Genomic DNA, 72,089 nt, shown 5'->3' on the forward strand with positions numbered 1-72,089 from the left:
TAAATAAAATCTTTTTTTAAAAAGTTGACAAAGGAGCAAAACAAATACAATAGAGCAAAGATAGTCCTTTCAACAAATGATGCTGGACCAGGTGGACATCCAGATGCAGAAAGCAAAAAAATCCATACACAGACCTCACACCCCTCATAAAAATTAACACAAAATGAATCACAGACCGAAATGTAAAACTCAAAAACTACAAAACTCCTGATAAATTACGTAAGAGAAAGTATATATGACTTTGGGTTTGGCAATGATTCTTTAGACCCAGTGGCAAAGTCTCAATCCATGAAAGATAGAATTGATAAACTGGACTTTATTTAAATTAAAATCTTCTTCTCTGTGAAAGACACTGTCAAGAAAATGAAAAGACAAACCACAGACTGGGAGAAAATATTTGCATATCCGATAAGGGACTATTATCTAAAATATAGAAACATGGGGCGCCTGGGTGGCTCAGTGGGTTAAAGCCTCTGCCTTCGGCTCAGGTCATGATCCCGGCATCCTGGGATCGAGCCCCGTATCGGGCTCTCTGCTCGGCGGGGAGCCTGCTTCCCTTCCTCTCTCTCTCTGCCTACTTGTGATCGCTGTCTGTCAAATAAATAAATATAATCTTTAAAAAAAATAAAATAAAATATAGAAACACTTTTAAAACTCAACAATGAGGAAATAACCATTCCTTTATAAGTGGACAAAAGACCCTAACTGATACCTCATCACAGAAAATATGCACATGGCATATAAACATATGAGAAGGTGTTCGACATCCTACTTCATCAGGGAAATACAAGTTAAAACAATGAATTACCACTACACGCCTATTAGAGTGGCAGAAATCCAGAACACTGACAATACTAAACGCCGGCAAGAATGTGGAGCAGTAGGAACTCTCATGCGTTGCTGGTGGAGTTGCAAAATGGTCCAGCTAGTTTGAAAGACATTTTAGTGGTTGTTCACAAAACAAAACATTCTCTTGCCATAGAATCCAGCAGGAATGTTTATAGCAGCTTTTTTTTTTTTAAGATTTTATTTATTTATTTGACAGACAGAGATCACAGGCAGAGAGGCAGGCAGAGAGAGAGCGGGAAGCAGGCTCCCCGCTGAGCAGAGAGCCCGATATGGGGCTTGATCCCAGGACCCTGAGATCATGACCTGAACCGAAGGCAGAGGTTTTAACCACTGAGCCACCCAGGCGCCCCTATAGCAGCTTTATTCATAATTGCCCAAACATGGAGACAACCATGATGTCCCTCATGTTGGTTGGTGGATGGATAAATAAACTATGGTACATTCAGACGATGGAATACTATTCAATGCTAAAAAAGAAGTGAGCTATCAAGCCAAGAAAGGACATGGACAAACTTTAAATGCATATTACCAAGTGAAAGAAGACAGTTTGTAAAGGGTCCATACTGTATGATTCCAACAATATGAATTTTTGGAAAAGACAAAGAACTATGTAGACAGTAAAGTGTTTAGTGGTTTCCTGGGGTGAGAGGAGAATGAATAATGAATGAAAAAGTAGAGCACAGAAGATCTTTAGGGCAGTGGAACAACTCTGTATGCTACTATAATGGTGGATACGCAGCCTTCTGTCTATGTCCAAACCCATAGAATATGTAACACCAAGAGTGAACTCTAACGTAAACTACAGACTTTAGATGGCCATGATGTGTGAATGTAGGTTGATCACTTTTAACAAATGCATCAGTCTGGTGTGAGACGCTGGTAGTGGGGGAGGCTATGATGTGTGGGGATTGATAGTTTATGGAAATTTTCTGTACCTTATCAATACTCCTGTGAGCCTAAAACTACCCTAAGACTTATGCCTATGAAAAATTTTTAAAAGATTTTATTTATTTATTTGACAGAGATCACAAGTAGGCAGAGAGGCAGGCAGAGAGAAAGAGGGGGAAGCAGGCTCCCTGCTGAGCAGAGAGCCGGACATGGGGCTCGATCCCAGGAATCAGGACCTGAGCCAAAGGCAGAAGCTTAACCCACTGAACCACCCAGGCGCCCCATGCCTATGAAAATTTTTAAAAAATTATTCAGACAGTCCTGTGACTGTCAGAATAATGGGGGTGGTAGATTTAAAGGTAAATATTTGCTTCCATTTACTAGACTTTTACTTTTTGGCTGTAGGAATTGTGGGGGAATCAAACACTATGAGATGGTAGAAAATGGGAAGCATGGACCACAGAGCTTCTGTTGCCCACTTGGGCCACCTCACCATTTTTTTCTTGGCTCTAGTGCAGAGAGGAATAAAGAGTATATACATTGTGCCGTTTTGGCATTTCCAGATTTCCTCCCTCCATTCCTTTCCTTTCTCGTGACAGCTGGAAGAAGGGAAATTGTTAACAGAGTCCTTAAGACATCCACGCTGTAGCGCCTCCTGAGAAAAAGGACCTCAAAATTCTGAGCTTTCTTTCTCTTACTCCTCTGCCTCACAGTTCACGTCCTACCTAGCAGAGCTTACTGTTAAGTTTTCTGCCTCTTCATTCTCAGGCTGTTGTGGAGAGCGATTGCAACAAAGTATGATTATCGGAACTGAAACACAATTTCCTTTGGTGAGCTCTCTGGGCGTCTAAATTTTTCTCTACCATCTTCCTGTATCTGTGTGCTTTACCGATTATTTTCTTGAGGGAGTTCACAATTTCCCCCCTTTTCCAGCAATCAACACTGTTTTTTCAGTGCACATTTATTAAGTAACTACTCTGTGCCATACATCATTCTAGATGCTGAGAATACAAAGACTAATAAATTGGATCCTTGCCAGTGGGGACCTGGGTCTTATGAAAGATTAAATAAATTCCTTCCCAATATTGCTTTTGGAAGCCAGAATTTATTTTTCACAACTGGCATGACCAAACTCTTAGTTTTCTAGCTTGACTTATAATTTCTTACACCCCCCCCCTCCTCCAAACTGTATATATGGGAATTCTGAAAATCTACTTGAAGGTCTCAAAACAATTTTTCTTTCTAAAATAAGACCATGGGCATTTCTTCAACTAGAGAGTAATTCAAATTCCAAATTTTGAAGGCCCAGAATTTTAATTATTACAAACTAAAATGTCTTTCTCTCCCAATATTGTCCTTATAAAACCTTTTGGTACTTTTGCTTCCAAAATGGTGGCAGTTTAATTATGAACTCAATTGAAATATTAGAGACATAGCCTTTCATGTGTTAGAGATTCAGTCTGGAATGGTGAATTTAAAGAAACATGATTCTATAAATCTAAGGAGAAGTCATGAATCACTGTTAATTTAATTTGCAACACATGCATGATATAACAATACTTTTAATAATAAACCATGCTTGTACTGTATACCAGATACCATCCTGGGTGTCTGTTATCCCCTTTAATTATCGCAGCAAGCCTGCAAGACATCCCAGTTTTACAGATTGAATAGCTGTGAAGGAAATTTGTTCAAGCAGTGTCATTTTTCACAGGAAAAGTTATTTTAGTCTGCACTGTCTCTTACATAATGATGTCCGTATTATTGATGCTAATCTGCTATATCCAAAGTAATGGGAAATTTTATGAAATAGGTAGAAAAATGATATTTGGATACAAACAGATATTTTTTGTTTTTGTTTTCTTTTTCATTTTCATGGTGTGTGCAATAGCTACTGAGGAATTTATGGTGTACCTGCCATGAACCATCTAAAAGAAAACAAATGCTTGATAGAGTATTCTGTTTTTTTTTTTTTCATTGAATTACATAACAAGATCTAGGAGTTGGTCTAAATCTGAACAACATTTAAAACCATCTTTAACAACTGTTACTGTGATCTTACGTATTTATTACTCTTGGTGACAGTCACAGTCACTACTAATATTGCTGGCCTCCATTCATAATGGAAAGAAAGGCGGAATCTCAGTTAAAGTTTAGTGGAAACCTACATGGAAATGTTCCTAAGTTTATAAACACGTGCTGTAAGAACACCTGCTCTAACAGAAGTCATTGCATTGAGGTTTCATGAAAAAGAGCTGGGAAAGAAGTCAACCTTGGAACTCATCGAGGGTAGTCTAGAGGCCTAGGTTAACTTTCTCAGGGGAAGGCAGACACATGGCAGCTTAATGACATCGAGCTCATTCTTTTACAAATACAAGTTTTTCCACCTGGGAATAAAATCTTCGCCTTTTAAAACTTTTAAATTTTTTTTTTAATGTTGGGTTACTATTCCTAAGATATTTGTGTAATTCTTGCCTTCATCTTTCTGATTTCCAGGAGAGTATTATAATGCACTTTGAAAACTTATATATGTATCCTTTGATTCATACTGTCAATATAAATTAGAAATATTACAGCGAACAATATAAATTCCTTTTCATGAAGTTTGAAATTAGACAATTTTTAAAAATTTAACCTTATGTCCACACTTATATCTGGAAATGGAAGATACAACAAATAATTTAACATTTCTCATACCTTTCCTGCAAGTTCTGAGTTATGCATTTAACACGCTCAGCAGCAGAGTTACTGGTGAAACTGAAATTTGTAACAGCTTATTTTTGTTCAAGACACAATTTCTGTTAGGCTTGATAGGCACTCATTGTAAACTTGCCATCTGTACATTTTGACGTCTGTGATTTAATGTTTTTCACTTAACATTTCACAGTGGTATTATTTATTTTAGTTGTATTATGAAAGTTTAGGAGAGCCTGACTGTCTCAGTTGGCGGAGCGTGTGACTTTTGATCTTGGGGTTATGGGTTCGAGCCCCCTATTGGGTGTAGAGGTTACTTAAAAATAAAATCTTTAAAAAAAAAAAAAAAAAAGTTTAAATTGCAGTCCCTTTTTCCAGTTCACCAAGTTTTCCAACATGCATCTTTTCTGTATGCCAGACATATTTCTTGCAGTGGTTTGTTTCTCATGATGTCTTAAGGCATCTTCTTTCAACGCCGATAGACTTTATTTGTATATACTTATGCCCAGGCCTCTTACGGTTTATTATTTTGCCATTCTCAACGTGAGGCTTATATCCTGTGGTCTGTCATGGCTGCTGTTCTAGGCGACATTCACTCCTAGGGATGCCATGATAAATTAGCACAAACTAGGTGGCTTAACCAACAAAAATTTGCCTTTTCACAGTCCCAGAGGCTAGAAGTGTGGATTCAAGGTGTCTGCAATGCCGTGTTCCTTCTGACGGCTCTAGGGAAGAATCCTTCTTGCCTTTTTCTAGCTTCCTTGTCATTCCTTGGCTTGCGGCCATATCCACTCCAGTCTCTGCCTCAGTTATAACACGGCCTTCTTCCTTATAAGGACACCAGCCGCTGGAACCAGCTCACCCAACCCAGCATGACCTCATTTTAACTTTACTGCATCTGGAAAGGCCCTGTTTCTAAAGAAAGTCACACTTCCAAGGGTTTGAACTTAAGTAGTTCTTTTGTTCAATTAAAAAACTATATTTTCCTGGGGCAAGTTTTACACAATATAAAACTAACCATTTTAAAGTGTATAATTTAGCAGCATTTGGTACATTAATGATGTATAACCACCACTTCTATCTTGTTCAAAGACGTTTCCATTACTGCAAAGTAAAACCCCTTACCTATTAAGCGGTTTCTCCCAAGTCCCCCTTAACCAACCCCTGGAACCACCAATCTGCTTTCTGTGGCTAGGGATATATCTGTTCTGGATATTTTACATAGATGGAATCATACAGCATGTGATTTCTTGCATTTGGCTTCTTTCACTTAGCACGGTATTTTTAAAGTTTTAAAGTTCACATTATGGCACGTATCAATACATCATTTTTCTGGCTGAATAATACCCATTGTATACTGTGCTTCTTTCTGTTTCTCCATTCATCTGTTGATGGACATTTAAGCTGTTTGCACCTCTTAGCTGTTATGAATAGCGCTGCCGTGCCCATGTGTGTACCTATACTTGAGTTCCTGTTTTCAATTCATTTGAGTGGGTTGCAATGTCATATGGTATATTCTATGTTTGACTTTTTGAGGAATTGTCAAACTCTTTTCCACAGCTGCTGAACCATTTTACCTTCCCACCAGCAATGAACTAGGGCTCCAGTTTTTCCACATCCTTGTCAACACTTACGTTTTGGTATTGTTAGTTTTTAAATTATAAGCACGCTAATGGATGTGAAGTGGTACCTCATTGTTGTTATGATTTCTGATTCCCTGATGAGTAGCGATGCTGAGCACCTTTTCACATATCTCCTGGCAGTGTGTATGTCTTCTATGGATAAATGTCTGTTTAGATCCTTTGCCCATTTAAAAAATTTGATGGTTTTTCTTTTTTTTTTTTTTTTGGTCTTTCTGTTGTTGTGCTGTAAGTTCTTTGTATATTATGGATACTAGGAGCTTTATCAGATCTATGATTTGCAAATATTTTCTTGTCCATAGGTTATATTTTCATTTGTTGATAATGTCCTTTGATGAGCAAGTTTTTCATATTGATGACATACAGTTTGTTTTTTCTTATATTGCTCATGATTTTTGTGTCATTTTTAGGACTCCATTGCCAAATCCAAAATTGTGAAGATTTACCCCTAGGTTTTCTCCTAAGAACATCCTTCTTTTCTTTCTTTCTTTTTTTTTCTTTAGGATTTATTTATTTATTTATTGGTGGGGACATGCAGAGAGAGAGGGAGAGAGAGAATCTCAAGTAGACCCACAGGGGCTCAATCTCGGGAACCTGAGATTGTGACCTGAGCCAAAATCAAGTTGGATCCTTCACCAACTGGTCCCCCAGGTGCCCCAAGAACACATGTTTTAAGAGAAACCTGTTTCAACCCACAGTGAATCCAAATGTCATGACCACATTTGAGCCAATAAGAAGGGGGAAAAGTATAAAGAGAGGGTATGTTCCATACTTTGAAATGTGTAATCTAGAATGAAACATTACACTTTTGCTTGCATCCCATCGACCAGTACTTAATCTTAGTTTAGAGTTGCGCTCTCTAAGAGGGAAGATCAATAAGGTACAATTTAGCTTTATGCTTATACGCTCAAGTAAAACTTCTATTACTATGTAAGAAGGGGAGAATAGATACACATGAAAATCTCGCAATCTTTGCTGTTGTTAATTGAATTCTTTGAGGTTATACTTTTTTGACCCAACATTTTTTAGACCTTGCTCTCTTGTCAGATGAATATTGCTATGGGGAACTTTGAGGTCTGTCTGGTCTCCCACTCCCTTACTTTTTCTGCCTGAATAACTAAAATTATCCTTTAGTCCTTGGGATTAAATAACACAGTCAGAATGACTAAATGTTGATCCTTTGGTGTCCATTTTTTAAGTATGGTATGATATTTTCATCCACAAATTCTAATTTTTAAATGTTTTTATTTCTGTTTGTTGGGAATTCTGCTTCAAAGATAACAGCTATGTTTGGTTTTCATCTGTGACTGCTCAGCTACTTGTTATTTTTATACTGTGTATTAGTTCAATAACGATGTTTTAGTCCCCGATTGTTTCCCTGGCTTCGTACCATTCCTTTTCATTTTAAGTTTCATTCTGATGTTTTATCTCATTTGGAGCTCTTAATTTATTGTGACATCCTATTTAATCAATATGGTGGCAAACGTTTTCTGAGTAGATTATTTCCTTTTGAGCAAAATCTTTATCTGTTTTGCTTGCTATTTTTTTATTTCTTTGTAGAATCTTTATGTAGATGCCATAACACTTTATTTTAATCTTAATCATACTAGAAATGAATAGCTTTAACCAGTCCATTTATTTCTGTTGGTGTATTTCAAATGAATTTTTCTTGACTCCCATTCCATTTTGGTGGTGGTGGGGTATTCTTTGGGGGCTGAGTTTCCTCTAGACTCTGGGAGTGAGTGCAGGAAAAGGAAGGCATCAGTGGGGGCTCTAAGTAGAAATGGTTGCCCGGCTTGGGCTTTGTCTCATCTTCTAAGTTCCTGTTGAATGTCCTGTAACCTTTCCTGTACGTTTCCAGTGAGGGAGAACTTACCATGTCAGGTAGCTTACTCTGTTCATTATGGAGTATTAGGCCTTAGCTTGTGTCAGACCCCACCAGATTTATTTTCCCCTTTTCCCTTTTTCTTTTAAGGAATATTTGCACCATCCCAAGCAGAAAGTAGAACATGGTCTTGGATTAAGGACTCCCTGCATTGGAAGGAGATATTAAGTGTTTTCAGATGTCATTTGCTCCATCTCCCTCTTCCTCCTCACTCTCCCTCTTCTCCCACTGTCCCTCCTCTGGTTTTCTGTTTGACCAAATTTCTGTTTATTCCTCGTGATAATTGGTTCTGACTTTTTACGGTCCTTCTGCTTTTCCGCTTCAACTCTCCTCTCAGCAGGGAATTGAGAATCATCGCAAATTCTAGCAGTTTTTCTGGACTGTAGTTAGAGAAGGGAAGGGTTCACGGGTGGGCCTTTTAAATAATTGAACTCTTTGCATCTTTGTCCACATTGGCTTATAAATTCTCCCCATCAGCTGCACTCTGAATTGAGGGCAGGTTGTGAAATTTCTTAGGATTATGTTTATTCTCCTCTCCCTCTGGAATGTTTCTGTGGAGGGGGAATTGACCTTGTGTGGACCTTCACTAAATTGGGTAGAACAGATCATTAAAATTTTTTTTAAAAATTGTGGAGTTGCCTGGGTGGCTCAGTCGGTTAAGCATCTGCTTTGGGCTCAGGTCATGATCCCACGATCCTGGGATTAAGGCTGGCATTGGGCTCCCTGCTCAGTGGGAAGTCTGCTTCTTCCTTTCCCTCTGCCCCTTTCTCCCCACTTTGTACATGTGCCTCTCTCTCTCTCTCTCTCGCATGTGCTCTCCCTCCTTCAAATAAATCGATAAAATCTTAAAAGACAAACAAGGAAACATTTGTGTTTTCTGTTGACTTGCCCTCATAGCCTTCCTTTGTTCCATTACTCCTTAGTCACATGGCCACATTGTAACTTTGCACCAGTAAGGAAGAAAAGATGATGAACAGATTGGGTAGATGATAAATAGGGCCTACCAGGACCTAAAGCCAACAGGCCCTTATCCTTTTAATAAGTGATCTTTATGGCTTCCCAATAGCATCTGCATTTTCCTAATCATATCTTCAGTTTTCTCTTTGTGAAAGATTTGTAGAAAGATACATTCTTTTTTCACCTATCAGGTAAGAAAGATTCAAGAAGAAAAGGAATACTAAGTGACAGCTAGGATATGGAAAGGGGGGGAAGCAATATACTCATACAGAGCTGCTTGGAATATACATTAAAACAAAACTTTCCAGAAGTATATCTGGCAACATGTATCAAAAAACTTTTAAAATGTGCATACTCTTTGAATTAAACATTTCATTTGAGACGTGTATCTTAAGGGGATAATTAGCATGTGTGCAAAAAAATGTGCAAGGATGGGTCATTATAGTATTTTATTTAATACTAAAGAGTATGAAGCTAATAATCAAGGTGGGTTAAAGACATGCACATCTACAGTGTGATTTTATACAATGTTAAACAAGATGACGTAGACACTAAAGTTATTTGCCATTTATTGAGCAATATGTGATTTGCCTATTTTAATTAATAATGCCATGAGCTTTGTGAGGAGGTAATGTTATCACCCCCATCTTAGAAATGAAGATACAGGAGATTAGAGATATTCACTTGCCCAGAATCCTGCAGATAGTTAAGTGACAAAAAGAAGATGTGAGTAAAGATTTAAATCCTGTGGTCTTGGAGCACCTGGGTGGCTCAGTCGGTTAAGCAGCTGGCTCTTGATTTCAGCTCAGGTCATGAGCTCAGGGTCCTGGGATCCAGCCCTGTATCAGGCTCTGTGCTCAGCAAGGGTCTCCTTGAGAATTCTTTTTCTCCCTCTGCCCCTCCCCCCATTCATGTGTGCATGCTCTGATCCTAAAATAAATTAAAAATAAAATAAAAAATAAAAAACCCCAAATCCTGTGGTCCTAAAAACTTTCATTGAGTAATAATTGACATACAATAAACCACATGTATTACAATCATATAATTTGGTAAGTTATAACTTATGCATAAACCTATAAAATGATCACCACTATCAAGAGAGTAAACGCAGTTATCACCTACCAAAGTTTCCTTTTGTCTTTTTGTGATTCTTCTTTCTTGCCCCTCCTGTCCTTTGTATCTCTGATGAATTTCTTTTGCCCCTTAGTCAGAAATCATCAGGCTATATATATATGGGTCTGTTTCTGGAATCTGTCTTCTGTTCCATTAATCTATTTTTCTATATTTACACCACTACTATCTTGAAACATGTACCTTTATACCATTTGAAACCAGATAATGGCAGTCTTTCCACTTTATTCCTCTTTTTCAAAGTTGTCTTGTCTATTCTGGGTCCTTTACATTTCTATATAAATTATAGAATCAACTTAACCTCTATGGTAAAGCCTGCTGGAACTGGAATGTGATCACATTGAATCTATAATCAATTTGGGAGGAAGTGACATGTTAACAGTATTGAGTCATCCCATCCATGCATTTCTTTAGGTCTCTCTCCATTTGTTTAGGTCTTCTTTAATAAATCCCAGCACTGGGACACCTGGGTGGCTCAGTGGGTTAAGCCTCTGCCTTCGGCTCAGGTCATGGTCTCAGGGTCCTGGGATTGGGTCCCGCATCAGGCTCTCTGCTCAGCGGGGAGCCTGCTTCTCCCCCCCGACCCCGTCTACTTGTGATCTCTCTCTCTGTGTCTAATAACTAAATAAAATCTTTAAAAAAATAAAAATAAATAAATCCCAGCACTGTAGTTTGGTGTACAGGATTTTTCACATCTTTGTCAGTCAGATTTATCATTAGGCATTTTCATCATTTTGATGCTCTGGTAAATAGTACTGTATTTTAAAACTCAGTTTCCAACTATTCTTCATTGATATATAGAAATATAACTGATTTTTATGTATTAACATTTTATTCTGCAACTTTGCTAAGCTCACTTGTTTTGGTAGCTTTTTGGTGATTCCATTGGATTTTTTTTTTTTTAAGATTTTTAAAATTTATGTATTAGAGAGAAAGAGCATAAGTGGGGGGTAGGGGTAGAAGGAGAAGGAGAAGCAGACTCCCTGCTGACCAGGGAACCCCATGTGTGGCTCAATCCCAGGACCTTAGGATCATGACCTGAGCCAAAGGCAGATGCTTAACCGACTGAGCTACACAGGCACCCCTCCATTGGATTTTCTATATAGATGATCATGTTGTCTGTGAGTAAAGATAGTTTTATATCTTTTCCAAAATAAATGTCACTTATTTCCTTTTCCTGTCTTTCTGTATTGGCTAGACTTGCCGGCACAATGTTGAATAGAACTGGGAGAGTGGAAATCCTTTTCCTGTTATACTAATATTAGAGGGAAAGGATTCAGTCTTTCACTTTTCACTATAATTTTAGCTACAGGTTTTTCATAGATGCCTTTATCAGGTTGGAAAAGTTACTTTCTACTCTTAGTTTGATGAGTGTTCTTATCATGAGTTTTGGATTTAGTCAAATGTATCTTCTGCCTTTATTGATTATATGTTTGGACATACTATTATTGTGTTTAAAAATTTGTTAATATATATTACATTTAATTTCTTATTCCATTATATATATTACATTTATATTATACATATATACATGTATACATGTACATATATATATACATGTGTATATATTATATAATATATATTACATTTAGTTATTACATTAATTTGTTAATATACATTACATTTATTTATATATATTTATATATGTATATTATATTATACATATATACATGTATACATGTACATATATACATATATATATATTATACAATATATATTACATTTAACTTGTAATATATTATACAATATATAACATTTAATTTATTACATTAATTTGTTAATATATTACATATATATATATATATATATATATATATTGCATTGATGATATTTGAATATTTAACCAACTCTGCATTCCTTGAGGAAACCCTGGTTGGTCATGGTGTATTATCCATTGTATATATTAATTCACTCTCTGTCTTATTCTGGATGGCTTCACTTGTTATGTCTTCAAACACACAAGTCTTTCTAGCTTTCATGTCCAATCAGACATTAATCCCATCCAGTGAATTTGTCATCTCAAATACTTTGGGTTTTTCTCTTAAAACTTCTACATCACCCTTTTGTGTCTTTTATGTTCCTACTTAACATTTTGAACATAGAGAATATAGTTACAGTAAACTTTAAACATCTTTAGTAACTCAAATGTTTGTGTAAGTTCTGAGTCAGCCTCCATACCTCAGGGTTGTTTGAATTCCTCTTTAGTTAGGTTAAACATTATTTTAGATTGTTAAGAGTCAGTCTGTATCTTATAAATTGTCATTCCATGCCTTTTCCCCATTTTTTCTGTCAGATTTGGTGTCCTTTGTCCCATTATTTTTAAGGTTCTCATGTATTATTTAATTAATTTATTTATTGAGAGAGAGAGCACGAGCAGGAAGGGGCAGAGGAAGAGAGAGAAAGTAGGTTCTATGCCCAGTGTGGAGCCTGACGGAGGGCTTGATTGCACAACCCTGAGATCATGACCTGAGTCAAAATCAAGGGTCAGATGCTTAACAGACTGAGCCACCCAGGTGCCTCAAAGTCTTCATATATATTTAATGATATTATTAGCCCTTTATCTGTGATATGTGTTAAATATTTTTGCAATTTTGTCAGTTTGCTCTGAGCTTATGGTATGTTTATTTGTGCCTTTAAAAAATATTTTAAGTAGTATAATGTATCAGTGAGTCTTCAGTGAGTGAGCAACCAGTAACCTCCAGAAAGGGATCAATCCATTGGAAACCCAGAAAAGATCCACTAACAGAAAAGGACATCTGCTCAGGTGAAGAGCACAAGCTGGTTGGAACTGCTATTAGAATTAGGAACATGTGGGGGCACCTGGGTGGCTCAGTGGGTTAAAGCCTCTGCCTTCAGCTCAGGTCATGATCTCAGGGTCCTGGGATCGAGCCCCACATCGGGCTCTCTACTTGGCAGGGAGTCTGCTTCCTCCTCTCTCTCTGCCTGCCTCTCTGCTTACTGTGATCTCTGTCTGTCAAATAAAAAAATAAAATCTTTAAAAAAAAAGAATTAGGAACATGTGGTCTATGGCTAATCCCACCACCCATTTCCCTAAGGCCAAAATCATGAGAGAGCCTTTCCATAAGGAGCTAAATGGACAGGACTTGTCCACAAGAAACTAGAAGCTGGTTATGTAGCTATTCATAAATGTGAGTTCCCCTGGTGCCCCTCCTCATAGGAGAGAGATAAGCTCTATTTGTCCCAGAGGCCACAGGAAGAGGAAGGGAGATAGATGTTAACAGTGCCAGCAGTAAAATAAGGTGAGAAAGTCTCCAGTGGCTGAGGACTCCTATTGAGAAGTGCTTTTCACTCAAGGCACACGTGCCTCTGCCTAAGACAATCCCCTCCCTGAGTTTACTCCTAAGTCTTAAATTACAGTTTTCTGCAAGAAAACACCCAGCCCAACTTCCAGCATGTGCACATTTGCCCCTCCTTGCCTACAGTGGTAAAATCTGAGTCTGAATATTATACCTACTGAGATAAACTCAGTCCCTTAAATTTGAAACAAGATGAGGATACCCAGAAGAGCAATTTATTCACTGAAACCTTGGCAACCTAAAGACAGTGATTTCAGTCTGGAAATAGAAAACTGAGGAGAGGGGTTCCTGGGTGGCTCAGTCGGTTAAGCATCTGACTCTTGGGTTCAGCTCAGGTGGTGAGATCGAGCCCTGTCTTGGGCTCTGTGCTCAGCGCAAGGTCTGCTTGGGATTCTCTCAACCTCTGACCCTCCTGCTCCTGCTCTGTCTCTAAGACAAATAAATCTTTAAAAAAGAAAAAAAAAAACTGAGGGGAACTATGTAGACAGTAGGAAAAGGGGGTGGGATGGAAAAATTCCCTGGTGGTGGCCAGTAAGTGAAAGGTCTTCAAGGTGCATAAAAGGAATTTGTAGAAGGGAAGTGGGGTGACTAACATCTCCATGGAGTTTTAAATACGGCCACTCTGCCTTGGAGGGATTTTAGGTAAGACATCCAAAATACCGGGTCGTGGTGAAGAGTGGTAGACAACAAAATGAGCCACTGAATGGGGGTGACCATGGGGAAAGACATGGAGTAAATATCCTCTCCCTGCCACGTGTGCCACCAGAATTGAACCAGGGGAGATACGAAGTGGTGGCAAGTTACGTCGGGGTGCAAAAGCAATACCTCCATCCAACTGGAACATCTTGGTCCCTCCCATGCCTCAAATCCTTTCATCAGGGAGCCACTCCAGGGCTACCATGAACCAGAGCAGTAACCAAAGGCTTAGGGTGTGGATCATGGCTGACTTGGGAGGGGTAAAATACAAGGAGGGTAGGAGCCCTGGAGTAGACCACTGTTACGCTCCAGCATGGATGAGAACCTAGCACAGATACCGAATAGCAGAACACAAGCAGGAAACATCCAACTACAAGCAAGGAACAACTAAGGAAAAGTGGGGAGCAAGCAACCCCAAGAGAAGAAAGGTAGGAGAGGATGACACTCTCTGAAAGCGAGTGCAGGGACAATGCCAAGGTTAGATAACCCAACCTATACTCCTCTTCTTCCTCATCAACCCCCCCCCAGACCTCTACCCTACCCTTGCCTCACACAAACCCCTCCTCAGCCTGCACTCCCACTACAGAAGCCCCCTTGCCAGCTAGTCTCCATCCTCTTCCTCCAAACCAGTGGTGTCCTCTCTGCCTGTCCTGTTCCCTTCCAAGTGCACAAGACTGCCAGGAGGGTAGAGATGCCCCTGTAAGCACGTGCAGCCAAGAGATCCTCTGAAACCTCTGTCATCTGTTCACTAAAGCACAAGAGAAAAACAAGAGCGACATTTGTGTGTTCCCCAGCAGCTGATGAAGAGAGTGAATCAAAACAAGAGACCGCAGCTTCAGCTGAAGCAGAACCAAGAGACCCAGGGGAATTCTGCTGAGCCACATAATGCGCTGTGTATAGGGAGGCCCAGGGATCTCTAAGTGTCTGCAGTCTCCAGAGGAGCCTGTGGGGAAATGGCCAACCACATAGAGACCAAATGTCACACCAACAGGGTACACAGATCGCAATGATTAAAATAAAATCAACAAGATATGAAAAGATGGGTTTCTGTGAGTTCTCTGATGGTGAGGAGAGAGAGAAGGGAGGAAGCCAGTATGTCAGGAGGGAGGCATGTGGGATCCTGCAAGGCCAGGGGCCAGACCTGCAGGTCCACAGTCAGTCAGAGACCAGGGCATAAGGATAAAGTGAGAACTGAGTACTGAAGACCAGTTTTTTTTCTTAACACTTTATTCCCCAGGCAGGGAGAAAATGACCTGGAGTGGGGTGTGTGTGTGTGTGTGTGTGTGTGTGAGAGAGAGAGAGAGAGAGAGAGAGAGAGAGAGATGTGGGGGAGAGGGGTGTTGGTCCAGATGGGCTGAGATGTGATGGGGGTGGCAATGGCATACCTCCCGAAAGACAGACAGATCACCTCCAGGCCACACAGCTCATGGTGTTTGTTGCGTGACATCCTATGCTGTAAGAATCTAAAGGCACTTATCGAAAACTCATCCTACAGAAAATCACCAATAGTGGATGCTGTTTGATGTGGTTCAGATGTGGTATGATGTGGTTTGGAGTGTTGCGGTCTAGAGCCCATGGACAAGAAAGAGTTCTTGCTCTCGGGGTGCTGGGTGGGGTGGGCTGCTCAGTTAAACTTCTGCCTCTCCTCAGGTCATGACCCCAGGGTCCTGGGATGGAGCGCTCCACTGGCCTTCTGCTCAGCTGGACACCTGCTTCTCCCTCTGCCTCCCTTGGCTTATGCTGTCTCTCTGTCAAATAAATAAATGGAATCCTTAAAAAAAATTTTTTTTGGTGCAAAAATGTGGTTTTATTAAAGCACAGGGACAGGACCTGTAGGCAGAAGGAGCTAAACTGGGGTTGTGAGAAGTGACTGATCATACAAGATTTCTATCCTATGGAGGGGAGGGTGAAGTTAGGGCACCAGGAAATTCAGTCTACAGGTTTCTGAAGACTGCTTTTTCCCTTGTAAAATCATTAGACCAGTTGAAAACTGATGGGAGACTCCTGTCCTGCACGACTATGATCTTGGTCAGTTCTAGGGCAGCCAGGATGGCCTGAGGAATGTCAGACATAACCCCCCTGGGTGGGGGGGCGGGGGTGGAGGGTCTTAGTTTGTGCTTTGCCCTCAGCTGGCCTTCTGCTCCCTCATCCCCTAAACAATAAAATAATGGTATTTGCAGGCCATAATTACCAACACTAATTAGGGTCTTTCTTAGTAAGAAACTTGGGGTAGAACAGTAGCCTCCTAAGGCTGGGGCACTGGAAGGGTTCTGGCAAGGAGGAGCATCGTCTACCAAAAATTATGTGCTTTTATTATCACCTCCACATTCCAGGATTTCTTTTCTTTTTTTAAGATTTTATTTATTTATTTGACAGAGAGAGATCACAAGTAGGCAGGCAGGCAGAGAGAGAGGAGGAAGCAGGCTCCCCGCTGAGCAGAGAGCGGGGCTCGATCCCAGGACCCAGGGATCATGACCTGAGCCGAAGGCAGAGGCTTTAACCCACTGAGCCACCCAGGCGCCCCCATTCCAGGCTTGCTAATATTAAATACTACCTCTCCAGATCTTTCTCGGATTTTCACATCAAGTGTAGGGGATTGAGTTAATCACATTCCTTGAGTTCATTGTTCGGGTCTCTGTGCTGTGTACTTTTATTTCCACTCCCCAGGTCCCCTTCCCCTTTCCTCAGTCACTCTAAGGAATTTTATGCATATCCTTTCCCAGAAAGGATTTCTGGTAATTCTTCTAGATTTTTTTTTAGGGAGTAACAGCTAAGTGATTAATTTCTCTCCATATCTCTGGGACATCAGGAGAATTTTAGTTGCTAGATGAAGGACAAAGTTAACACATTTGTTTTTCTGGATTTGAAATAGAAAAATAGTGGCTTGCCCTGATGGACCCTAGTTCTCTGCTGTGTATTTACTCTTCTCTTTTCCTTTATTTCTGCTCCCTGGCCCCATTCCCCTTTTCTTAGTCATTCTAATGAATTTTATGGATATCCTTTCCCTTGCCTGAGGGTTAGTAAAATGCATATTGTGGTTTATGGGCATGCCTCTTAAATTTATGTACCTGTTATATATCATTATTTCTTACTATTTCGTTCAGCGTATGTCTTGTCTGTTGTTTCTTTCCCTTGTAATTAAATATTTCAGAAACCATTTTTTTTACTATGTAAACTTTAGAAAGATATTTGAGTTTTAAAAATTATACAAAATATTTTTTACTCAGTTAATTAAATATATTTTAATTGCTTACCAAATGATATTTTAGTTTAATTGAAATTCAACTTAATGTCTTGATAACACCAATGAAATAATTAAACATTTCTTAAAATGATAATGGATTAAAGTAGTATAATCATATATTACTTTTTTATATTTGACTTAATTAGATTGGAATGAGATTTATCTGTTGAATAATTACTATGTTTCAACTAACACTTTCCCTAAAAAAGTACAATTGAGCTTGAGGCAGTTATTGGGTCTGATTAGTCAGAAAGGATGTCTGGGGATCCTTTTAGATTTTGTGACAAGGTAATAGCTAATTGATTAATTTCTCTCCATATCTCTGAGACATCAGGAGAATTTAGTCTCTAGAGGAAGTACAAACCTAATACATTTACTTTTCTGGATTCGAGATAGAAGAATTATGGTTTGCCTTTACTATCCTAGTTCCTTTGTAAATGGATTGAATTAGGAACCTGCCTTGGGGCAAAGTGATTTGCACTGGTGACAAGTCTCATCTCGAGGGGAGGAAAACCAATGAGTGTCCCGCATTTCCCTGATAGTGGTCCACTTGCTTCTCTGTTTCTGGCTGACACTGCCTAGAGTGTTAACTGTAGGAAGTCAGAGAGTTAGAAGGCTGAGAGCTTTGTCCTTACAAGAGGAGGCTAGGATAGGGTTTGTTTTTTGTTTTGTTTTGTTGAACATCCATTATAACTAAGTTATAGGTGATAAAGTCTTTTAAGTTTTTCTCTGGTTTCTGGACAGGCAGAATCACCTCAGAAAATAAGTAAATGATAACAGCAAAAACACCCCCCACCTCGTCACACATGCTTCCCTAAATATGTGGGAGAAAGGAAGGCATGCATCCTATGTGTGAGAGAAAGCCCTCATCTCTGAGTGTAGTATTCTTTTTTTTTTTTTAAGATTTTATTTATTTATTTGGCAGGCAGAGATCACAAGCAGGCAGAGAAACAGGCCGAGAGAGAGGAGAAAGCAGGCTCCCCGCTGAGCAGAGAGCCCGACGTGGGGCTCCATCCCAGGACCCTGAGACCAGGACCTGAGCCGAAGGCAGAGGCTCTAACCCACTGGGCCACCCAGGCACCTCTGAATGTAGTATTCTAAGAATGGAGTAGACTTGGTATGACCAAGCACCTTGATTATATGTTTGCAGAAGTTGGAAATAAATCTATCATGGCTATAATCACTTGCTAGTTTGCATGCTCTGTATGTTTGGATTTTCATATCATAGGTTTTTGTAAAGCAAAGCGCTTTTTACACTCCATCAAAAAGGAAAAAGACCCATATAAACAGACATATCACTGAGCCAAGTCTGTTTGCATCTGAATTCCCAAGCATTTGCTTTAGGTCGCATATGCTACATTTCCATCACACACACACACACACACACACACACACACACACACACACACACACACACGGATTTAACCATTGCTAGCTAGTGCAAATATGGAAATACCTCTGTCCCAAAACTTTAATGTTTAAACTTCAGGAAACAACTAATTATCATTAATTTTGAAAAGGAGACAATGGAAGCCAAGTAGATAAACCATAACAAAGCCCTTGTCACACTGAAGACCATAGATACTTGTTAAATTAAAAGAGGTCCCTGGCTTCTCCAAACCCTTCACTCAGGATTACTAAAGAAATTGTAGCTCTTTGAAAATCCCTGTTACCCCAAGTTTGACATGAGAGATTTTTAATGCATCTGTATTTTGGTGCAAATTAGTTCATCAAATGAGCATATTAGGGATGTAAGAAACCTCTGAGATCATCTAACTCACCACTGTCATTTAACACAAAAGGAAACTGAAGCCCCAGAAAGGATGAAATTCACCCAGGTCTCACGGTGAGCTAGAATCAAGTCTCCAGAGTAAATAAGGGTTCATAGAAGAGGTCTCTACAAACAACTGGCCTGGTTCCGCCCAAGCTGACTCAAGGTGTTCTTAAGCTGTCCTGCTCACTTGTGGAAAATGGCTGGTAAACTTCTTGGTTAAAAGCAAATAAAGAAGTTCATTGAGCCCTTTGCATTTAGCCCTTTGAAAATAAATTCAGTCAACTTCAGGGTGGTGGGGCAGGTAGACTCCAATACAGCAGAGGCATTTTAAGAAGAGAAATATGGTAACAACCAGGAAGTAGCTGAAGCACCATTCTTCAGAATGGGTTGTTCATACTTTAAAGGCATCCCCAAATCTCTGTTGTAGGCCGTGTGTGATTTTACCGCAGGTGTGCCTTTAGTGTGTGTGTGTGTGTGTAGAGAGAGTATTATAAAACTAACTTCAGTTGGTATTAAAATCTAGACACAGTTAAATTCTTTTTTTTTTTTTAAAGATTTTATTTATTTATATGACAGAGAGAGAGCGAGAGAGGGAACACAAGCAGGGGAGTGGGAGAGGGAGAAGCAGGCTTCCCGCTGAGCGGGGAGCCTAATCCGGGGGCTTGATCCCAGGACCCTGGGATCATGACCTGAGCCAAAGGCAGATGCTTAAAAACTGAGCCACCCAGGCGGCCCCTAGACACAGTTAAATTCTAAAAATATGTTCCTGGCATTCTAAACTGTTCCAGTCATTTGAATCCATAGGTAGAACAACAACAACAACAAAAAGACGCATTACCTCCCTTAAAGACAAAGTCACTCCGTTTCTTGGTCATTGTCTAGGTGAAATCACCAGATAAATAAGATTATACCTTGCTTTTAGAAATATCTTATTTTTCAATTATAAAATTAATATACTCTCAGTGAAGATTCAGAAAAGTCATAAAAACAAATACAATAAAGAAAATTTATAATCCCATCACCTAGAGCCATCCTCTATTAATATTTTGGTCTTTGCAGACTTTATAAAATCTATGAATACACTCACAAGTGTACTTTTAATTTTAGAGAAAATCATCTCATGATAATATACACATACTCTTTAGTAACCTGCCCCCTTTTTTTTTTTTTTTTTACATTTCAGTGTCTCATAAACACATTCCCTCATAGTGATAATGTATTGCCTCGTCACTTATAAGGGCTCTAGAGTATCCTATAGAAGGGATATACTCTGGTTCAATAGTCCTCCATTAAAGGGTATTTGATTGATTGTGTTTTTTTCCCTCTATAATAAACATTATGATAAAAGGCATTTTTCATACATAGTGTGTAATTATCTCATTAGGAGGTGACATTTTCCTTAGGGTAAATTCCTAGAAGTGGAATTTGTGGGTCAAAGGGCCTCAGTTAAAGGCTTCAGAATCACATTAGTTTTCCCATCAGATATTTGGTATCAGTTCAGATATATGATATTAATTTTTGCTCCAAGGAAAAGCAAATGTATGACTATTACTGATTTCCCCATACCCTGGCCAACTCTAAGCATTGTTTTTGGAAACACTCTCCATCTCCTAAGAAAAAGTTCTCATGGACATTCTCATAAGCATTTCTTTGAAACAAACTTTCCTGAATGCGCTGGCAGCTTCTCTTTTGGCCTTTGCCCCTTTTTCTATATCACATTTATCTTCTCTCTCGTCTGCCACTGATTGCATGCTTACTATGTACCAGGCACTGGGCAAAATTGTTTACTATCTAATCTAAAACTTACCGGAACACCAGGGGTAACTAGGCACTGTTATTACACACAGATTCATAGATACAAACAAGGTTATGCAATTCATTCAAGCTCCCGTGGTTGGTAAGTGGCAGACAGATGGTGCTAAACCAGGTCTGTCTGCCTTGGAGGCTCTGCTCTTACCTGCTCCATGAACCACCCCCACCCCCCTACACAAACTTGCGGCATAATTTTGTAGCCAGTTCTCTTCCTCTCTGGCTTTTGGCTCAGGTGCCATGCTTACGAATGCCTTTCTTTTCTGTGAAACAGAAGAGAACAGCATCTGTTGGGAGTGAAGGGAAGGTGATGGAGAGGGAGCTTGGAGGCCGATGGAGGATGTTGGAAATGGCCACTGCAGATGGCCTCTTGGTGAGGCTGTTCCTCCCAGTTGCTGGTCCCTGCCAGTCCTGGCCTCATGAGGTCCATTTTCATTTGCCACCTGTGAATGCTCCAGCTCCACGGAATCTCTCCTGGCTTCCTTTATTAGCATTTAGATACTCAGGTATCTCTCATCGTTTAAAAAAATACCCCTTTCCGTGCCAAGGTTCCTTCCAAGGTTTCTTTCCACTCCAAATTTCCTTCCAAACTTAGCCCTGTCTTCCTCCTCACCTTTGGAGTGAAACCTCTTAAAATTTGAACATCTTTTTGAACTTCCTCTCTTCCTGTTCATGTCTCAACCCACTCCTCTCAACCTGCTCCTTTTCCCGCATCTCAACCCATTCAACCCACTTCTTTATTTGTCTGAAAATGTTCCTGATAGTTTCTTTAGTGACCACCAGATTCAAAACCCATTCATCAGCCCTTACCTTCCACAGTTAACTACTTTCTTATTTCTAAATATCTCTCAGGGTACCTGGGGGGCACAGTCATTTGAGCATCCAACTTTTGATTTCGGCTCAGGTTATGATGGTGGAGTCACGAGATTGAGGCCAGAGACTCAGTGCAGAGTCTGCTTAAGAACCTCTCTCCCTCTTCATCTGTTCCTCCCCACGTTTGTGCTCTGTGTCTCTCTCTCTCTCTAAATAAATAAATCTTAAGAAAAAAAACAAAAACAAAAACAAACAAACAAACAAACAAAACCTCTCCTTCCTTGGATTCCGTGAATGCCTTCTCTTCTGGTTTGGTGGTCTCTCTCTTGTATGCTCTCTTCCTTGTTTTTATTGCCCGGGTGCTTATAGACACTGGCAGTGATCAAATTAGCAATGTTTTGTCAAATTACAAAGCTACATTTCCAGCCCAGATCAGCCTCTGAACTTCAGGGTAGCATATGCAACAGGATACCAGCTATCTCTACTCAAATATTTTTCTTATACCCTCATCTCAACATATTTACTTATTTGTTTGTTTGTTTTTTAAAGATTTTATTTATTTATTTGACAGAGAGATACACAGTGAGAAAGGGAACACAAGCAGGGGAGTGGCAGAGGAAGAAGCCGGCTTCCTGCTGAGCAGGGAACCCAATGCAGGGCTCGATCCAGGGACCCTGGGATCATGACCTCACCTGAAGGCAGATGCTTAACGACTGAGCCACCCTGGTGCCCCAATCTCAACATATTTAGAACAGAGGTCATTTTCACCTTCAAATCTATTCCTCTTCCATTTTCTCTCCTGTCACATCCACCTAATTTTCCAGGGTGGAAATCTTGGATCATTTTTTACTTCTTTTACCTACTCCTAACCCTTTTAAATCTTTAATTAAATCTTTCCAACTCCACTGCCTCTGATTTTATCTCAGCCTCTACCATCTCCTGCTGCATTAAGGCACTCTGTTAACTGTTCTCTGTGCATTCAGCCTTTCCTCTTTTTTATTTTTTTGTTTACTGTTTTTTTTTTTTTCTCAAACAGAAAGCACACAAGAGGGTCGGGGGAGGCAGGCAGAGCAGGCAGAGGGAGAGGCAGTCTCCCTGCTGAGCAAGGAGCCAGACTCCGGCATCTATCCCAAGAGCCTAGGATCATGACCTGAACTGAAGGCAGCTGCTTAATCGCTTAATCAACTGAGCCACCCAGGCATCCCCAGTCTTTCTTCTTAAACCATTTTAACATGACAGCAAGAGTTAATGTTCTAAAATGAAAGTCTGGTCATGGCCCATTCTTCCCATGAAAAAGTCTAAGCCACTTCATGAAACAGCAGTGGTACCTCCAGAAATTCTCTACAGATAAGAAATGCTTTTGCAGTTCTAGGAGGGGGTTACAGTGATAACGTGCTCAGAATCAGAAGTTAGTGAACACATCTTAGAATTGCTTTTGCATAGCACTTTGCAACACTTTGAGAAAATGTCAACTTTCCATATCAAAGACTGAGAAGATAGCTAATAATATATTGAGGAAAAGGTTCCCCTTCTTCTAAACCACTCTTTGTATCTGTCCCCGACCCTACAGGATCTGGCACCTCCTTACAATTTGTTCAACTTTTGCCCACCCCTGTCTCTGGTCAATTATTAATCTCCCTTTAAGCCAATCAGTGAATGTCCCGTATGTGCTAAAACATATGCTAGACATTGAGTACAGGGCAATGATCAGAACATAGTTTTAGACTTCATGGAGATTCAGTATAGCAGAGGAGATAGCCATTAAATTATTTATTTTAGTATTAATAACGTAATTACTTGTAACAAGTGACTTTTGGAGCATGGTGAGATCTAGTCCAGGGTTTCTCAGCCTTGGCACTATTTTGGGTCAAATAATTCTTTTTTGTGGGGGCCATTCCTGTGCCTTGCAGAATTGTTAACGGCACCTGGCCACTACTCACTAGATGCCTGTAGCACCTCTCACTCAGTTATGATAGCCAAAAATGTCTCCAGATGTTGCCAGATACCCCTGGGGGTGGGGGAGGGTAAAAATCATTCCCAGTTGACAATCTCTGTTCCAGACCAAGGTTACCATTAATTAATCTCCCTCTGTCCCTTCCCCCCACACCTCACCTTCCCTCTGCTTGCACTCCTGCTCTCTCTCTCCCAAATAAATAAAATCTTAAAAAAAAAAAAGTTCAGACTTTTATTTGGCACCAGAAAAGCTCATCAAAATATACTTGCTGAATTGATGATTGAATGAACTGAATGCATGAGAGGTTTTTTTTTAGCTAGGCCAAAAGGGACTAACGTGGTCAGCCAGCATTGAATGACAGCAATTCTACTAATTTGTTATGACCATTTTGATCAGACACCAGATGTCAACACATAAAAATCACCTCTCAAGTACTATGAAAAGTACTCAGCAGATATTCCCGACTCTCCCTGGTACGTTGCTAACTCTTGCTCCATCTTTTTCCTTGATCAATTTCCAACTTCGTGTATCCTTATTTCTCACTAGTGTAAAGATGGGAAATAGTATACAAATTAGAAACTGGCTGATGTTGTCTAGTTTACAGACTATTTGGTGATTTAGGAAAAAAAAAATATATATATATATACATACGTATATATATATATATATGAAAGTATTTTGGTGACTGTCTCCAAATACTTTCACATAAAAGAACTGAGACAAGCTTGGTAACACTGTGGGAACTGGACCTTCCAACAATACCCCAGCCCAGCAGAGCTGTGGAGAAAAAACTCCCCACTTAGAGCCATGGAGTTAATGCTGCTATCCCAGCAAGTCTAGAAGGCAAGACAGCAAGCCAAAAAGTATTATTCTCAAGACATTTGCTTAGATAGGTTTTGGACTTGATTGGGACCTGTCATTCTTCTTCTTTCTGAATACTCCCTTTTTTAAGGAAATGTCTCTCCAATGCCTGTCCTACCAGTGTATTTTTGAAGCACAAAACCTGTCTGGTTTTACAGGTTCACAGCAGGAGAGGAAGTTTGTTTCAGGATGAACTCTATCTTGAATCTCCCCCATATTTTATTTAGGTGATATTTAGATGAGACTTTGGACTTTAGACTTCACAGTTGATGCTTGAACAAATTACAGGTCTTTGGGCTGCTGGGATGGAATGAACGTATTTTGCATATGGGAAGGATATGAATTTGGGGGGGCGGGAACAGAATGCTATGGACTGGAATGTGTGCCCCCAAATTCATATGTTAAAGCCCTAGCCCCCAATGTGATGGTATTTGGAGAAGTGATTCGTTTTGGATGAGATCATGAGAGTGGGATACAATAGGACTGGTGGCTCTGTAAGAAAAGAATGCTTCTCTCCTCCTGTCTCCATCTCCCTCTCTCCCTGTCTGTGTACCAAGGAAAGGCCACGTGAGCACACAGTTAGAAGGCAGCCATCTGTAAGTCAGGATGACATCTCTCACCTGAACCAAACCATACTTGGCACTTGATTTTGGACTTCCAGCCTCCAGAACTGTGAGAAAATATGTCTGTTTTTTAAGCTGGTGTTTTGTAATGACAACCAGAGCTGACTAAGACAGGTCCACACCAGGGACACTGGTTTCTTCACAAAAGTTTGTTATGATCCCTAGTGATGCTTTCTAATCTAAGCCTTAATGTTTTTACCTCCAAGTACCCAGTGGACTTATGAAAATTCAGTAGTGTCTTCTATGCAAACCAGCTCCCTCTGCTCACGACTCTCATTCTGTCAGTGACACTACTATTCGCTCAGGTATCAGAGCTTGAATATGTGGTTATGTTTGTCTTATCTCTCAGAAGCCCCCACAATGAATTTTCTTCCATCAAATGTTCTGTAGTCTTTTTGTACTGATAGGCATGGAAGTCGAGGTATGTTATTGTATTTCATCAATTCTAAGGGGCACCACCATTTCATATATCACTAAGGAAGTAAAAAACACTGAGAATTAAGCTATAATGCAATATAAATTATAAAATGCATCCCAATTACAAAGATGTTGAAATATGAGAAATTTGCTTCGTGGAATCAGTAAAATGATTCAAGTAGAGAGATCAAGGACACTACACTACACTGTATAGAGCATGATACCTATATCAATCAGCAGGAAACTGATGATCCACCAAATTAGGATAATGTGAAGAGGGTTTATTTATGAAGCAGTTAATTATGAAGATGTGGGTGGGTCACAGCAACGACACAGCTACTTCCACTCCTGGGGCCATATTGATGAGAGAAGTGAAGAGTTAGCAGGATTGGGAAGGAGAGTGAGTCATGTGGGTAAGGTTGTACTGAGAGAAGTTTCTTCAGTGGACAGACACAGCAGAGATAAATTGCCCTTGCAAGGAGGGAGCCCGGAGGTAAGAGTTCCTATATAACTTGGCTCCCTCTAATCTTCTGCTAGAGCCTCCCGTTGGCTGAAGCCTTTAGAAAGCCAGACAAGAGGGCAAGAGAACTGGGGTGATGTCATCCATGCATTTAAGTCTGCCTTGGAAAAGAGCAGGGTGGAGGAGGATAAAAAATAGATATGTAGATGCAAAAGGAGATACCTTATAAAATCCCATGTGTATAGTGAAAAGAAAACATATGTGTTTATATACAAACATGCTTACATTTTTGCTCTGGAGGAAAACAAAACTGCTAACAATGTACTGTATGGTATGGGAACATGGAATTTGGGGGACAAAGACTGGAGACTTTTATTCTTCACATGTTTCATTCTTTCAGATGTTTCTGGGCTGTGTGAGATTTTTATAATAAATATTTTTTTTAAAGATTTTATTTATTTTAGAGAGAGAGAGAGAGCATGGAGGGGGGCAAAGGGAGAGAGAGAAGCTGACTCCCTGCTGAGCAGTGCTCCATCCCAGGACCTTGAGATCATGACCTGAGCCAGAGGCAGACACCTAACTGACTGAGCCACCCAGGAGGCCCTTTATTGTTTTATAATTTAAAAAAAAAGTAGCCCTGTAGTTAAACCTTTCTCTCCATTTCTATTGCCATAATCCTAGTCTAGAAGTTAATACCCTTATGCCAGTTATAAGTATTGTCTCCATCATACAGTTTTCTCTTTCTTTTCTTTTTTTGAGTATGGTTGGCACATGTTATTTTAGTTTCAGGTGTATAACATAGTGATCAGCTTCTCTATACATTATGCTGGGCTCACAAGTGTAGTCCCCAACTATCACCGCACATTATGACAATATCATTGACTGTATTCCTGTGCTGTGCCTTTAATTCCTGTGACTTATTTATTCTGTAACTGGAAGCTTCTATCTCCCCTTTACCTGCACCCATTTTGCCCATCCTCTCACCCTCCTCCCTTCTGGCATCCATCAGTTCTCTGTATTTATAGGTCTGATTCTCCCTTTTGTTTGTTCCTTTTGTTTTTTAGATTCCATATGTAAGTGAAATCATATCATATTTGTCTTTCTCTGTTTGACTTACCTCACTTAGCTTAATAATACCGTCTAGGTCCATCTATGTTGTGGCAGATAGCAAGAGCTCATCTTTTTTTGTGGCGGAGTAATATTCCATTGTGTGTGTGTCACAAATCTTTATCCATTTATCTATTGATGGACTTTTGGGTTGCTTCGATATCTTGGCTATTGTAAATAATGCTTCAGTAAACATAGGAGTTCATATATCTTCTCGAATTTGTGTTTTCATTTTCTTTGCATAAATACATATAATTTATTTTCTTTATTCTTGAGTATGACTGCCAAAATTATGTTTCCTCATTCACTCATTAATTAGAATGTTATTATTGAGCAGCTAGTATATGCTGGGTTTTATTACAGAAACAGAGGCTCCTCTGATTAAATAAAGGGAGACACATTCTCTGCCTCATACAGTCCAGTTCAAAAGATGGATGCTCATTTTTTCAAATCACATCAACAAATGAACAATTTTAACCTTGATGATGACAAGGGAAACATTCGACAGGGAGTGATAATCAAACAAAATCTGGAGGATGAGTAGGATTTACTCAGGAAATTTGAGGAAAGATTATTTTTCCAAGTAGAGGGAAGAGCATATACAATGCTCTGTGGTATAAGTACTGTTGGCTTATTGAAAAAAAAAAAAAAAGCAAACAAGCTGTGTGGCTTAAGCATAGACTTGACAAGGAGCTTGCTGAGTGTTCCGTGGTTGATGTCATGAGGGGCCAGTCCATGTAGGCTTTTATAGTCAATTCTAAGGATTTTTCTATTTATCTCAAAATCAATGGAAATCCTTTGAAATATTTTTCTTAAACCCAACTTTTATTATATTTGTGGTTCAGCATAGGCTCCCTCAATCTTACTAGATAACATCTATAGTTACACTTTCCAATTATCTATAATCTGGCTTTACAGACATATGGAAATAGATGGCTCACTGGTCTCCCATAAGCCTTTATCTTCGTTCAGTACCTATTGAGAACCCACTATGTGGCAGGTACTGTTCTAGGCACTTAAGATAAATCAGTGAGCAAAATAAAGGTCTCTGCTCTCAAAAGAAAAAAAAGATCTCTGCTCTCACGGGACTTGCATTGTAACCACACTTGAGTCAGTTTGATGTGCATACTGTTCAATAAAAATGCTACAATTACCTATGCAATTTGAGAATGTGAAGGTCCCAAAAATGACCTTAAAGGATTCTAGTCCTATTAGACAGGAATTTTGTTGTCGATAACTAAGTTCTGCTATAGCTGGCTTATGAAAAGGGAGAAGGATTAATTATAAGAAAAGTGGGGCATCTTCTAGAACCAAGAATGGTCTTTCTCTTCCTCTTGTCTTTGCTATATTGCTTGTCTGCTTGATTCCTTGTGCACAGCTCTTAGGGTTTACAGCTCCTGTATCAAATTCATGAGGGCAGGGGCAGTTCTCATTTTTGGTTCAGGTGCCCAAACCTGGGACCAAAAATTGTGGTAAAAGCGGATGGGCTGGTACTGTGGAAACAGTTTCTCTCTCTGTTACCTTGCACACTGGAGAGGGCAGCGAGGGGCAGGAAGAAGGGGAAATCTTTGGAAAACGAGAATTGGGAAATGGTTTAGCAGGTACATATGCATCTCCTATACTAACATGGCCACTTCTTTAGATGTGGTCTAGAGAGGGACAGGAATTCACTAAGATGACAGAGTAGAGCTGCGTGTTCTCTTTTCAGTCTTCCTCATTTTGTCCCTATCCTGAAATTCCTTTTATAATCTTCACTATTACTTTAGAGGTCTGTCCCTTCAACATTTTAGGATCTCCTTTACCTTCTCTGAAGTTTTGGAAGCCTTAAATTTTGCATTGTACAATTTTGCACACTTCAAGTCATGTTACATAAGTTTATTTTCCAGATCTTTTGTTGACCATTCTCTTTGGTTACATTTAGTATCACAGACTGAACCTTCTCCACTTCTGTATAGTCTTAGGACATGCTACAATCTGCAAGAGTAAGACTGACTTTTATAGTATTCATTGGTTGCATTGTAGGTTGATTCCAAATGATACCCACTGCTGTACCTTAACTTTACTAGTAATGTGTGCATAATATTATAAAACACATAGTTTCAGTGAATTTGTGTGGACAGCACAACTATTTCTGGAGTCAGATACTTTTGGTTCCACTCTCTTGCCTGTGCGATCTTGCGCAAGTTACTTATCTCTCTATCATTACCTATTTCAAAAGATTATTTGCAGAGACTGAGAAAATACCTCCATGTATTCCTTCCTTTAACAAATACATAAGTGCCAACTGTGTACTGGGTACTCTCTAAAGTCCCAGGGATTCGGCAATAAATAAAAACACACAAAAGTTCCTGACTAAATGTTCCTTGCATGTAACTTTGTCCATAATGCAATCTCAACAAGCAAAGCTTTCCTATTCCCCTCTAGAAAGGTTGTCTGTAGCTACATTATCCTATTCCTTAATATTTTTGAAGAATAGAACCTTTAAAAACCTGAGAGTCTTGTCTTTTTTCTGATCTTGGTCACCTTTTCTTTGTATTTCATGTGTATAGAGTAAACTCACATTCATAGGATATCATCTAGGTGTCCTCCATCTTCCCACTTATTTCTGCATTTATTTCCTTAAAATTAACTTTGAGCTCATAAATGGTATATCTTTGTTGAAGAAATTTTAAAATGCAAAGGAAGTCGAAAAAGAAAACAAAAATTTATCTGTTGTTTCACCATGAAGACCTGCTACTCTATTGAGATGCTACTCCTGGTGTTTGGTGTGTTTTTTCCTCATCTTTTGAACTGCATTCATATTGGCCCCATATTACCATGATTTTGTCTCTGCTATGCCTGTGTTTTAAAATGCCATTAACATTTCTTAAATATTTAGGTTTTGGTAACGATGGACTCTATGTCTGCACAAACACATTCTCAGTGCATTGACCTGTCTCTGACTTCTTGAGAATCAACAGCTCTTTGTATTTGTATTATGTTTAGTATTTGAGATCTGAACAGATACTGATAATTTGATTAACACACACAGAATGAAACACAGATCTTTCTCTTTACAATGGGAAAGCAGGAAATGACTTATGAATACAAGTCTAGCTTATTGACTATTTAGTAATTAATGACTAGTAAATTGAGCTAAAATACTGGGTAATTTCAAATAAAAAATCACATGCATGATTGTATGTGAGTATAGCCTATAAGCTTATCCAATTCAAAACAAGTCTCATTTTGTTAACTCTCTCTATATTGAGTATAACTTATTTGGTTTTGTCCATCTGGGTACCAGCATCTTTTTATCTCCCAAATTGTCAAACCGACAGAAAATTAAAGTAAATAATATTACTATAATGAACTCTCATGAATCCATTACCAACATTTTACCTTGTATCATCTAGTCTCCCCCACTTTTGGGGGGGAGAGTATTTTCGATTAAATTCCAGGCATCACATCATTTAACTTATAAATACTTCTATATGGGTTGCTAACTTTAAGGACATTTTTTGGCATACCTATAATGTCATTATCACATCTGACAAAATAATACTTGAAATCATGTAATATTCAGTTCATGTTTAGATAGCCATGATTGTCTCAAAATGTCTATTTACAGTTGGTTTACACTTGATTGATTTGCTTATCTCATTCATTCTGAAATAGTCCCCAAATATCTCTTTATCATGCAATTAATTTATTAGAGAGAATAAGTCCTTTGTCCTGTGGAATGGCTCACATCCTGGTTTTTGCTGTTACTTCGTGGTGTGTTTATCTTGTGTTTTCTGCAAACTATGAGTTAGATCTGGAGGCATGATTAGATTGAGGTTAATTTGTACTTATATGAGTACTTCATATTTTGGTTTTGTGTATTTTCTCTTGCAAGAACTCATGAGACAATTAAGATCTGGATGTCCCAATTTTAGTGGTATCAAGATTCATCAATGCCTTCAGGTATATCAGTCTGATCTCTCCAAAATAAAGTTTCCATCAATATATCATCTGATGGTTTTAACAACAATGATGATAATAGCTCTGCTCCATTATGTTATTCAGGCTTGCAGAAGTGTTTTTCCTAATACCATCCTTCATTCTGCCTTTATTGGCTAGAATCCTGTTGTACAAGATAAATGTGTTTTTTCAACTATTTGGATATCCTGAGGTTACATAAGACAGGTAAGGTAAATGTTTTACTTCCTTCCATCTATCTATTTGTGAGTGTCTTTAGTCTCCAATGATGTCCATTGAGTTATTATTGAGTATTATGAACTCAAAGATATTTATGTATTTGATGTTTATCAATATAATACACTTAATATCTTTCTCGATAATCAAGTTGTCCTGCTGTGAATCAGTAGAAACCCATTAGAGTTGGCTTCTGCGGGCAACAGGGTCTTAACTCTAATAATCAGGTAACGTCTGAAAAATTTAGGTATCAATATTTAATTGCACTCATGGAGGAATTATACTCACGGAGGCTTTTTGACCCAGGAGTTCTGTGACGATTACAAAAGTATCAATTGAGAATGGCTAATGCCCTGTTTTGGAATGAGACAACAGGCTATAAAGTGGGTTCTAATTCTCATTCCCTGATTCTTCCTCAGTAAGGAATTGCTGATAACCTTAATCAGTACGACTAAGGGAAGGGTTATGATTTTTTTTAAGATTTTATTTATTTATTTGACAGAGATCACAAGTAGGCAGAGAGAGAGAGAGATAGAGAAGCAGGCTCCCCACGGAGCAGAGAGCCCGATGTGGGGCTCGATCCCAGGACCCTGAGATCACGACCTGAGCCAAAGGCAGAGGCCCAACCCACTGAGCCACCCAGGCGCCCCAAGGGTTATGATTTCATAAGGGCCCTACCTAGTCTGTGTGTCCTGTTGCTCCTCTTCTACTCATATTTAGTAATGAGGGTTTCCAGGGATATTATTGCTAAGTGTATGTTTTTACTTACGTACTGGCTAGGAATAGAATTCTTATAATTTGAGTTTTTATCAATTGTATAAAACACTTATTTCCATCTCTGGAGGTATACTGCTGCAGCTTTGTATTTCAAATCCTAATATTAAGTAAACAATATTTGTACTTTTTTGGTGGCTCCACTGCTTTCTATGTGACCAGAATTTGTTTGCATTTTTGCAACTGGAGGCAATTTTCATATCTTTTTGGTGAGAAAAATGTCTTCTACTATGAGCTTAATGTAAAGACAGGTTTTCCATGGGTTTGCTGGCAGCACTATTCTACAGCTTTCTGCCATCAATTATCTGTCATTAATTTAATCCATTTGTGATTCATAAATGCATAGATTGCAAGTTCACATAGTCTTGTACCTTCATTTATTTAAGCCATCGAGGTATATATGATTTCACTATAAAATTAACTCACTTCATCTGAAAACCCATTTCTAATCATTTTTTTTCTCTTAACCTGAAAATGGTCAAGACCAGGGGTCAAAAAACTGGAGCCCATGGGCCGAACCACCCAGCTACTAGCTGACTTTGTTAACAAAAAAAAAAAAAAAAAAAAAAAAAAGTTATATTGGAATACAGTTGTATTCATCCCTTTACATATTATTTGTGGCTGCTTTGATGCTACAAGGGGAAAGTCAAGCATTTGTGACAGAGTATATATGGCCTGCAATTCTGAGAATATCTACTATCTGGACAGAGAAAGTTTCTAATCCCTGCTCAAGACTAGTGAAATTTGCTCTGTATATGTTCGTAACAACACTTTTCTCAGGAAGCTGCTATGGAAATATCACTGAATAAGGAAAAGAGAAATTATTTTCTTCAAATACAATCCTTGCAGTGTTGGTTAGGAAGAAAGGATACTTTCTGTTTTGTTTATTCCCATTTCATAGTAGTAGATCAATAAATATTGGTTGAGTGGGTGAATATATGGATGGATTATAGTTTAATGTCTTTAGTAAATGCAAGAAATCTATATTAGATTCCTATTTCTATAGCTTAGTGATTGTATGACTATTATAGAAGACTACAAAATTGAACACAAACTAAGCAGCCTAACACATACTAATATTTTGTACATAAGTCTTTCTGATATCACTTATTAAACACTAACTTATAATGAAGAACAGTTGAGGTTAGGTATCCATTTTACTTGTTTTTGTTTCTGGTGAAAAGTTGCTTTTCTGAAACATTACTTGCATCTCTAATCATGAAGAAAAAGTCTATTTTTCATAACCCATTTTGTGAATTCTACAGGAGAGTTTATGAATCGATTCCCACTCTTTCTCCTTGATAGACATTACAGTTAATAAGGTTGATGCTTGTTTTGAGATCCGTGAGATTTATATATATACATATAATCTCATATAAGCACAAAGAGCCATTGGTTATTTGCCTCTGACAGTTCAAAGGATTAAGGCGAATTCAAGGATCTGAATCCTAGAACTTGGGTAGCTTAGTTCATTCAAAGTAGCACTTCTGAATTTTCCTAAGGAACTTTCCTATGAAGTTAGTTATCAAGAGAATAGCTTCATTTCCTGTGAAGTTGTTGTTGTTTTTAATCTCCACAATGAAAACATTTTTGGAAACATATTGTTTCACGTATTTTGTTCAATTTACCTTTGTTTCAACTGACTCATTCTGCACTTTCTGCGAGAATTCATCAGTTTATTTTCAGTGAAATCTGATTCAGGGCTTGCCTGATGAAACTTGGATTTAAGTCATGGCTCAGTTCACCATCTTCAGCCAAAAAAACCTATGGTATATCTTCACATGGATGTGTCTTCAGTGTTTGTAGTGTTTAATAGGTGTCACTCAAATCTGATCCTATAGGTGGCGTGTAATTAGCTTGGTGGTGACAGCCTTTGATCAGCTTGTTCACAACTTAACCCCTACTTAACTGACTTGTGTCTTTTAGGAGATGTTTCTGTGTTTTTAAAACTCTTTCCAGTTCCTATTAATTTGCAACCAGGTAGTGTGATAGACCTCAGTATTTACCCTGTGTGAAGTTCACAGTTCTAACGTATATACTGTACAATGTAGAGACTAGAAGTACCCAGGTTTTGAAGATTTGTGACATTAGATTAGTCATTTGACCTTTTTAGTTTCAGTTGCCTCACCTGTAAAGTAGGGTGTACAATAGTAACAAACTCATACAGTGCGAGGCTAAAAATAAGTTAATAAAGTAGAGAAAGTCACTTGACACATTTCTTGGCACATAGAAATCACTTGATAAGTATTAGTTATTATTATTATTACTAAGGTACGCAAATATTTATTGCCTATTTACAAACTGCGATCTTTGTCCTCTCATCCAAAATGTACCTCAGTTATTTCTACAGGTTTTCACATAAGGATTTCTCACAAGTCATCACAACCAAGCCTGATTGTCTGGCCGCTGTATTCACTACACACTATCCACCTTGATCTTTCCTTCTGTTCTTCCTGTTTTTCTTATTTATATATTTTTTAAGTTTTTATTTATTTATTTGAGAGAGAGAGCGAGAGAACACAAGGGGAGAGTGAGAGAGAGAAGCAGACTCCCCACTGAGCAGGGAGCCCAACATGAGGCTCAATCCCGAGACCCTGGAATCATGACCTGAGCTGAAGGCAACTGCTTAACTGACTAAGCCACTGTTTTCTATTTTTCAGATGTCCCTGTTTTATGTTTTTTAATCCACTGCTAGAAAAGCCACATAGAGAACTTCACATGTCTGTGTCAAGCATTGTCATCTCAGGAGACTCCCATAGAATGAAATCTATAAGATGTCCATGAATTGTTGGGTTCTATGCTGGGTACTTTGTGGAGGGAGATTAATTCTGACATACATTTTTAAATTTTAATTCCAGTGTAGTTAACATACAGTGTTATATTAGTTTTAGGTGTATGATACAGTGATTCAACACTTCTTTACATTACTCAATGCTCATTATGATAAGTGTACTCTTTAGTCCCCATCACCTATTTCAGACATCCCCTCACCCACCCCCTCTCTGGTAACCAGAAGTTTGTTCTCTATAGTTAAGAGTCTCTTTGTTGGTTTATCTATTTCTCTTTTTTTCCCCTTTGCCCATTTGTTTCATTTTGTTAAGTTTTTGTTTAAATTCCAATTAGTTAATGTACACTGTAATATTAGTTTCAGGTGTACAATATAGTGATTCAACGCTTCCATACACCACCTGGTGCTCATCATGACAAGTGCCCTCCTTCATCCCCATCCCCTATTTAACACCCCCACCCAACTGTCTTCTGGTAATCATCAGTTTGTTCTCTAGAGTTAAGAGTCTGTTTCTCGGTTTGCCTCTCTCTGTCTACCCCCCTTTGCTCATTTGCTTTGTTTCTTAAATTCCACATATGAAATTAAATCATATGGTATTTGTCTTTTTCTTACTGACTTATTTCACTTAGCATTATACTCTCTAGCTCCTGCCATGTCGTTGCAATGGCAAGAGTTCATTCTTTTTGTTGGCTGAGTAATATTACATTGAGTATATACACCACCTCTTCTTTATGCATTCATCAGTCGATGGATACATGGGCTGTTTCCATAATTTGGCTATTGTAGATAATGCTGCTATAAACATCAGGGTGCACGTATCCCTTTGAATCAATATTTTTGTGTCCTTTGGTTAAGTACTTAGTAATGTAATTACTGGATTGTAGGGTAGTTCTTTTTTTTTTTTTTTAAAGATTTAATTTATTTGACAGTGAGAGAGAGAAAGCACAAGCTGGGGGAGAGGCAAAGAGAGAGGGAGAAGCAGGCTCCCTGCTAAGCAGGGAGCCCAATGAGAGGCTCCATCCCAGGATGCGGGGATCATGACCTCTGAGCCAAAGGGAGATGCTTGACCCACTGAGCCACCCAGATGCCCCTGAGTTGATATCCATCTTTTCATTTATTTTTTACAACTGTTTTGAGGCACCTGGGTGGCTCATTCGGTTAAGCATCTGACCCTTGGTTTTGGCTCAGGTCATCATCTTTCTTGCCCTTGTGAGATCAAGCCCTGAGTTGAGCTCCATTCCGAGTGCAGAGTCTGCTTCGGATATCTCCCTCCACCTCAGCTCCTCCCCACACTCACTCACACTCTCTCTCTCTCTAAAATAAATAAAATATTAGAAAAATTTATATTTTCACCACATATGTAAAGTGTTTATAAATAATACAAAGTATTGGGACGCCTGGGTGGCTCAGTTGGTTAAGCGGCTGCCTTCGGCTCAGGTCATGATCCCAGTGTTCTGGGATCGAGTCCCACATCGGGCTCCTTGCTCGGCGGGGAGCCTGCTTCTCCCTCTGCCTCTGCCTACCACTCTGTCTGCCTGTGCTCATGCTCTCTCTCTCTCTCTCTCTCTCTAACAAATAGATAAATAAAATCTTAAAAAAAATAATAATAATACAAAGTATTGTTTCATATTTTCAAAATGTACAACAATGTCCTACATTACACATTACTTTGTGCATTTTTAAAAGTACTTATCCTGGTTAAAGTATAGGTAGATGACATATAGATAGAGAAATAGATATAGACCTACTTCATTCTTTTTAACTATAATCAACTGTGGATAATATTTATGTCACTGTCTCCTTGTAGAAGATTTAAAACCATCAGGTGTTAATTTCTGAAATTAATATGTAAATTTAATGCAATTATAATTAGGATCCCAACAGATTTATTTTGGGTAATTTATGGAATGATCTTAAGCTTATATGATTACATATGCTCTAAAATTGCCAATAAAAATATAAAGGTGAAAATAATTTCCTTAATACGTACAAGAACATGATAGAGAGTAAAATGAAATAGGTTTTGGTAAAGAAATAGAAAAACATGTCATTAGAACATACTAAGAGTACAGAGATGTATATTAGTATCTATGAGATTTTAATATATGACAGTTGTAAGTAGTTCAATTCTGTCAGAAAAGAATTGTTTAACAGTCCTTGTACAATTGGCAAGCCATCTGGAAGATAAAGGTAGTGGGTTTTCATCTTATACCCCAGAATAAATTCCAGTTACATATGTAATTAATCCATAAAATCTTGTAAGAAAATAAATGAAATTAAATGTATAATTTGGGATTCATGAAAACTTCTTAACTAAGACTGGAAACCCAAAGGCTATGAAACAAAAGATAAACATATTTGACAATACAATTAGAAATTTTTGTTGCAGAAATGCCACAAACAAAATTCACAGACAAATGATAGATAAATAAAACACAGTAATGGGGTGCCTGGGTGGCTCAGTTGGTTAAGTGTCCAACTCTTGATTTTGGCTCAGGTCATGATTTCGGGGTCCTAAGATTGAGCCCCGTGTCAGGCTCCGCACTGAGCAGGGAGTCTGCTTGAGGATTCTCTCTCCCCCTCTCCCCCCACTCATTCTTTTCTCTCTCTCTCTCAAATAAATAAATCTTTAGAAAAATAAATAAAGCACTAAAATATACAGAGAGCTTTTACAAAGTAATATGGAAAAGAGAATACAAAAGGAAAATGGGTTAAAAAATGATTAACAGACACTTCACAAAAGAACAAATCCTATGGCCAACACGTACATGAAAAGATGATCAATTTTACTTATAGTTAGAAAATCTAAATTAAAGTAACAATTAAAAAAATAAAGTAATGGGGCGCCTGGGTGGCTCAGTGGGTTAAAGCCTCTGCCTTCAGCTCAGGTCATGATCTCAGGGTCCTGGGATCAAGCCCCGCATCAGGCTCTCTGCTCATCAGGGAGCCTGCTTCTCCTCTCTCTCTGCCTGCCTTCTGCCTACTTGTGATCTCTGTTTGTCAAATAAATAAATAAAATCTTTTTTTTTTTTTTAAAGATTTTATTTGTTTGACAGAGAGAGATCACAAGTAGACCGAGAGGCAGGCAGAGAGAGAGAGAGAGAGAGAGAGAGAGAGAGGGAAGCAGGCTCCCTGCTGAGCAGAGAGCCCGACGCGGGACTCGATCCCAGGACCCCGAGATCACGACCTGAGCTGAAGGCAGCGGCTTAACCCACTGAGCCACCCAGGCGCCCCTAAATAAAATCTTTTAAAAAAATAAAGTAACAATTAAATATCATTTTGTATCCATTAGGTGGATAATATTAGAAAGATTGCCCATTGATAGTAGAGATATGAAACATTGCAAATTTTTAATTTTTTTAAAAGATTTTATTGAGTAGAGAGAGAAAAAGAGAATGCACAAGTAGAGTGAGGGGCAGAGGGAGAAGCAGATTCCCCACTGAGCAGAGAGCTTGATGTGGGGTTCAGTCCCAGGACTCTGGGACTATGACCTGAGCCAAAGGCAGACACCCAACTGACTGAGCCACCCAGGTGCCCTGTTCTGTTGATTTATATTTATAATTGCATTTATACTTGCTTTTATATATACTTATATTTATATTATTTATATGTCTCCTTTTACTCAATCCCACTATTGTATAAGGGCATAGGGTGTAATAGAGTGTTCCTTTTTAGTATTGGTCACAAAAAAAGCCTGAAAACGAAGTAAATGCCCATTAATAGAAGAATGATCAAATAAAGTATAAAACATCCATATGATGGGATAGTTTATATTCAGTAAAAACACTGAAATAAAGCTGTCTGATTATACCTCGTCACATAAATCTCTCATAAGACTTTCTCCATCTTCTACCATTTACAAAGCAAAAGTATATAAATGGAGATAAATTGGTGTGTGTGTGTGTGCGCGTGTGTGTGTGCGCGAGTGTGTGTGTGTGTGTGTGTGTGTGTGTGTGTGTGTGTGTGTTGGAAGGCAGGCAGAGGTGTTCTATAGTAGCAGCAACTAAACTCAAATCTGGACTAAGGCTGTGAAATCTCACCTGTGGAGCCAAAGTGGATATTGTCTGCTCAAGTGTGGTTCCTTGGAAGTGGTTTTATCCAAGAAGTTTCAAATTATTAGGCATAACCATGAGAATCCCATCAGATAATATTAGCAGCTATCACACAGGAATCAAGAATCTGGTTCTCAAGGAAAAGGTCTTCAGGGTTTCTATAACCGATGGGGAATTTGACTGTCAGAAAATAAGGCAGGAATAGAGACCGGATTAGCTAGGTACAGATAAGTACAAGTTACCGCTAGGTGTATCGACAATTGTTGAGGGTCCTCTCTGGGCATATTAGATGATGGAATAGAATTTGAAATTCTACCTATTACTTGGGTGTAGGTTTCTAACGTTTCCCATATGGACAGATTGATTTTAGGAGAGCCTCAATTGAGAATGTCTAGAGAAGGCACCTAAGACAACCAGATAAAATAATATGAGGGTAGGTTGAAGTTGAGCAAGGCGGAGGAGAAAATTAACTAGATACAAAGAAGATACTGCTTCTTCAGTACTAGTGAACAGCTTCCAACAATAGGCCTTGATTTTTTTATATTTAAAGCGTATTTGTATTGGGGAGTTTTTAATTTGGGGGGAACATTGTATCCATTTTCGCTTTCACATGTTTGTGTTCAACTTCCTTTACAGTATACAGTTAACAAGGCTTCTGGGCTATGGCATACTAATTGGTCAGTATCCCCATACTTTCATGTTGAAAACTAGTACAATTTTATAAATCAATAACCAACCAATTCATAAGGTTATTATGGTTTTCTCTTTGTCCTAAGGAACCTAAGTATACTGTATGTGTAAATTATGTACTTCAAATCTTGGACAGACTGTCATATAAGAAGTGTTTAAGAGAATTAACTTATGAGAAAAAAATTCAACTTCAACAGGAATCAAATAGCAAAGCACAAAAATTAAAATAATAGTTGCATTACCCTTTTTATCACTTACACTTTTTCTGTCTACTTTTATAGCAACTGTGCCTGCTTTTGTCTGGCTGCTAACAAAAATGGGCATTTATACAAAATACCAGGTTCTATGAATATAATGTTGCTCAAGGGAACTTACGCGCTGCTCGCTTTGTATTCCTGATAACCTAAATTTTCTTGATGGTGGCGAGGCACTGAAATGCTTTCGAAAAGGGAAACACATGAGAGGTAGAAAGTTGGATTATTTCAGCTTTTGGGGTAGTACTCAAGCCCTTACACATTTCCAGAGGAGATTAGTTACAGATGCTGAAGAAGGAAATGCATGTGTAGAGATGCCCTCTGACTGAGATCTACAGGAATAAGAAATTTGGAAGTGCAAACATTTTTAACTTTAATTTCTTTGAACTTTTAATTTGAGGAGATTTCATTTTTGTTCTTTAATTTCTCTCTGGGAAAGAAATAATTGAGGGGGGTTCAGAGTATTCAAATTTGGGGCATCCTTCATGTTGTAATTATTTGGGCTAATTGCATAATCTCTGGTGAGTTATATTAAACAATGCAGATAGGCATAATTTGAAATGGAAAATAGAATAAAGATAAAATATTCTGCCTAGGGTACAATGTAGCCTTGAAGTTAATTTTATTAATGTCTTATTCTGACCCACTTTGTAGTCTGCTGAGGACAAAAATTTGAACTGTCTTCACAGCTAATCTCAAAGATACATAAAATAGAAGTGGTTGATGCTAGAGATGCAGGAGTAGGGCTACCTCGTCAGGGCTGGAGCAGTACTGCCCTGCTGTATTACTAGCTTACTTTCCCAAGGAAAATGGCCACACCATATGCTTCATTACTAAGCTCAAGGGGTTAAGACAGTGGTTTTCATCCCTAGCTGTGCATTAGAATTATCTGGGGAGTGTTTAAAATGCTTAAACTTTGTCCTAGAGCAATTAAATCAGAAATCTCAGAGGTTAAGGTCTAGTATTATTAAAAAGCCCCTGGGTGTTTCTGGTATGCATTCATCTTGGGTTGAGTTACCCATGAAACAGACTCTGTGACAGAGATTTGCTTATGAGGAAGTTTATTGGTAAGAACTCTCAGCCACAATCACCTGTAAGACAGTAAAGAAGGATTGGGCAGATGAAGTTGAACTTCAGCTGCTGTAACAAAGCTCTCTGCCATAGTCAATGCCACAGGGAGGTCTGGATCTGGGATGGCCCTCCATATTTGTCTCAAATTGAGGCACAGTAGCTGAATACCTTTACACCTTACCCTTACACCTTACGCTTACACCTTACCTACTTACACCAACCTTACACCTACCCCACTTTGGATTTGGGTTGCCCTCAGGGAATGGGTGTAACCTTGGGAATGAAAACTCCTTCCCAGTGAAAGGAATTACAAGGACATACTCAGCTCTAAGCTGTCAGCAGCCAGCACTACACATGTAGTCAGATTCTAGAGCCCATAGCACTTCCCAGAATGATGAAATAGTGGAGTTAACCTTTCTGGGCCCATTCTAAAATCCATTGCCCCGGCCTCCCCAGCAGAATAAAAGATATGTGTCTGACTGGTGAAGATGAGGAGGAAGATCTCGTCTCAATACCCAGTGGGACTGTGTTAATCAGTAATGGAGTCATGGGGGAAAGTCAGGCATTGTGGGCATGTCTGTGTCTCCTCTCTTACCTTAAATGTGGATGCTCTTAAAAAGTGTGTGTAAGAATTGGCAGGGTCATCAAAGAGAATATAAAGACAGGCAACTAATATTTGATATCTTAAATTCATCTGCGTTTGTCTATTACTTTTCTGGCAGTATATCTATACTGGCTAGTTATGATGTGCTAATTCGTTACTCTATTCATCAACTTGTCTGTGATATTATAGTTGGTTACGGTGTGGCAGCAAATGGACCCAGACATATAATAGCTCAAAAGATAGTTTGTATCTCATTTATTAATAGTCTTAAGTAGAGATTCCAGTTTACTGGTTGTTCTTGTCTGTATAAGTCATTTACTGGCCCAGGCTGACAGATGTTCTGCCTTTTTCAAAATATGACATAAATGGCTTCCAAGGACCCCAGGATTACCACCAACACACATTAGCCAGAGGCAGAAAGAGCCTGGCAGAAGTTTAGGTGGGCCACATGTGGCAGATTCGCGTCTCACCTCCACACCTGTTATTCTGGAGACAGCTTGGTCTCATGGCCGTGCCTACCTGTATGAACAGCTGGGAAAAGCAACCTAACTGAGGATTTAAAGAAAGAGAGGGTAGTTTTTGCTGGAAAACTAGTAGCTTCTGCTACACACATTATCTCCCTTTTAATCCACATATAACATTCAGTCCAGGACTACTATTACTCCCATTTTATATGCAAGGAACTAAGGTACAAAGAATTTAGGGATGGTGCCTGCAGTCACATGACTATTAAATCCAGTCCAGCTTAGCAACTCCAGAGTCTACGCACATCGCTATTACCACTACTACAACTGCTACTCTAACTACCAACACCACCTCCACTACTGCTATACACATGCACACACATGTGCGCGTGCCCACATACATGCACACACATGTGTGCATAAATTAAGTTTATGAGAAATATATTAAAAATCTTAAAGAATTTAGGATTATTCCATAATTAATTAAATGAACTATTTGAAAACATAAATATAGATAATTCTTGTACTTTATAACAAAATCAGGTAGATCAAATAATTTAATGTACAAAATCAAATCATTTAAAACTAAAAGGACAGGGGCACCTGGCTGGCTCAGTCAGTGGAATATGTGACTCTTGATCTCAGGGTTTTAAGTTCAAGCCCCATGTTGGGTGTAGAAATTACTTAAAAATAAAATCTTTAGGGCTGCCTGGGTGGCTCAGTGGGTTAAGCCTCTGCCTTCAGCTCAGGTCATGATCTCAGGGTCCTGGGATCGAGTCCCACATCAGGCTCTCTGCTAGGCAGGGAGCCTGCTTCCTCCTCTCTCTCTCTCTACTTGTGATCTCTCTCTCTCTGTCAAATAAATAAAATCTTTAAAATAAATAAATAAATAAGTAAAATCTTTAAAAATAAAACAACAACAACAACAACAAAAGGTTGTACTAGTGACTATTGATCAGCTCTCTGGAATTTTACATTTTATTTATTTATTTTTTATTCCAGTTCGTTCACATACAGTGTAATATTAGTTTCAGGTGTACAATAGAGTGATTCAGACTTCCATATCTCAGCCAGTGCTCACCGCAAGAAGCACCCTCCTTCATCCCTGGTACCTATTTAACCCATGTCCCGTTCTCCTCCCCTATGGTAACCATCAGATTGTTCTCTATAATTAAAAGTCTGGTTTTCACTTTGACTCTCTCTGTCTTTCTCATCTTTTGCCTTTGCTTGATTTGCTTCTTAAATTCCACATACGAATGAAATCATATGGTATTTGCCTTTCTTTAATTTATTTCACTTAGCATAATATTCTCTAGCTTCAGCCATGTCACTGCAAATGGCAAGATCTCATTCTTTTTTGTTGCTGAATAACATTCCTCTGTGTGTGTGTGTGTGTGTGTGTGTGTGTGTGTGTGTGTGTGTGTGTATACCAGATCTTCTTTATCCACTCATTGATCACTGGACGCATGTGCTGCTTCCATGTCTTGGCTATTGTAAATAATGCTGCAGTAAACATAGGAGTGCATATATCTTTTCAAATTCGTGTTTTCTTATTCTTTGGGTAAATACTCACTAATGTAATTGCTGGATGGTAAGGTAGTTCTATTTTTAAAGATTTTATTTATTTATTTGACAGACAGAGATCATAAGTAGGCAGAGAGGCAGGCAGAGAGATGGGGGAAGCAGGCTCCCTGCCGAGCAGAGAGCCCGATGCGGGGCCCGATCCTAGGACCCTGGGGTCATGACCTGAGCCAAGGGCAGAGGCTTTAACCCACTGCACCATCCAGGTGCCCCTGGTAGTTCTATTTTTAATTTTTTGAGGAACTTCCATACTGTTTTCCAAAGTAGCTATATCAGTTTGCGTTCCCACTAACAGTGCACAAGTGTTCCTTTCTCTTTTTTTTTTAATTTTATTGTGTTAAGTTAGTCACCATACATCATTAGTTTTTGATGTAGTGTTCCAAGATTCATCATTTACATATAATGCCCAGGGCTCCATACAATGTGTGCTCTCCTTAATATCCACCACCAGTCTCACTCATTCCCCCACTCCCCTCACCTCTAAAACCTTCAGTTTGTTTCTCAGAGTCCACAGTCTCTCCTGGTTCATCTCCCCCTCTGATTTAACCCAATTCAATTTTCCTTTCCTTCTCCTAATGTCCTCTAAGTTATTCCTTATGCTCCACAAGTAAGTGAAACCATATGATAATGGACTTTCTCTGCTTGACTTCTTTCACTCAACATAATCTCCTCCAGTCGCATCCATGTTAATGCAAATGGTGGGCATTCATCCTTTCTGATGACTGAGTAATATCCCACTGTATATATGGACCACATCTTCTTTATCCATTCATCTGTTGAAGGACATCTCAGCCCTTTCCACAGTTTGGCTATTGCAGACATTGCTGCTATGAACATTGGGGTACATATGGCCCTTCTTTTCACTACATCTGTGTCTTTGGGGTAAATATTCAGTAGTGCAATTCCGGGTCTTAGGGTAGCTCTGTTTTTAATATTTTGAGGAATCTCCACACTCTTTTCCACAGTGGCTGCACCAACTTGCATTCCCACCAACAGTGTAAGATGGTTCCCCTTTCTCCACATCCTCTCCAACATTTATTGTTTCCTGCCTTGTTAATATTTGCCATTCTAACTGGTGTAAGGTATTATCTCAAAGTGGTTTTGATTTGGATTTCCATGATGGCTAATGATGATGAGCATTTTTTCATGTGTTTGTTAGCCATTTGTATGTCTTCATTGGAGAAGTGTCTGTTCATGTCTTCTGCCCATTTTTTGACTGATTATCTGTTTTTTGGGTGTTGAGTTTGAGAAGTTCTTTATAGATCTTGGATATCAGTCCTTTGTCTGTAATGTCATTTGCAAATATTGTCTCCCATTCCATGGGTTGCCTCAGTGTTTTGTTAACTGTTTCCTTTGATGTGAAGAGTCTTTTGATCTTAATGAAGTCCCAAAAGTTCATTTTCACTTTCGTTTCTCTTGCCCTTGGAGATGTGTCTTGAAAGAAGTTGCTGTGGCCAATGTCAGTGAGGTTGCTGCCTATGTTGTCCCCTAGGATTTTGATGGATTACTGTCTCACATTGAGGTCTTTCACCAATTTTGAGTTTATCTTAGTGTGTGGTATAAGAGAATAGTTGAGTTTCATTCTTCTGTACATAGCTGTCCAATTTTCCCAGGACCATCTATTGAAGAGACTATCTTTTTTCCACTGGGTATTTTTTCCTGCTTTGTTGAAGATTATTTGACCACGGAGTTGAGGGTCCATATCTGAGCTCTGTACTCTGTTTTGTTTTGTTTTGTTTAATTTTTTTAAGTACACTCCATGACCAATGTGGGACTTGACCTCACGACCCTGAGATCTAGAGTCACATGCTCTACCAACTGAGCCAGCAAGACACCCCAAGTGTTCTTCTTTCTCCACATCCTCACCAACACCTGTTGTTTCTTGTGTTGTTGGTTTTAACTATTCTAACAAGTGTGAGATAATACCCCGTAGTAGTTTTGATATGCATTTCCCTGAGGATAAGTGATGATGAGCATCTTTTCAAGTGTCTATGGCCATCTGGATACCCTTTTTGGAGAAATGTCTGTTCATGTCTTCTACCCAATTTTTAATTGGGTTATTTGTTTTTTGGGTATTGAGTTTTGTAAGTTCTTTACATATTTTGGATAATAATTCTTTATCAGATATGTCATTTGTGCATATCTTCTCCCATTCAGTAGGTTGCCTTTTAGATTTCTTGATTATTTCCTTTGCTTTGCAGAAGCTTTTTATCTTGATGTAGTTCAATAGTTTATTTTTGCTTTTGTTTCCCTTGCCTCAGGAGATCTATCTAGAGAAAAGTTGCTATGGCTAATGTCCAAGAAGTTACTACCTGACTTCTCTTCTAGGATTTTTATGGTTTTAGGTCTCACATTTAGATCTTTAATCCATTTTTAATTTATCTTTTTTTAAGGTATAAGAGAGTGGTCCAGTTTCATTCTTTGGCACGTAGCTGTCCAGTTTCCCCAACACCATTTTTTGAAGAGACTTTTTCCCATTGGTTATTCTTTCTTGCTTTGTTGATTAATTGGCCATATAATTATATGTTTATTTCATGTTTTTCTGTTCTGTTCCATTGATTTGTGAGTTGTTTTTGTGCCAGTACCATACTCTTTTGATTACTACAGCTTCATAATATAACTTGAAGTCCAGAATTCTGATGCCCCCAGCTTTGCTTTTCTTTTTAAAGATTGCTCTGGAAATGTGTGATCTTTTGTGGTTTTTTACATATTTTAGGATTGCTTGTTTTAGTTCTGTGCAAATGCTGTTGGTGTTTTGATAGAGATTACATTAAATGTGTAGATTGGTTTGGGTAGTATAGACATGTTAACAATATTATTTTTCCAATCCATGAACGTGGAATGTCTTTTCATTTCTCCGTGTCCTCTTCACTTTCTTTTATCAGCGCTTCACAGTTTTCAGAGTACAGGTCTTGGACCTCTTTGGTTAGGTTTATTCCTAGGTATCTTGTTATAGCTCTCTAGAATTCTAAAATGTAATTTGAAGTATAATTTTAAATATCATATATAGTAAGTGACAAAGGAAATGTTTGTTCTTTTTGACTTCTAATTAAATTTCAGTTACTTTTTGATGAATTCTGTGGAGGTATCAAATAGGCATATATGAGTCAGGAGTATAGGGCCTGACAGAAATACAGATTTAGTAGTAAAATTGTAAATTTAGATGTATGAGTTATATATATGTATACATAACATATACTTTTATAAATAAACTGTTTTTAGAGGTATGGCACTACATAACTTTATCAAGGATTAATGTGTCAATAGAAAAGAGAAGATGGCCTATAAATATCATTGGATGTATAGAGTCCTAACACACTGCTGGTGAGAATTCAAAATTTTCACTTTTTCTTTAGAGCTCTTTGACAGTCAGAATCAAAAGGTTTTATAACCCATATTTACTGGGGCACCTGGATGGCTCAGTCATTAAGCATCTGCCTTTGGCCCAGGTTATGATCCCAGAGTCCTGGGATTGAGCCCCACATTGGGCTCCCTGCTCAGCCAGGAGCCTGCTTCTCCCTCTTCCGATCCCCTCATTTGTGCCCTCTCACTCTCTCAAAGACACAAATAAAGTCTTTAAAAAAAAAAAGAAAAAGAAAGTCCATATTTATTGATGCATTAAACCAAATCCTTTAAATATTCCCAAAAGAAATATACACTGAAACAGTCAAATATTTGTACATAAAGATGTATTTTGTGGCATTATGTATAAAAGAGAAAATAGGAATAATCCTAAAATCCCAGAATCTCAAGAATAGTCATAAATTATGAAATATTTGGCATCCGTGAAATTTTTTTAAATTTAAATTTTAGTTAACATATAGTGCAGTATTGGTTTCTGGAGCAGAATTTAGTGATTCATCACTTACATACAAAAATATGAAATGCTTCACACATTTGTGTTTCATCCTTGCACAGGGGCCATGCTAGTCTTCTCTATATCATTCTAGTTTTAGCAAATGTGCTGCCAAAGGAGGCACTGGCTGCAAAGAAATTTTAATTAATGTTTCAAAAATATTTAAGGATATGGAAAAATAAAGCAGAAAAAACAAAACAGTTTCAAGGAACTGATCATGTAGTAGGGATATAGGCACATAAATAATTAGTTTAATGATTAAGGTCAAAGCAGAAGTGTCTACAAAATACTGAAGAAGCAAAAGAGTAAATATTTAAATGTCTAGTGTGAGGGTGTTTGAAGGCAGACTCTCAGAGGAGATGGCCGCTAAATTGAAAATATGAATGAATAGAATGGATAGGAATGGTTCAAGCAGAAGAAACAACATATGCCAAAGCATAGAGCATAGAATAACATGGTATATTGATGAAACTTTATGAAGCTCAATATTATTAAAGGAAAAACTATCAAAATAGGTGAAGATGAAAGAAGGGAGGTAGTCACGGACAAATCATACAGTGCATCAAGTAGCATACAAAGATCTAGAATTTATGATGAGGTCAGTGGGGTATGGAATTAGTGAAACATTTTCAGTAGGGATATGACAAGTCAAATTTAAATATAACCCTATCATCTCCACACATTGCAAGGACGTAAATATTTCTTGAGGAAATTAGACATAAAATCAAATATCCAATTTGATGTATTCTTTTTTTTAAATTTATTTATTTAGTTTTTTTAATAAACATATAATGTATTTTTATCCCCAGGGGTACAGGTCTGTGAATCGCCAGGTTTACACATTTCATAGCACTCACCATAGCACATACCCTCCCCAATGTCCATATCCCCACCACCCTCTCCCGTCCCCCCTCCCCCCGGCAACCCTCAGTCTGTTTTTTGAGATTGAGTCTTTTATGGTTTGTCTCCCTCCCAATCCCATCTTCTTTCATTTTTTCTTTTCCTACCCCCGAAACCCCCCACATTGCATCTCCACTTCCTCATATCAGGGAGATCATATGATATTTGTCTTCCTCTGATTGACTTATTTCGCTAAGCATAATACCCTCTAGTTCCATCCACATCATCGCAAATGGCAAGATTTCATTTCTTTTGATGGCTGTGTAGTATTCCATTGTACATATATACCACATCTTCTTTCTCCATCAATTTGACGTATTCTTGCTTTACTCCTGCCTCTTCTCCAACAACACATTGCTCTCTCCCAGCTGTCTAATCACACGTGCTTCAGGTTGCCTCTAGGATCTCTTCAGTAATGTCTATTATCAGGAGCAGAACTATGTGGCATAGTGTCCTCCAAATAAGGCTGTTGTGAGGCTCATCCATGGATGGCTCTTGGCGATACAATGTGTCACTGCCCTCCAGATGCAAGACTGAAACTAACTACTGCTATGGTCCAAGGTCATATGCCCAGAACTAAGACAGTAGCAGTAAGTAAGACTTGAGAGAAGGAAATGGATTGAAGAAATATATAGAGAGGGAAGTTGAAATGGATTGGATGGCTAGTAGCCTGAGAACCAAGGAGGGCAATGGTAAATTTAGTTCTGGAGCTATTCTACCAAACAGCATTTAAACCAGTGGTTTCCAAACTTGGCTGCGCATTGGAATCAGTGGCTGAGCTTTGCAACAATACATATTCTAGAACATCACTCTGGAATTTTTAGATTCAGTACTCCTAGGGTGTGAAACAGGTATCCGCATTTTAAGTAAGCTCCAACGGTGATCAGAATGCACAACCCGAATTGGCACTTTTACTGTAGAATACTGCTCAATTCAGAGTTACTGGAGTATTAACTAGCACATAAATGGATACAGAAAAAATGTCTTGGTTATGATCCCATGGCTCCTGTTGTTGCAAGTGTATTTAGTAGAAATCTGAATATTCCCTTCCATTGCTATTCTGAGCAGATGTTCATTCCTCATTCATGAGAAATTAGGGTTTGAATATCCTGCACCTGTTGCCAAATCTTACCAATGGCAGATTCTCAATTTCTTTCTCTATACATCTATTAATCCAGTTCATAATGATTTCTTTTATGTTTAGCATGTGCTTTTCCTGGCACAGAAAGATGTCCTCTGTATAAGCCTAACTTTGCACATACACAGATGATTCTATTAGTTACTCAGCAGATGTCCAAGACAATGGTTTTCCACAAGAGAACTGTATCCTGAAGATTAAACCATTTTGCCTTGAAAAGTGGCCAAGATTTTATTCTAAGTTATTAAAAACCCTGTGAAGAAGTTGTATGTATAATGCACACAGTGTGACTCAGATTACCGACTGTGGAGAATATTGGGTGAAAAACAAACATATTGATTTGTTGATACTGTTCCCCAAAGTGGTGCTTCTCCATATGAAAGATATGATTGCTTTAGATAGGTTGAGCTGGTAAATTTGCTCTTCCCAGAGGTTTTAGTAGTTCTCTACTTACTTTTGCCAACCGTTCACTGGGGTGGTCACTAGATGTTCTCTTACATGGTACCAACTCTTGAGGATTATGTAACCTCTCTTTAGACATTAGTTAGTGATGGATACAGAGGTAATGACTGCACGTGTATTTTTTTAAAAATAAACTCAGTATTAACACATCTTACCAATACTCTTGAACTCTATTGAATGACGATCAAAACCTTGCCTATTGCAGTAGCGCTGCCAACAAAAACCAGACTCCACTGAAGTCCTTTCTCTTGTACCTGTTGGTAAGTTGTCTTGTATAACACCCTGGAAGCACGTGCTTCCCTACCTTCCTTCATACTTAGAAATCAGGGGGAGCAAGCTCATCTGGGCACTTTTGATTTCTAACAGTTTTGTTGACAAATGAATTCACAGCTGGATTTGAAGGGCATTGTTCTTTTTTTTTTTTTTATCATTGTTTAAATTTATTTTCAGCATAACAGTATTTATTGTTTTTGTACCACACCCAGTGCTCCATGCAATCCGAGCCCTCTCTAATACCCACCACCTGGTTCCCCCAACCTCCCACCCCCCCACCTCTTCAAACCCTTCAGATTGTTTTTCAGAGTCCATAGTCTGTCATGGTTCACCTCCCCTTCCAATTTCCCCCAACTCCCTTCTCCTAACTCCCCATGTCCTCCATGGTATTTGTTATGCTCCACAAATAAGTGAAACCATATGATAATTGACTCTCTCTGCTTGACTTATTTCACTCAGCATAATCTCTTCCAGTCCCGTCCATGTTGCTACAAAAGTTGGGTATTCATCCTTTCTGATGGAGGCATCATACTCCATAGTGTATATGGGATAGCACGAGGGAGATCTTGGGCATGGCGAAATAGTTCTGTATCTTAACTAAGGTGGTGCTTTTACCAATCCACATGATGGGATCAAATGACAAAGAGCTATACTTACACATCATATCAATATCAATATCAATTCCCTGGTTTTGATACTATACAGCGCGGAAGATGTAGCTGTTGAGAGAGACAGGGTGAAGGGTACAGAGGACATGTATGTACTTTCTTTGCACCTTCCTCTGAATTTATAATTAGTTCAAAATAAGTTGAGAAGAGAGCTCCTTGTCAGAGTCATTGTCCATTAGAGAGCAACAGCCCCAAGCAGTGTAGGAGCCTGCTTCTTCTAGAACTGACGTTGTCTGCATTGTCTGCATTTCGGCCAGCACATACCAATGAGTCTGTCTCTTCACTCAGTTCTTTGCCTTGTATTTTGTCGATGCATAACCTTGGCAATTCAGGCCCAATTTCTACCTTTAATATTTTTTCTCGTTCAATCCATAATGCCTAACAGTGTCTGGCCTGTGGCAGGCATTTTTGGCTGAATGAACAGAGGAAGGAAAGATGGTCTTATCTATCCTCCTAGAACTCTGAGTTCCTTGAGGGCTACAACAACAGATTCATCTATGTCGGCAAAACATCTAGCACAGTAGGCATTCAGTGAATGTTTTTGGAAGTAATAAATGGAATGTTATAAAATCAGCGAGGATTATTGTTATTAACATTTTAAAGGCTCTAACTATCCTCCGCCAAAAGGAAGTTTTCATAATTTCCATCGACCTCACCTTTCTTTTTAAGATCTTTTATATTTTTTTGAACATAACTTAGGGCAACCTACTTTTAGCGAAGTAGTATTCTTCTGTATGTATGCCTATAAAACAGTAGTTTTCTAAGATAAGAGAATTATATTCAAAGTTGTTCTTGCAAATCACATCCTGCAGAGATACTAGATGGTTGTGGCAGCAGCTCTGCTACTTTTCAAAATAAATTAGTGAGCACTTGGGATCCAGGAGATGACTCTTCTTAACTGGTTGCCGCAAGGCTGGGAAAAGTAAGGAGCCCCACCAGAAGACCAATGAGCTGCAGAGGCCTTATTTTTATTTATTTTATTTTTATTTTTATTTTTATTTTATTTTGCCCATACCTTTCATAGCTTCATTACTAGCCCACTGGCACTGTTTGAATCTTCAAGAAAGCAGCCTGTGTGCTTTGGTGGAGAAAGATGGGGAGAAAAAAAGACAAGTATCTGATGCAAGTTATACCCTAATTTTCAAGACATTTCTTATATGGTCTCCCATTTTGTGAATATTCGACAAGGCTCCTTGGGGCGTAACACAGACAACCTAACACAAACAGGCTTTAAAGATGGAGAATTTGTTAGCTTATGTAAAAAAGTCCCGGGTGAGACTTGAACTAGGAGCCAAAACACTGTTACCCCAGCCTGGTGTGTCTCCACTCTTAGCTCTGCCCTCGCCTATGTTGTCTTCTTTATCGGGCTTTATCCAGTGACCTGCTAAATCTGCCCAAATTCAAGTATAGTAGTAAAGAGAGTAGATCTCTTCCCAGTAAATTCAGTACAGATCCGAGGATTCACTCTAATTGGACCAGCTGAAGTCTCATGTTCACTGATTAACTCATTACTGTGGCTGAGGGTGTCCTGGGAACCACTTGGCCCAGCCTGGGTCTTGCACTTTCCACCCTACTGGAATCAATTCAGTTCCAACTGAATGAAAGGGACAAAAAGTAAAATACCAACTCCGGAAGATATGTTGGGTACCATTCCTAGGAGAAAGAGGTAAGAGATGCTGGCAAGCCAACGCTGTAAACACCAAGCATATCTAGCACACTGCGTTTCGGTGCAGCAGGGCAGACGCTTATAGGTTCCCAGTGTGCCGCTGCCGCTTTCGGGCCTTTGCCTCTACCACTGCTCCTCGTGTTGCCTTTTGGGGGCGGGTATGATTTTATTTATTTATTTGACAGAGAGAATGAGCACAAGCAGCGGGAGCAGCGGAGGGAGAAGCAGGGGGGCTGAGCAGGGAACCCTATGCAGGGTTCAATCCCAGGACCTGGAGATCAGGACCTGAGCCGAAGGCAGACGCTTATGTGACTGAGCCACCCAGGTGCTCCTTTCCTTTTTTTAATAGTTAAGGGATTTTGTTCCAGTAGCTGTAGTTACAGTGCTTGTCTGTCTCCTGGGCAGCTGTGTAAGCCCAAGCACAAGTACAAACGCAGGGAATGTGGGATAACCCAAGACAGAGCGAATCACAGGGACCCTGTGGTGACCATGAGGGACCGTGGCTGGTTCTGCTCCATCTCCCGGTGGACTCGACTCTAGCCGCTGCCGCAGAACTGATACGAGGCACGGTTCTCCCTTCGGTGGGTTCAGTTCTCCTTATCTTTATATGTAACTGCTTTTAAAATGCTCTGAGTTCAGTTTAAAAACCAACCACCGAAATGGATCTCAACACAGATCTAACGCCCGAGGAGGCGAGTCGGGCTGATCTGACATCGCAGCTCCTGGAGGCCCCGTGTGCCTGAAACCCCTTCTCAGTATTGAACAGTGGGTTGATTTTCTCTTTACAATTAAAAAAAAAAAAAAAAGGCTGAGTGATACTGCATAGGAGTTCCACAATCAGCCTCATTGGGAACAAACACAATTTACATTAAATAAAAACCTGGCTGCCGGCTGTGTCTACGCATTGACAGGCTGGTGAAGCACGCTGTGACCGACCGTGTAGACAGCTTCTGGCTCTCACACCACAGGAGAGTAAAGCAGGGTGGAAGGGGGAGTCGGCAGTGGTTGGGGGGGGGGAGCGCAGCTCACTTCTGATTCCGGAACTGATTGGACAGCCAGTCGGGTCCCTCATAGGGCCCGGCCCGGTGGTGGCTCAGGTGGCCTGACTGTACCAGTTCCTGGGGTACAGGGAGCGCAGCCCCAGCCTGTCCGTGATCTCAGCTGCATTCGTGGTGTCGGGGAGGTCCTGCTCTCTGTCACTTCTGTCAGCTGTGAAGATGAGACCTTGTGTGTTCTGGAAGCGGTGGTGCCACAGAGGCAGGGCCTTGTCCTGGCCACCTGAGTCCCACACGGTGAGGCTGATGCTCTTGTCCTCCATGGTGTCCATGGTTTCCACAGTGAAGCCTGTGGTGGGAACGGTGGCCACGATCTCACCCAGCTTCTGTTTGTATGCGATGGTGGTCTTTGTGCAACATCCACGCCCACCACGAGAACGCATGCGCATTTCTTTTTTGCCAAAAAGGCCCTTAAAGAGGTTCGTGAAGATATTTCCCATGCTGTGGACGGGTGGGAGGAACACTGGCCAGAGGAAGCCCTCGGGGGCCACCACGAGGCTACTGCTCTGAGCCAAGTGTTGGTTTTCCTCCCAACCCTCCTAGTGCCTTCTTGTCAAAAAACTATCTGTCCTTCGAGGGACTGTCCAGTTTAAATGTCCCTTTCTTTGGCAGGCCTCCCCTCAGTCCTCAATCCTTGGTCAAATGCATTTCTCTTACTGTGTGTTTCTATAGTACTTTTGAGCCTCTGCTCTAACATCCCCTTATAGTCTGTTTGGTATGGTAGTGACCTGCATTTGTTTCTTTATTTCCCTAGATGACCAGCTTTTTGAGGTTAGGCCCTGAATCTGTTATAGCTTTGCATTGCCCACAGAGTCCTAGTGACTTGGCCATACCCACAGTATATTCTTGCTGAATTATTGACTTGAAATTAATTTGAATAATTGATCTTTTTTTTCCATTTCAGCATGCTCTGTCAGTGGTCTGTTTTCACTCCTGCAAAACTGCTCTGGGGCATGGATTTATTTTTGAAGTTTTCCCACTTTTTCTTCAACTTCAATAAGAAATAAATTTATACTTATTTTTATTCAAAATCATCCTTCAGTTGCTAGTTTGTCTATCCTAAGATTGGGTTTGAGTAAGTTTCAGATTGTCTTGAGACTGGAAGGCCTTGACCCACCTTATATCCTTCATAGATTTTATATCCGAAACCAAATCTATTATGCATGGTGTGGCTTTAAGCCACACTGTATCATCAGCCAGAATTAATAACAATTAAAACAGGGTCTTTCGGGGCACCTGGGTGGCTCAGTGGGTTAAGGCCTCTGCCTTTGGCTTGGGTCAGGTTCCCAGGGTCCTGGGATCGAGACCTGTGTCGGGCTCTCTGCTCAGCGGGGAGCCTGCTTCCTCCTCTCTCTCTCTCTCTGCCTCTCTGCCTACTTGTGATCTCTGTCAAATGAATAAATAAAATCTTTTTTAAAAAAGTATGTTCAAAAACCCAGGGTCTTTCTATTACAAATTAAATTCAGCATTTTATAACTCACCAACAAAATCTGATTGACTTGAGTACTCTTCTGACCTGTTTAAAATGGATATATAGTGGGCGCCTGCGTGGCTCTGTCAGTTAAGCCCCTACCTTTGCTTTCGGCTCTGGTTTTGATCTCAGGGTTGTGAGACTGAGCCCCATGTCTGGCTCTGAGCTCTGCATGAATTTGACTTGAGATTGTCTCTCTGCCCCTCCTCCTCTACCTCTCCCCACTGCTTGTGCAGCCTCTCTCTCCAAAACAAATAAATAAATCTTTAAAATCAAAAAATAAGAAAGTAATAAAATGGAGAGATAATGATACATCTTCTCTGCTAGTGGAGCTGCAAAGACCAGTGGTTAATCCTACACAAGTGAGATCAATAGGATGAAAATGGGAAAATACTCAGTGTAATAGAGCTTTACTGTGCACTTACTGTGGCTTTATGCCCTTTGCTTTGTGTGGATGATGAATAAAACATAAAAATCCTCATTGCACATGCCTATGCACAGAACATTTTTATTTTTTAATTTAATTAATTAATTTGAGAGAGAGAAGGAGCAGGAGAATGCTTGGCAGGGAGCCTGACGCTGGGCTCAATACCAGGACCCTGAGATCATGACCCAAGCTGAAGGCAGGCGCTTAACCAACTGAGCCACCCAGGCGCCGTACACAGAACCTTTAAAATAACATAGTAAGGCCAGTGATCAAGTTTCTCAGACTACTATAGGAGGATGGAGAAACAGAACTTAACCCAGAACAGGAACATAAAGTACGAATTTATGAATGCAAAAAAAAAAAAAGAATTTATGAATGCAGTTAGTCACCTAGTGTTTCCAAATAGATGTTTGCATTGTTTGCATTGTATAGAGAGTCTGTGGCTTGGAGACCTTATTCAGGGTCACTTAAGGAGACCGGCATCTATAGACTGGCATTTCCAGTCAGTCTCAATCTGCTTGTTAAATATTACTGTCCTTCTCACATCATGTCTATTATTGCTAGAATTAATGAATCACAACCACAGAAGAATCTTTCTATGACATAATATATTTAAGACAAAAAGATCTACAAAGTAAAGTAACTAAGAAACTTAAAAAAATATTGTATTCGTAAGCAGAAATGAGTTCCACACCTACCATATCACTGAGGAAATGAGTATGCATTCTACTGTGTCTGGCCGGATGTCAAAATTTGGCAGAGTGCCTGCAAACAAGAAAGTTTCCCAGTTAGGGTCCCCTGATTTTGGAGACGGCAGTTAGGAATAAAATTCATATACAGGCTTACATGTCACTCTGACACAGGAAGCAAATGTGATACAGTAATTTTCCCAAAATTTCATTAAAGTGTTAATCTCACTCTTCCAAATAAAATGAGCTGAAGCTGATTTGAAAGCTGTGCACATTCCTGGGCTCCGTAAAGTTAACTAACCTCAACCCATCAAGATAAATGTAGGGTACTGCATATTTAAGATGAATTACATGTCTTGGTGGGTAATTTTCAAGCATATATGAGAGAGATGATATTAATAATAAACCAAGCCAGAGAATTGCTTATTTTTCAGTGAAAACAAAAAATACATCATTTAGAGTTGTCAGTCCAAATGTGTTGGTTTCTTTGGTAGTTACTTCTCCCCTGAAGTCTCCTCTGGGATTTTACTGAATTGTATGACTCTTGTGTAGAACTCTTGATACATAGTTTGCTAGGGAGGGAAAAACTTTTCAGCTAATGAAACCGTATATTTTATGGTTATATATACTCGATCTAGGAACATGAAAACATAAAATAAACCTTCAAACAAAAAAATGTTTCTGGATTTTGAACTTGGGAGTTTACACCAGGCTTCTATGCAATGAGACATGTTAAGTGCAGTTATTCTTTTTTTTTTTTTTTAAGATTTATTTATTTATTTATTTGACAGAGAGAGATCACAAGTAGGCAGAGAAGCAGAGAGAGAGGAAGAGAAGCAGGCTCCCTGCTGAGCCGAGAGCCCGATGCGGGGCTCGATCCCAGGACCCTGGGATCATGACCTGAGCCGAAGGCAGCGGCTTAACCCACTGAGCCACCCAGGTGCCCCTATAGGGTTTTTTTTTAAGATTTTATTTATTTATTTGACAGACAGAGATCACAAGTAGACAGAGAGGCAGGCAGAGAGAGAGAGAGAAGCAGGCTCCCTGCTGAGCCGAGAGCCCGATGCGGGGCTCGATCCCAGGACCGTGGGATCATGACCTGAGCCGAAGGCAGCGGCTTAACCCACTGAGCCACCCAGGCGCCCCAAGTGCAGTTATTCTTTTACCTAATCATCTCTTTCCATCTTCCATCTCCCGTACATCTGGTGTATATTTTCACTTGGGTATTTCACAAGTGCGGTGTATTCAAATTCAATCATTACCTTACTCATAAACTCACCGCTCCTGTGTTCCCAGTCCTGTATACGACACGACCATTGACTCATTCACTCAGGAGTAATATTTACAGGTTATCCTTAGTATTCTTGTTAGCTTTACTTCCATATCCTGTTAATTCCATCTCATTAATAGCCCTAAATACCTGACAAGTGCCTTATTTTTTTTAAAGTTTATTTAAGAGAGAGCGTGTGTATGAGCATGCGATCCTGAGTGGGGGAGTGGCAGAGCGAGAGGATCTCAGGCAGATTCCCTGTGAGCATGGAGGCCAGTGCAGGGCTGATCTCAGGACCCATGAGATCATGACCTGAGCTGAAACCAAGAGTCAGTTGCTTAACCAAATGAGCCAACAGGCACCTCCACAACTGCCTTATTTTAGACATTAATTATCTCTCAGCTGGATTGTTTTAATAGTCACCTAGTTTGTCTCTTCTTGTTGATCTTATCCTTAAAAACCCTCTTACTCTCATGAAAATCTAGATCTGTTTTTGTCATTCCCAATGGTCCCACACTGTCTATAGGAGAAAATTCCAGACTCCTTAGGATGGCATTTAAGACACTTCATGATCCGGTGTCACGCCAGTATCAGTGAGAAGGTATAGTAAAAAATACATATATGCCTTTACAATGGCACTAAAAGGTTCCTCCTTCAGCTAGTTCTTTATTTCTCCTTCCTTTCAGAGGCAAACTTTTTAAGAGTTGCCTATATTTGTATCTTCATTACCTTATGATCTCTTTACTTTTTAAACCACTTCAGCCTGTTCCTATTTCTCCACCATCAGTGTTTCCACAAAAATGTCTTGCTCCATAGTTACCATTGACCGCCATATTTGTCCAAGAAATAGTTTCAGTCTTCCGTTGACCAGACAGCTATATTACATATGACAGAACTGACAAGTCATGAGCACTCCTTTGAATCTTAAGAAACCTTTGGATTCTCCTCCTACCTTTCTAGTTGCTCTTTCAGAATTCTCCTTTGAGGACTCATTATCATTTAGCCGACCCTTAAATGTTGGATTTCCTCAGGGATCTTTGTCCCCCTTCATGTCTCACTTTTGCCATAGGCAAAATCACATACTCCTTGAGTTCCGATATAAGCAGATGACTCATAATGTTGTATCTCTAGCACAGATCTTTGAGCTCTAAAACTGCATATTCAACTCTTTTCTTGGCATATATACTTGAATACAGAATACACACTTTAAAAATGAATGTACCCAGGGGGTCTGGGTGGCACAGTCAGTTAAGCATCCAACTCTTGGTTTCAGCTCAGGTCGTGATCTCAGGGTCATGAGATTGAGCCCCGCGACAGGGTCCATGCACAGTGTAGAGTCTGCTTGAGATTCTCTTTCCTTCTCCCTCTGCCCCTCCCCACTCTGTGCTCTCTCTCTAAGATAAATAAATAAACCTTTAAAAAATACATAAATAGGGGCACCTGGGTGGCTCAGTGGGTTAAAGCCTCTGCCTTCGGCTCAGGTCATGGTCTCAGGGTCCTGGGATCGAGCCCCGCATCGGGCTCTCTGCTCAGCAGGGAGCCTGCTTCCTCCTCTCTCTCTGCCTGCCTCTCTGCCTACTTGTGATCTTTCTCTTTTTCTGTCAAATAAATAAACAAAATCTTTAAAAAAATACATAAATAAAAATCAGTGTATCCAAAGGTGAACTTTTCATTGTTCCTCAGCCTGTATTTCTTGGGTCAGTAAATGGTACTAAATTATATACCCAGTAGTCCTAGCCAGCAATCTGGGCAATATAGCCCAACTTCCATTCTCTGACTTTTTTTTTTTTTTTAAGATTTTATTTATTTATTTATTTGAGAGAGAGAGAGAGAAAGCTCTCACATGAGCCAGGGGAAGGACAGAGAGGGTGGAAGAGAATCTCAAACAGACTTTGCTCAGCTCAGAGCCTGACGTGGGGCTCGATCTAATGGCTCTGAGATCATGACCTCAGTTGAAACCAAGAGTCAGGCTTTTAGCTTACTGAGCCACCCAGGTGCTCCCTTTCTGATCTTTTACATCCAAATAATAACCAAATCTTGAAAACGAATACCTAAATGTTTCCCTAGTATCTCCTGTCTACTATGTACATACCATTATCCTTATTTTCTCTTGCCTAGACCAGGACAATAGTCTTTAACATTTTCCTGCCTGCATCATTTGTTTCTTATGTTAGTTCTCTATCCTGAGGCATATTTAGTGCCTTTTTTTTTTCTCTCTCTCTCTTTCTTGTCTGGCTTCTGAGGTACTATTCTCTTTTGGTTCTCCTACCATTTTTTGTTTTTTACTTCTTAGATCCTATGCCAGTTCCCTTTGATCTCCTGGTCTATTAAACGCAGTGCTCCTCAGTGTTCTGTCAGAAACCTCTTTTTCATATATTACTCTCTCCTTGGGTGATGTCTTCTCTTGGCTTCAAATAACAACTAGATGTTTTAACTAATAGAGTCATATTTGCAGGCTAGTTTTCTCCCCTGAGATATACTTGAATTTTATTCTGGACTTCTCTGAATGTATGTCCCATAAAGCTTAGCGAATCTGGTCCTGCACCCATCTATCTTGATGTCATTCTGACTACAGTATTATTTTCCCTTATTCTCCGATGGGTGACGGTCTGCTTATCTTCAAAATCCAGGTAACATACTATCTTTTTTCTGAAGTCTTCTTTACCTAATGCTTTCCTTGCTCTCTGTCCAGCTTGGCTGTGGTTAAATTTCTTCCCATATTAGTCAGGACTTTTTTGGTCACTACTGACAGAAACTTAATTCTAACCAGCTAAAGCAAGCAGGAGGATCATGTAACCATGGAAATGGCAGTGGTTCAAGTGGTGTCTATGACAGCTGGAGCAATGGAATCCAAAATCATCTAGATTCTCTCTCCATCTCTCATCTCTACTTCTCTTTCTGGGTTGGTTTTATTCACTCAACCGGATTTTCTCCAAACGGTAGGAAACTCATCCACCGGAAGTTCTCATGCTTCACGTTTCTGCATCATACTCAGCCGGAGACTGGATCTCTTTTCCCCTGTTGCATTTTGAAAAAGAATTCAACTTAGGATTCTGTCTGGCTAGGCTTCAGTCATGTTCGTAACTCTAGATCCATGACATGTAGTTGTGGGTCAGGCTATTAATATTTGCCCCACTTTGATCAGCTGCACAAAACCAAATAACCATGACTGAAAGAGAAAACAGAGGGTTTCACTAGAACCTCCTGGTTGAAATGGAGGTGCTTGGGGTTTTGGGAAGAATTTTCTATATGAAGGGTAAGGGTTGTGGCATACAAAACAACTTTCTACTAATCTTATCTAGCTCTTAAAGTTTGCTTAAGTGTGTGTGTGTGTGTGTGTGTGAGAGAGAGAGAGAGAGAGAGAGAGAGAGAGAGAGAGAACGACAGGTGAGACTGTTTAGGGTGCATTAATTTAATGAAATGGATATGGGAGCTATTCATTTTTTTTTCTTTTTAAATTTTATAGTGGGTATCTGTTTTCTGAAAGTTGCTAGTAGTTTAATTTTTTTTTTTTTAGAGTTAAATACTGGGGGAAACTCCCTTTGTTCTGAAAACCTTAGAACATTGGCCCTTAATCATGTACCTTTCACTATTCTCTGGGGAGGTATAAAAGATCCATTAAACTGAGAAGTTCTTGGGTTTTGCATCTTGGTGAAGTCTTATAATCCCCCTCTTTACCTGTGTGCTTAAAAACTGCTAGGATAGGGTTAGGTAAATTTGTATAGAATGGAGATTCAACAACAATAACAAAAACATTGGAGTTGTAGCATACTGGGGCAAGCATAAGACTAGCTTACTGCTTTCATTCTGGTGGTAGTACCTTGGCTTCCCTGGTGATTCCTGTGGCAAATGGAACTCTAAAATAATCTGAGGCCAGTGAAAGGGCATTTAGAGCTTCCTTGGTATTGGTCATTTTGTAAATAAAGGGGTTTATCTACATTCCTGTTCTCTACTGACCCATCCAGATGACTGAGCAGAACTATATCCGGGAGCAATATAAGGTAACTTTAAAAGTGAAATTTCATATGTCGAAATATGACCCATATACACAGATCTCAATCTCTTTCCTGGTCTCAGCAACTCTCATTGAGTGTATGATCCGCTATACTGATTTCTTACCTTTCCCTTGATTTCACAGTTTGGTTTTCTGATAATCCAACAAATGGAGTAGAAAGATACTGATTGAATGAGGTTTAATGAAATGACTGAACCAAGATTTATTCCTGATTTTTTTTCCAGGTTTCCACATGTATGCTTAGGCAAGCAGTTGACCATTCTGTCTTAAGGTTCTACACAAGTTGGAAGTGAAAGCTAAGATCAGTCTGAGTTGAAAGCTTTGAGTGTGTACAGATATTCTCTGGCCACTCATACAACCCTACACATGTGCACTGACTTGTAGATCCTCAAAGAAATGTGTAGTTTTCCAAAGCCCTCCATGGATATCTCATTTTTCAAGTATTTCTTTTAATGTTTGCACAATCTCTTGCTTGTCCCAACTGCTATCACTACTTCCTATAGCTGCAGTATTAAACAGTTGCTGCTGGTTGTTTTTAACAAACACCCCAGGGATAGGACTTTTTCACTTGAGAAAACTTTGAATCATATCAAATAAAGACAAGTGTGGTAAATGGGGCTATTCCAGGGAACTGCCAAACAAGTCAAATTGTTTGGGGATTGGTGATATGGGGAGTTCCAAACACATTCTGCACCCTACAGTGACTGATTTTAAGAACTGTTGTGGTTGTGAGATTGTTAGTGTTCAAGTGTATCATGGGGCTTGGGAGAGGAGAATGAAAATAGGACAACTAAAGTCCCATAAAGGTCATGCTTTCTGCTGAGATTCAGCCATATTTCTCCAATAAGCACTCCTTGGATTTTTGCAAGCCTTTTGTTAATTTCTGTAATTCTGAAAGTGTTGATTTTGCAATTTTTGCTAGTTGTTTTTTCTTTGCTTTCCTGGAAGAATAAATATTTGGAATTCCTTACTCTGCCAGTTCCAGAAATGATTATAAAGGAAGTGACACATGTAAAACATCAGAAATTCTTTTTTTTTTTAAAGATTTTTATTTATTTATTTAACAGAGAGAGAGAAGGGGAGAGAGAAAGAGAGGGGGAACACAAGCCAAGGGAGTAGGAAAAGTAGGGAGAAGCAGGCTCCCTGCTGAGTAGAGAGCCCGATGTGAGACTCATCATAATTCATCTTCTGTTTATTGTCTACATGCATTTACTTCAGGTTAACCTGGAAATGTGGCGGCATGTTGGGGAAAAAGCATTGCCATTCCATACTCTCATTCCTTTTTATCTCCAGAATGTAGGGAGTAGGTAAGCCTGAAGGTGTCTTTTAACTAAGATGTTTTGATTGACTTTTTGCTTCTGAAGCTTAATCTACCCTGCAGAAAGCTTAGGTCTGCCAAAGTCAGACCTATAGGCCTGATTATGACAAATAGCAGAAAGCTTTTGAAAAGGCAGAGTGAAAGAGCAGTGAGTGGATGCCCTAATGAAGTTCTATATTTATAAGTAGGACACTTTATGCTCCCTATACAGGCATGACTTTTGGTAATGTCACTGATGACATATCCACCCCATCCATTAAGAGTAGAACAACTTCAGACACTCACTTTTTGCCTTTAAAATCAGTGACACGGTTCTTATGGCTGACAGCCTCACAGGGACAGGCAATTAAGTCCTCTGATGAGTGGCTCCAATGGATTCAACGAAGCGCATGTATTCCCAGGAAGAGATTTACTAACCCAGCACATTTGGCTTTGAGAAAGTGGGTTAGATTCTGTCAGGTGAAAAAGTAGTACTCCAGTACCCTGTGGGATACTGGGTTGAGGATGGACTGGGGAATATATGAATTTTTCTCACCCTCAAGAATTCTAGGGAAATGGTGTCACACTTGGTAATCAGCTAATTTCCCCCCAAAGAATGTATTTTTCATGTAGAAAATGCTCCTTCAGCTAAAGTGACACACAGGTTCACTGGGGAAGGGGGCAGCGGTCATGTTTAGATCTGCTGGAGCTGGCACCAAGAAGACAGTTTCTCTACCATTTGGCTTATGGAATTGCTATTCATTGGAAGCCAATGATCTCATAAGCTTAAGAACTAACTCCATCCCATACCCAGGAAAAATATACTCTAGGAACGAAGTTAGAGCATGAAACAAGATAAAGTCCTTGGCTTATGGATCTTGCACTGTAACAAGTAAGACAGTGAATACATAAATAAATACATATTGATGCTTGGTACTGAGAAAACAATGGTTGGCCTGTATTCATACATTAATCACTTTCATCCTATCCCGTGGATGTATGCACACAAAGGGACTCATGCTAGATATAGATAGATAGATAGATAGATATAGAAATTGGACAAGAAGAGATTTGGGCTTCGGAAATTAATTTTAAAGTTAGTAGAAACCATTGGGTTCAAGAATGCATCGGAGGCAAGGAAATCAAGATAATAACTATAGGCAGTTTTGTTGAGAAGTTTATGAGGAAGCAGAGAATAAAGGGGCAGAAGCTGGAGGGGCACAACTAGAAAATTATGAAAAGGATCGATGAATGTCTAGGTGCACATCTTATAAGTCTTTAATAATTAATAGAGCTTTATGATAGTCCAGGAAGTAACAACAGAATAGAAGATTATGAAATAGACCCAAATATCTACATGGCATATCATAAATTTAGCATTTTGAATCTGTGAAGAAAGGTGGAATTTTTTTTCCTTACATGGATATTGTTGGGACAGTTGGCTATGTAGGAAAACATTGCGTAAAATATTCAAAAAGGAGAAGAAGAAATGTTTGATAAAATTAGGAATTTTAAAAATAATTTTCAGGGGCGCCTGGGTGGCTCAGTGGGTTAAACCTCTGCCTTCAGCTCGGCTCATGATCTCAGTGTCCTGGGATCGAGCCCCACATCGGGTTCTCTGCTCATCAGGAAGCCTGCTTCCCCCTCTCTCTCTGCCTGCCTCTCTGCCTACTTGTGATCTCTGTCTGTGAAATAAATAAATTAAATATTTAAAAAATAATAATAATTTTCAGTGCACCTGCCTAGCTCTGTCAGTAGATCATGCGACTCTTGATTTCAGGATCATGAGTTTGAGCCCTACATAGGATGTAGAGATTACTTAAAAACATTTCTTTTGATAATAATTTTCATGATAGTATCAGAATGATAAAAAAAATTAAAAGACATAAAAAATCAATTATGTTAGGAGCACCTGGATGGCTCGGTTAAGTGTCTGACTCTTGGTTTTATCTGAGGTCATGAATCTCAGGGTTGTGAGATTGAGCCCTGCATCAGACTTTGCACTCAGTGCAGAGTGTGTTTAAGATTCTCCCCCACCCTGCACTTTTCCCCCTAAAATAGATAAATAAAATCTTAAAAAAAAAGGAAGTTAAAACAAAATCGATTATGTTATAAAATTCTCAAACTTACATTCACCACAAAAGTCAAAAGGAAAATGGCAAACTGGAAAAAATTAACACACATATGACAAAGTACTATTTTTTTTTTTGATGTATAAAGCAACTTAGCATATTAATAATAAAAAAAATAGCAGGGGCGCCTGGGTGGCTTTGTGGGTTGAAACCTCTGCCTTCGGCTCAGGTCATGATCCCAGGGTCCAGGGATCGAGGCCCACATCCAGCTCTCTGCTCAGCAGGCAGCCTGCTTCCTCCTTTCTCTCTCTGCCTGTCTCTCTGCCTACTTGTGATCTCTGTCAAATAAATAAATAAAAATCTTTAAAAAAATAACAAAATATAAAAATGGGCAGTGAATTTGAAAAAGCATATCATAGTAAAAAGGCATAGAAATTAATGATAAACATGAAAATGATTAATCTCAATCACATGCTCGGAATTAAAATAACTATGAACTAACATTTGTCACCTATAGAATTGGAAGATATTTAAAAACGGGTAAGGAAGGCAGAATTGGGGACTTTTGAGCACTTCCTGTGTGATGGTGAATCAGTCCAGCATTATCGACATGTTTAATTCACATATTGTTTGACTCAGAAATTTTACTTCTAGGGATTTATCCTGAATATAAATATGTAATAATATATTGCCATATATAGTAATAAAATATATGATATATAATAAAAATCATATAATATATATTTAAACATTTTTATATATACTCACACATATATACACATATATATTCACTCGCACACATATATTTTCTCAAATTCACAGAGGTATTTGAAGGTATTTGGAATATATTCAAACAAAAAGAAAACCGACCAAATAACTTAAATATTTATTAGCTGGAGTGTACTTAAATAAGTTATATTTAAGCCAAACCATGAAATAGTATATATCCTTTGAAAAGACAGTAATTGTTTATGTTCATATGGAATGATGCCTAACTCTGTTACAGTATGTATGGATTGTGTGTGTGCACACCAGTGCATTCAAAGATATACGTATAGATACAACAGGATAAAAGTTACTATTGCTTGAGCATTCTCAGCATTTAGCTCTCCTTCTGCTGAATTCAGAAAATTTGGGATCCACCCCTAGACAGAATCTATGAGAAAGGAGCTACCTGGCAAGGGGATGTTTCTGGCTTTTGTGATTTTTTTTTTTAATTTTTAAAATTATTTATTTATCTATTTATTTGACAGACAGAGATCACAAGCAGGCAGAGAGGCAGGCAGAGAGAGAGAGAGAGGAGGAAGCAGGCCCCCCACAGAGCAGAGAGCCCAATGTGGGGCTTGATCCCAGGACCCTGAGACCATGACCTGAGCTCAGAGGCTTTAACCCACTGAGCCACCCAGGCGCCCCTGTGATTTTTTTTTTTAATTTGTTTTTTAAAGATCTTATTTATTTATTTGAGGGAAAGAAAGAGAGAGAGAATGAGAAGGGAGGAGGGGCAGAGGGAGAGGGAGGAAACAGACTCCCTGCTGAGCAGAGAGCCCTATGCTGGACTCAAACCAGGACCCTGGATCATGACCTGAGCCCAAGGCAGATGCTTAACCAACTGAGCCACCCAGGCACCCTGGCTTTCGTGATTTAAATTCAAGAATGTGAAGAAAGAAATTTAGCTGGAGAAGCTTGAGGAAGGAGGGGGTTTAAGTGCAATTGATTAAGCTAGCACTAATGTACTGAGGTGCAGTTATGGTAAGGAGGGAAAATTCAAGGACAGATGAGCTTTGTTCACATCTCAGGTTTTCTATTTTTTAAGATTTGTTTTAGAGAGAGAGTGAGGGTGCACGCCCCCCGCATGAGCAGGAGGAGAGGGAACTGGAGGAGGAGAGGGAGAGAATCTCAAGCATTCTCCCCACTGAGCACGGAGCCCGACGCAGGGCTCAATCTCACGACCCTGACACCATAACTCTGAGATCGTGACCTGAGCCGAAATCAAGAGTTGGTTGCTTAACCTACTGAGATATCCAGGTACCACTCTTGTCTCAGGGTTTTCTGAGGACATAGTCATGGAAATAGCTTTAAAATGTGAGGAAAATGGATTAGAGGAAAAATGGAAATAGGTTTGTAGAAGTAGCTCTGGGGACTCTGTCCTTAGTTTAGTGTTTAAGACATACAAATTAAACACTTGCTTTTATTAAATCAATTTTGACTACAGATATATATTCTTTTGATAGTAGTACCTCTCTAAGATTGGAACATAGGAACATAGGAGACATGCAACATGGTATGACATGTATGCATGTGTGTTCACGTATATAAACCGTAATAATAAATCTTATTTTATTTACTTATTTTTTTAAAGATTTTATTTATTTGACAGAGAGAGAGAGATCACAAGTAGGCAGAGAGGCAGGCCAGGGGTGGGGGAAGCAGGCTTCCCGCTGAGCAGAGAACCCGATGCGGGGCTCGATCCCAGGACCCTGAGATCATGACCTGAGCCGAAGGCAGAGGCTTTAACACACTGAGCCACCCAGGTGCCCCTAATTATAAATCTTTTTTTTTTAAAGATTTTATTTATTTATTTGACAGAGCGAGGTCACAAGGAGGCAGAGAGGCAGGCAGAGAGAGGAAGGGAAGCAGGCTCCCTGCTGAGCAGAGAGCCCGATGCGGGGCTTGATCCCACGACCCTGGGATCGTGACCTGAACCTAAGGCAGAGGCTTAACCCACTGAGCCACCCAGGCGCCCCCTAATTATAAATCTTAAATATAAATCTAATTAAACACATATCTCCATCTTCATCTGTCCATCCATTCATTTACGATGAACCAAGAGCTGTTCTCCAAGCCCTTTACATGGATTGGTTCATTTGACCCTTGCAAAATTCGTTTGAGGTTATTTAATTTCCACATTGTTTAACTGAGGAAACAGATATGGAGTGATTGATACTGCTTTCTTAACATGCTATAGGTAGGCCTGCCCAATACTTTATTTAAGCTTTTGGTATCAGTAATACACAGTGAGATTGTTCTGTTGTTTTTCATCCTGTTATGTTTGTGATTAAATAGCCATGGAATTATCTGTGTCTTCTCTGTTTTACAAAACTTATCTGCAGGCAAAAAAACAAAAACAAAAACAAAACCTCATCTGTGAAATTATATGAGTAGGAAATGATGGAGAAGATTTGCTCTTTATAAAATATTTTCAGTTTCTTCGGTGGATATCGGTTAGTAGATTGCTTAAGTATTATTATCATGAATCAATTTTGGTAATTGTTCTATAAAGTCATTTAACCCAAATTTTTATGTTTATTTGCATAAAATTTTTGAAAATTATTCCGTTACACTTAAAACATTATTTGTATGTAAAATTACTTTCTCTATGTAATTTATAATTTTCTGTATTTGTGTTTTCTCAATTCTTTACTGATTATAATAGCCAGTGCTTTTATAAAAAAAATCTTTTTGATTTTTTCATACAACAAACTCTTAGAAGTATTTAATTGCTCTGCCATTTTTTTGATGTTCAAAATCATTAATATCTGGGGTGCCTCAATGGCTCAGTCAGTTAAGCGTCTGACTCTTGATTTTGGCTCAGGTCATGATGTCAGGGTCAAGAGATCGGAGCCCCCATCAGGCTCTGCAGTGGGTGTGGAGCCTGCTTAAAATTCTTTCTCTTCCTCTCCCCACGTCCTACTCCCCCACTTCCACTCTCTCTTTCTCTCTCTCTCCCTAAAAAAAAAAAAAAAAAAAAATGTGATTACCCATTATTAATCATTTATTTCTGCTTTGGTTAACTTTGTATATTTTTTAAATATATTAATCTCCATACTCCCTACCTTCTTCATTATGGTCTCTTCTCTCCCTTTAGTTGTAGAGTTTGTTCGGTCAGTCTTTAGGTTGATTTCTGGGGTATTTAGGATAATTTGATAGTTAGTTATGTTCATGTGACAAGACAAGCCTAGGGTCCTCCTACTTCACTGCTGTCTTCCTTCCTCACACCTGTATTTTGCTTTTCATACTTGTTTTGAGTATGTGATCTTTGCTTATTATTCTGTGTACTTTAGATACTTAATGTTTAACATATTTATTTATTACAGTATTTACTTTTTAACTTTTAATAATAAGCTTATTCTTGTATTTACTGAATTTATAGTTTTGTACACCCAACTGACTCTTCTATAAAAGTTTAAAAAGTTAGCACATTTACACCTCTCCACTTCCTCCACTAGTATTATAGTTTTTGCTTTTTAACATTTTTTAAATTACCAATATTTTTAGCACTTGTCATTGATTGTTTTCTTAGTATATGTTCATTTATTATTTGACCTTTATTAAATAATTAAAGTGGCCAAATTCTCAATGTCTTTTATAGCCATTAACTTTTTTATGTGGTTTATTTTTATTAATTTCTTAATTGGCTTGAGTTTTTAAGAAGATTTATTTATTTTAGCGGAGAGAGATCATGAGCAGTTGGAGAGGCAGAAGGCAAGGAAGAAAGTCTTCAATCAGACTCCCCTCTGAGCATGGAGCCCATTGTGGGGCTTGATCCCAGGACCCTGAGATCGTGGCCTGACTTGGCTTGATTTTTTTCAAGCTACTAATCCTTGAGTTCCACTTCTATTTGAGAGTATTTCAAATACTTATTTACTTCGAGAGTTTTCAAATTATAAAATTATGGAGTTATACTTCTCTTTCCAAGGAATTTTGTATACTTTGCTCCATTGTCTTCCTGTAGTGAATGATCCTGTGGAAAGTTCTAATACTAGACTTATTTTCCCCCTTATATAACTGATTTGCTTTTTTCCTGCCTAGATACCTATAGGAGTCATTATAATTAACATTTAGTGACATCCCCAGGTTATGTTGTAAGGTTGATTATTTCATATTTTTTCCCTAGAACACTGTTTGTCACTTTGACATTGAGGTTTATGCCTTCTTTCATTTCAGGAGGTTCTTCTAGTATTAGAACTTGGAAAATTGGGGTGCTTGGGTGGCTCAGATGGTTAAGTGCCTGCCTTTGGCTCAGTTCATGATCCCAGGGTCCTGGGATCAAGCCCTGCATCGGGCTCCCCGCTCAGTGGGGAGTCTGCTTCTCCCTCTCCCTCTGCCCCTCCCCCTGCTCATGCTCTCTCTCTCTCTCTCAAATGAATAAATAAAATCTTATAAAAAAAACAAAAAAAGAACTTTGAACGTTGTTTTTGGTTCCTTTTGTTCTCTTCAATCTCTCAAGAAATGCAAATTCCATGAATGCTGACTTTTCTTTGTCATCTGTATCATGTCCTCTCTTCCTGTTCTGTCACTTTATTCTGTATGTGTTTATGGAGTAATTTCTCAAGCCAGGCCTCAATAGTTTTTCTAATGTCTTTTCTACCCCCTTGTAGTTTCTACTGTTTTTTTTTAAATTCCTATGATAATTTCACTATTCTATTAGATGTGTCTCTTCAGCTCTTTTAGGTCACTTTTTGTAACTTTTCTTTTTAATGAAAAGTGTCAATATTTAAAAAAATTTTTTTTTATTTCTCTGCATAGTCACTTACTTAATGAATAGTTGTTGAGAGCTTGTGATGTGCCCCAGTACTATCTTAAATGCTGGAATATTGCAACAGAAATAACTATCTGCCTTTATACAGCTTCTATGCCAATGGGAAGAGTCAGACAATCAACAGGATACGCAAGTAAAACACAGTATATAGCATGTGAGATATAAAAATAAAGCAGGTGGAGTGGAATATAAAATATCGTGGGGGACAGTTCCAGTTTTAGATTGGTGTTTAGGGAATGTGTTCCTGAAGTGTTGATATTTAAAGACATGGGAATGTGAGGGAGTATGGAATGCTGCTAATGAGGGGAAACTGTCTCAGGCAGAGGGTAGAGCCAGCGCTAGGGCTCTAGGTAGAAGTTTGCTCAGTGTGTTTGTGAAACAGAGCTACTGTGAGTGGAATGGAGTGCGTATGTGTGAGAGTGGTAGATGTCAGAGAGCAAGGGTAGGGAGCAGCTTATGTTGGGTGTGTGGATCATTGTAAAAACTTTTGGAATGTAAAGAGGAAGTTTAAAAATTTGATGATTTTGATTAATGTTAGGATAGAAGGGACACAATCTAACAAATGTTTAACAGGATCACTTCTGGTTGCCTTGTGGAAAACTGACTAAAGTGGGGTCAGGGTAAAGGTAGAATGACCAGTAATGAGTCTTCTGCAGTAATCCAAGTAAGGGAATATGATGGCAAAGACCAGGGTGCTTGTGGTAGAGACGGTGAGAAGTGGTCCATATCTGGATATATTTTGGAAGCAGAGCTAGCAGGATTTATAGATGGCTGAGATATAGAATGAGAAAGAGAGGAGAATCAAGGAGGAAAAGCCATGTATTTGCTCTGCGTAATGAAAGTCGTTATCATCAGCTGAGGTGGAGAATATGTAAGGAGGAACAGATTTAAAATGAAAGTTTAGCAGCTAAATTTTGGACTTAGGTTTAGTGTTTCCATCAATCATGTGAATGAAGATGTTAAGTAAAAAATGTGATAGAAGAAGCTAGATTGCCAAAGAAAGGTTTGGACTAGAGATAAGCATTTGTGAGTCATTCGTGTTTAGATCATCTTAAGGATGAGATAACAGAAGTAGTGAATTTGGGTATAAGAGAAAATAGGTAAAAAGTTTGAGGCCTAGCATATTGCAACCTTTAGAAGACCAGGAAATGAGGAAAGAGCAGATAGACTACAAAGTTGCAGCTGGGTAAATATAGTGCACTAGAAGCCAAGTGAAAAATGAATTTCAATGAGGAAGGAGTAGTCGACTGTGTCAAATGTTTCTGATAGATCAAATAATATGAGAAATGATCACTATATTTAGCAACATAATCTTCCTTGGTGACCTTGATACGTGTAGTTTCTGAGGCATGGTTGGAGCAAGCCTGGCTGGTTCAGGTTCAACAGAGAATAAGGTGCAGAGATTTTGGTGATAGGGAATCCAGACAAATTTTTTTAGGAGTTTGCAGTAAAGAAAAGGCAAGGGGCGCCTGGGGAGCTCAGGGGGTTAAGCCTCTGCCTTCAGCTCAAGTCATGGTCTCAGGGTCCTGGGATCGAGCCCTGCATCAGGCTCTCTGCTCAGCGGGGAGCCTGTCCCCCTCTCTCTCTGCCTGCCTCTCTGCATACTTGTGATCTCTGTCAAATAAATAAATAATATCTTAAAAAAAGAAAAAGAAAAGGCAAGATATGCACAACAGATCAAGTGGTATGTAGAGTCAGGAGAAGCTTTACAAGAGGGG

General features: G+C 39.1%; 1 protein-coding gene and 1 non-coding gene across 2 annotated transcripts; both read right to left on the reverse strand.

Annotated features, from left to right (window-relative positions):
• Positions 1–47,446: 47,446 nt before the first annotated feature.
• Positions 47,447–47,553, reverse strand: LOC125092493 (U6 spliceosomal RNA). Its single transcript, XR_007124955.1, has one exon. It is a non-coding gene; the product is annotated as a U6 spliceosomal RNA (small nuclear RNA).
• Positions 47,554–53,629: 6,076 nt separating this feature from the next.
• On the reverse strand, positions 53,630–54,058 carry LOC125092129 (ADP-ribosylation factor 1-like). Its single transcript, XM_047716475.1, has one exon. It carries the CDS (start codon positions 54,029–54,031, stop codon positions 53,630–53,632), a length of 402 nt encoding a protein of 133 aa, XP_047572431.1. The 5' UTR covers positions 54,032–54,058.
• Between the last annotated feature and the right edge of the window lie 18,031 nt (positions 54,059–72,089).

The sequence above is a fragment of the Lutra lutra genome, chromosome X (genome assembly GCF_902655055.1).
Source record: "Lutra lutra chromosome X, mLutLut1.2, whole genome shotgun sequence".
Lineage (NCBI taxonomy): Eukaryota > Metazoa > Chordata > Mammalia > Carnivora > Mustelidae > Lutra > Lutra lutra.

Bases quoted from the DNA above. Each gene is read 5' to 3' on its own strand.
- LOC125092129 (XM_047716475.1), bottom strand. From the start codon at position 54,031: ATGGGAAATATCTTCACGAACCTCTTTAAGGGCCTTTTTGGCAAAAAA.